At 37.0% G+C, this 72089-nt stretch overlaps 5 protein-coding genes across 8 annotated transcripts in view; 3 read left to right on the top strand and 2 right to left on the bottom strand.

Moving 5' to 3' along the window:
• The window catches only part of LOC104612426 (hsp70-Hsp90 organizing protein 2-like), a 24199-nt gene extending 15512 nt beyond the window's left edge, over positions 1 to 8687 (bottom strand). The window contains exon 1 of the mRNA XM_010279837.2: positions 8602 to 8687. Coding sequence (XP_010278139.2) covers positions 8602 to 8652 — 51 coding nt within the window. The 5' untranslated portion in view covers positions 8653 to 8687. The remainder of the gene's footprint in view (positions 1 to 8601) is intronic.
• Positions 8688 to 11739: 3052 nt separating this feature from the next.
• Positions 11740 to 12861, bottom strand: LOC148804099 (uncharacterized). The gene is made up of 4 exons (XM_088899466.1): positions 12779 to 12861; positions 12583 to 12645; positions 12316 to 12486; positions 11740 to 11918 (listed from the first exon to the last, which is right to left on the bottom strand). Exons 1-4 carry the CDS (start codon positions 12792 to 12794, stop codon positions 11740 to 11742), a joined length of 429 nt encoding a protein of 142 aa, XP_088755592.1. The 5' UTR covers positions 12795 to 12861.
• Positions 12862 to 34469: 21608 nt separating this feature from the next.
• Positions 34470 to 49845, top strand: CFM3A (CRM family member 3A). 3 transcript variants are annotated; one of them, XR_016080550.1, is made up of 12 exons: positions 34470 to 35660; positions 37419 to 37914; positions 38022 to 38152; positions 39803 to 40153; positions 40908 to 41064; positions 41167 to 41459; positions 41912 to 41971; positions 42064 to 42153; positions 42249 to 42507; positions 47025 to 47176; positions 47272 to 47410; positions 49528 to 49845. XR_016080550.1 is itself a non-coding variant. In XM_010279829.3 (9 exons), exons 1-9 carry the CDS (start codon positions 34737 to 34739, stop codon positions 42489 to 42491), a joined length of 2745 nt encoding a protein of 914 aa, XP_010278131.1. In that variant the 5' UTR covers positions 34470 to 34736; the 3' UTR covers positions 42492 to 42679. The 3 variants fall into 3 exon arrangements, 1 of the variants encoding a protein (XP_010278131.1); XR_016080551.1 differs by lacking the exon at positions 47025 to 47176; XM_010279829.3 differs by lacking the exons at positions 47025 to 47176; positions 47272 to 47410; positions 49528 to 49845 and having other exon boundaries at positions 42249 to 42679.
• Positions 49846 to 63429: 13584 nt separating this feature from the next.
• On the top strand, positions 63430 to 64809 carry LOC104612462 (transcription factor bHLH92-like). Its single transcript, XM_010279879.2, has 2 exons — positions 63430 to 63862; positions 63981 to 64809. Exons 1-2 carry the CDS (start codon positions 63545 to 63547, stop codon positions 64746 to 64748), a joined length of 1086 nt encoding a protein of 361 aa, XP_010278181.2. The 5' UTR covers positions 63430 to 63544; the 3' UTR covers positions 64749 to 64809.
• Positions 64810 to 69619: 4810 nt separating this feature from the next.
• LOC104612422 (signal recognition particle 9 kDa protein-like) overlaps positions 69620 to 72089 on the top strand; it is a 9914-nt gene continuing 7444 nt past the window's right edge. The window contains exons 1-2 of one of the 2 annotated variants that reach the window (XM_088895078.1): positions 69620 to 69891; positions 69998 to 70066. In XM_088895078.1, the coding sequence (XP_088751204.1) occupies positions 69784 to 69891; positions 69998 to 70066 (177 nt within the window). In that variant the 5' untranslated portion in view covers positions 69620 to 69783. The remainder of the gene's footprint in view (positions 69892 to 69997; positions 70067 to 72089) is intronic. The other variant, XM_010279827.3, reaches the window with a different exon arrangement.

The following is a 72089-nucleotide window of genomic DNA, read 5'->3' as shown; positions in this document are numbered from 1 at the left end:
CATAATAATTAAGTATCAACGCTTTTGAGGTTAAACGTAAGGATTGGCTTCTTTTGTCATTTTTAACATTATAATAGTCTACTTTCCACACCTTGAAAACAATCAACTCTTGCAGTTGTAACACAGAAATCACTATTTCCCTTGTTTACTATGGCATGACAGAATAGATAGTACTTCAATATAAAAAGTGTTGAGGTTTTAGACAAATTGTGTAGTCTATAGTGGTAGTTTTTTATTATTTATTGTTTAGATAGGAAGTGGGGACCACAACACTCTTGTTGGGTCCTTTTTTAGCAGTTATTTTTATTGTTTTATGCTGTTTTATGTGTTAGCCGCCCTATAAGGGCATATTGGTCTTTGTACTCTTTAATATTTTAGACTATAAATAATAGTGAAGAGGGTGGCCAGCATTTGGTCCTTTCTTCTCTTCTTCAAGAAATATTCTTTTCTTTTGCAGTTTTTTATTACAACACCTTTCTACTTAGTATCAGAGCTTGGCTAGGGTTTTTTTATGTTTTTTCCATGCAGTCCTAGATCAGCAGATTGCATGAGGAGATAAAGGGCTGATCGATCTACTTCAGATTGCCCAATTCTTGGATTTTTTTGTGTGATCTAGTCATCAGGAGGGTGATCTATGTTTTGGCATCAAAATCAGGAAGAACTAGAGTGCAGGGAGGAGTCCTAGTCAAGTTGGACACTTCAATTTTGATCTGATCCTAGGTGCTCAGGTATTGTTGGACTTCTCTAGGTATTCCATAGAGGAGGGTTAGGTTTCTGGAATTTTCTGGACCTTCTGGAGTGGCCGATTCACTTCTCTCTGGTAGGAGACAGTGGGAGAGAGATTTCTCTCCAGATAGGGTTTTCTTCTTCGGATGTGTGAGATCAATTTGATCTTGGAGGCTCTCTACCTAATTATTTGTTGCTTTTGAATTGTTTGAAGTAAATAGAGAGTTGAGTACCGAGCAGAAGTCCACCAATAACATGGGAGGTAGTAGTGATATTTTTGGGTTTGGAATTATTACTACAGTGAAGTTTGGTGGTACAATTTATCTAGAATGGGCACAATCAGCCAAGATGGCCATTGGTGCTTGTGGAAAACTGGGGTACATCACTAGGGAGGAGAAGAAACCTGATACAGATCCCTCCCGATGGGTACAGGAGAATTACATGGTGATGACCTAGATGTGTAACTCTATGTTACCTCACATTGGTAAAATTTTTTTGTGGGCTAATACAGTAAAGGTGATTTGGGATGGAGTGACTGAAACCTATTCCCAGAAACAAAATGTAGTTAGAGCCTGTTAGTTAAGGAATCAGGTGATTAGTTCAAAACAGGGAGATAGACCTCTTGCCTCCTATTTCTCCATGCTGAAAACTCTTTGGCAGGAGATCGACCACTTAGAAACTGTGCTTTGGGAGATTATGAAGGATGCAACAACCTATCAGGGGTTGGTAGAAAATAATAGAATTTTTGAGTTCTTGATTGGGTTGAACCCTAAATTCGACATTGCTAGGCAACATCTCCTTTCTAGAGAAGGTGTGACTCTTTCTCAAGCTTATGCCTTTTTCTATGGGGAGGAGAGCAGGAGGAATGTCATGTTGAGACAGCCTAGGATTGAGCAGTCATCTATGGTTAGTACAGTTAAATCTAAGCCAAATGGAGATAGGGGGAGTAGTGAGGCTAGGAAGGAGGACAAGGCCTTGGTGTGTGACTATCGCAAGAAGACTAAACATACTAGAGACACTTGTTGGAAGCTTTACCCTCATCTCGTACCAACTCAAATCAAGAACAAGAAGGGAAATGCAAATGTGACAATTACAGGAGACCCTTCAAGGCCCCTCTCCCATGCTGATCTAGAGTCCATAGGTAGTTCATATGCAGTTGCAAATCATGTATCCACCTCAGGTAAGGAGGTACCTCCCTGGATTATAGACTCAGGAGAATCTAAGCACATGACCAATATATCTACCCTCTTTAGTTCTTACCAGTTGTGCTCTGGTAGAGATAGAGTCTTTACTACAGATGGTTCCCATATTCCCATTGCTAGGAAAGGGACAGTTAGAGTGACTAATGACATTACTTTATCTTGTCTTACATGTCCCTAAACTCCACACTAATCGTCTTTCAGTAAGCTCCTTGATAAAAAAATTGAACTGCTCAGTGACCTTTCTTCCTGGTAATTGTGTTTTGCAGGATCTAGAATCAAAGAGGACGAGTGGGAGTGATCGAGAGGTGAATGGAGTCTACCTTCCGGATGAGATTACGAGACATCAAAGCCATCATGTTAGTAACAGCAGTAGTAGTGGATCAGAGTCAGTGAGTCAAATTATTCTCTGGCACAATTGTTTGGGCCATCTTTCTTTCATTTCATTGAGGTTTTGTTTCCAAAATTGTTTAAGTCTCCCTCTCTTCACTCTTCTCATCTCTTCCTCTCTCCTCTCTCCCTCTCGCTTTTATCTTTTCTTCTCTATTATTCTAAAACTAATGGGTATATAGATCTGAACTTATCACGGTATCAGAGCAAGGTTAGATCAGTTCAGATGTGTATAGTCTCATGCGCACCCTAGTTGAGTATTTTGCAGATTTCTCTTAGGTTTCTTGGAGTTTGACGAAAAAGGCTGAAAAGGAGTGGTCGTTTTTTACTTCTGGAGGTTTTGGAGGTTTTAATGCCTCCGATTGATTGTGGTGTGGTGGTTTCAGATGGCTGGACTGAAGAGGGTTGCTACAATAGTTTCGTGGTCTATGTTTAGATGTGTGGTACAGATAGGTGGTCTATAAAATACTTTTTTATTCTTTATTTTTTTGAATTTTCTTTTCCTTCTTTTGAATTTTTTGAATTTGTTGATTTTCTATAATTTAACATGAACTCTATATTTTTCTTATGAAAATTATGAATAATTATTAAGGAAATATGGTTATGGTACCAAGGGAACTACCCTAGGATCTATATTTACTACATAAAAAAATCCATCGTCTAGGCGAGGCGCCCCCCTATCGCCTAGCCTTGCCTTGGCGCCTTGAAAACTATGGTGATGGTTTCTTGTGTGGTGCCGAAAGTGGAGAATATTGGTGATTACCATTGCTGAAACCTGTGATAGTGAATGTTTCAGCAATGGTCAGCCGTAAGAGTGAAATAGTGGTGATCGTTCAGCTATAGGAGTGCAGTGTGGTGATTGTTGGTGAGTTAGGGTAACATATTAGTGTGAGAAAGAAAAGAAAAAAAAAATTGGCAGCTATGGGAGACAGTAATGAACACAAGTCTATTATGATTCCCCTTGATTACTTGAATGTGCAAATGACCTCCATCAAACTGAATGGAGAGAATTACGTGCCTTGGGCCAAATCTATTGAAGTGTTTCTCAGAGCTAAGAAGAAAGTAAAGCATGTGAGAGAAGACAAACCCTAGTTGACTCTCAGGAGTACAGTGATTGGGAACAGGAAGATGCACAAATTATGACTTGCTTATGGAACAACATGGAACCAAAGAGATTTGGGATCATACAATGAAGCTTTACCCAAGGCAGGACAATACCCCTAGAGTATACCAGCTCTATCAAGAGTATTTTAACCTGCAACAGGATAAGTCTTGAGGAGTACTATGCTAGTCTGAGGAATCTAAGGAATGAGCTAAATGTGTATCACCCCCTTACATCTAATGTCAAAATTCAGCAAAACAGAGAGAGCAGCTTGATGTAACCAGATTTTTGGTAGGATTGAAGTCTAAATATGAACCAGTGAGAACACAGATACTAGGTGGGTCTGCCCTCCCTTCCCTTGAAGAGGTGTTTTCTCGTCTCCATAGGACTTCCATTGGACATCCGGAGAACCCCATCATATCAAATAGGTCTGCTTTTGCAATGACAAGAGGGGGAGGTCGTGGTGGTAGAGGAGGACACATGTACAGTCGTGGTGGTGGGCATGTTGGAGGTCGAGATGCAAGGGGAGCTCGTGGTAAAGGACATAGTAATGGTCCGAGAAGGTGTACACATTGTGGTATGGATGGACATACTATTAATTTTTGCTATGATCTACATGGCCCACCTTCAACCTGGGCAAATCATGTACTGGCTAGTGGTGGTATGGGACAAGAGAGTCAACAGGCCGGTCAGACACCATCTACAGATGCCTCCGGACAAGAGATGATGAGTACTTCACGTAATGAATATGAGCGGTTGATCCAGGCTACTTCACAGCCGAGTACAGCTACACTTACCCACTCAGGTATGGCTTGTCTAGCATCCAAATCCTCCCATTGGATCATTGATTCTGGAGCTTCATATCATATGCTTGGGACTCTAGGTGTGTTCTCTTCTCTCTCTTCATCCTTTACAACCCACACTGTTACCCTTGCTAATGGTTCCACTTCATCTTTGTCTTCAGTTCTGTATGTTCCCAAGTTCCCTTTTAATCTTATCTATGTTAGTAAATTGACCAAGTCTCTTAATTGCTCTATCACCTTTTACCCTTCATCTTGTGTGTTTCAGGATTTCAAGACAGTGATGAAGATTAGTGGAGGGCATGAAGCTGGTGGACTGCATTATCTTGATGGTGGTGGTGGTTCGTCAACAGCTCTTCAGTCGTCTCTTTCTCCTCTCCAGTAGCACTACAGACTCGTCATCCATCTCTTAAAGCTCTTAAGCAACTTGTTCCAGCATTGAGTCGTCTTTCTACTTTGAATTTTGAGTTGTGTCGGTATGCGAAACATCATCAGGTTTCCTTTAGTCCTAGTCTCCTAGAGTCGATTGTCGTATGCGAAACATCATCAGCTACAAGTACTTTGTTATTTTTGTCGATGATTATTCAGGATGGCATAGCTTTATCTTATGAAAGAAAGAACTAAGAAGTGAATTGTTTTCTATTTTTCAAAAGTTTTATGCTGAAATTTGCACTCAATTTGGTATCCATATTAAGATCCTACATTCCGATAATGGCCGAGAATATTTTTATACGCCCTTTCAGCAATATTTAGAACATGGTATATTCATCAAACCTCTTGCTCTTACACCCCTCAACAAAATGGGGTACTGAACAGAAGAACCACCACCTCTTGGAAACTGCTTGGTCCCTGTTGCACCATATGAATGTACCCAAACGTTTTTGGAGTGATGTTGTGCTTACATCTTGCTCGGTCCCTGCTCGAGTTTTTGGGTGTGTGTGTGTGTGTGTGTTTTGTTCATAACCTTGGCCATGGGCTAGACAAATTAGATGCATGATCTACTAAGTGTGTCTTCCTTGGCTATTCTAGGACCCAGAAAGGGTACAAGTGTTATAATCCCAGTTCTCAACGTTGCTTTGTGTGTCCCGATGTTACCTTCTTTCAGTCAATTCCATTCTTTTCTGGGTCGGATGTCCCTTCTCCTTCTCTTCTGCTTCCAATCCCTATTGTGGACCCCATTCCACTTGTTCCAGTTGCAACTAAGTCTTTGCCTCCAATGCCACTCCCCCTACACGACCACCTATCCAATAAGTGTATACGCATTGACATGCACCATCTCCTCCAGCTTCTTCACCGCCGACGGATCCGGCAGTGGTTTCCGCATCACCACCACTGACCTTCCCATTGCCCTGTAGAAAGGTAAACGTAGTTGTACCCTTCATCCTATCTCTAATTCCCATCAACAATTTGTTTCATTATTATCTTTTGTTTCTATTCCCAAGGATGTCAAGGGTGGCATCAAGAGATGAAAGAACTCTCCACTCTGGCTCATAATCATATGTGGGATCTCACCACTCTTCTCCCTGGTAAGCATGTTGTCGGATGTAAGTGGGTATACACTATCAAGTATTTGCCTAATGGTAGTGTTGAGCGATTGAAAGGTCAGTTGGTTGCCAAGAGTTATTCACAGTTATATGGCATTAACTATATAGAGACCTTCTCTCTTATTGCCAAGATTAGTTATGTTTGTGTTTTGATCTCTCTAGCTGCTATGTATGATTGGCCCTTGTTTCAGTTTGATATTAAGAATGCTTTTTTGCATGGTGATCTTCTTGAGAAGGTGTATATGGAGCAACCACCCGGGTTTATTGCTCAGGGGGAGGATGGTAAAGCGTGTAAGCTCAAGAAAGCTATTCATGAACTTAAACAACCCCCTCGTGCGTAGTTTGGAAGATTCAGTGAAGTAGTGATGAAATTTGGCATGAAACAGTGTTTAGTCAATCATTCAGTATTCAGCTATGATTCTGGTGTTGGGAAGATTTTGTTGGTGGTATATGTAGATGATATTGTTATTACTGGCAAGACAAGTTCGAGATTGATAGGTTGAAGACTTTTTTGCATGATCACTTCCTGACAAAGGATCTTGGTAAACTGAGATATTTCTTAGGGATAGAGGTAGTGAGGTCCAAGTATGGCATTAACTTGTGTCAGAGGAGATATCCTTGACCTACTAGAGGAGACAGGGTTGTTGGGTGCCAACCTAGCTTAAACACCCATGGAATTGAATGTTAAGTTTAGTAGTGGTACAGGTAAGGAGTTTGAAGATCCAAGAAGGTACAAAAGGTTGGTGGGCAAGCTAAACTACCTAACCATTACTTGGCCAGATATTTCATTTGTGGTTAGTGTGGTGAGTTAGTTTATGCAAAATCCTCGGGTTCCACATTGGGATGCAGTTCCAAGGATTGTAAGGTATTTGAAGGGAGCTCCTGGTCGTGGCTTGCTATACAAGAGTGGAGGAAAAGTTGAAATAGAATGATACACCATGCTGATTGGGTTGGTTTTGTATCTAACAGAAAATCCACTACAGGTTATTGTACCTTTTTTTGGGGGTAACTTGGTGATATGGAAGAGTAAGAAACAGACAGTGGTGGCAAGAAGCAATGCATAAGCTGAATACAAAGCCATGACACATCGATGAAGTTTTATTGTGACAACCAAGCTACAGTCCACATCCCCTCTAATCTAGTTTTTCATGAGAGAACAAAACACATAGAAGTTGATTGTCACTTTGTGAGAGAACAAAACACATAGAAGGTCCTTAGTGGAGTAATAAGTACAGCCTATGTTAACACAAGAAGACAATGGGCAAATCTGTTCACCAAAGGGTTGAGTCGAGTGAGAGTGGACTACATATGTAACAAGCTAGGATTATATGATATATATACTCACTAGCTTGAGGAGGAGTGTTAGTGTTGATTATATAGGGGCAGATTAGTCTTTTTGTTTATGTTTAGTATGAGGTGTAATGTTGAGTTAAGTGATGTGTCCCATACTTAAGTAGGGGCACAAGAGTCAATTTGTTTTTGATATAGAAAGTTATAAATATAACCTAGCCGGCTAGAGAGAGTAGATTTTTCTCTCTAGTTCGAACCAGCCTTTCTTTCTTCCCTCCCTCTCTTCACTCTTCTCCTCTCTTCCTCTCTCTCCTCTCTTTTATCTTTTCTTCTCTATTATCTTTTATCTTTTATTCTCTATTATTCATTCATTGCCAAAAAAGTCACAAGGGATCAAGAGAGGTTGTAATGAAATTTGTGAATCCAAAGTTCCAAACAAGGGATCCCAAAGAGTAGAACCATTGGTTTAGTGGTAACATGGAACAAGACCAAAATATTGAAGATCATCGCCAATACGTTTATGGTTCAAGAGAAAAGACAGCTCCTTCAAATCCTCATATAACAACATACTTGCAAGAACTCTTTAACCCCTAATTTATTCCAGGCAATAAGGCCCACCTCAAAATTTTATTTGATAAAAACATATCAACCACCAAAGAGTAAGACTAAATACATCAATTTCACAAAATAGCCCAAACCTTATATTGTGCACACCACACACATAGGCCAACCATGTAACCTAAGAAGATTTAGACTACATGAGACCAATAGTTTATAATCATGAGAAAACTTATAATGATTAAAAAATCATGTGTAAACTAATGGATAAAAGAATATATTCTATAAACTACATATGTGGTTTTCCTCTTCCCTACAATTAAGGCATTTCTACATCCTCTCCTGCACATCTGTCACATTGAAAATAACAAGGCCCGAGCACATGTTTGTTTTCTCCTGTACTTTCCACAAATACACTATAGCATTCTCTCATTAAATCTCTATTGCATTCAAACGACAAGTGTTTTGCCCCTGACGTACAACCAATCGGCCAGAACTTACATACAAATTAATGTAGGGATTGAATGACAAAAGGACGAGTATAGGAGGGTTAAGATGGATTTAGGGGTGATTTAGGACTAAAAACAGAGATTTGATGTTTGAAATTGCCTCAGAGCTCAACTGCAACAATTGCGTATTTGCCATAAGCCAATGAAACTTCACAATAAGAAAAATAGGTATACAATAGGAATTACATACATATTTTCTTTTAATAAGTAGATACTATAAAACATTAGAAAATAAAAATATTTGAATAAGTTGAATCTTGAACCACCATAGGTTTAACACTAATGCAATAAAAGAAATATACAGGATTCAAAAAGAAAGATTTACCATAAGATATGAGCAACATGAGTGTCAATAGTACTTAGCTTCAATGCTCCAACACATATAGAAAATATAAGTACGACCTCGACAAACTTCTACCAATGAGATTTGTTTTTGAAATACTATCAGAAAATAAGGATTTTAATGTTGTGCAACTTTCTTACCTTAAGTAGCAGCTTTGTGCACTCAAATGACTGGGCAAGAATAGCTAACATTAGTGGTGTAAAAATATGATGAAGAACTACATTTGGCTGCGATTAAACAGCAAAGCATTAGATCTCAACAAATTGAACCCTAAAAAGTAAAAAGGAAAGCCTTTCATCAAGAAAAGTCTACTTAATAAACAAATCAATTAATTTGGTCAGCTTATTCCTAAGCAAAATCTTCTAAATTATCATTATTATTTCCAAATTTTATTTTACTTTTATTTTTATTTTATTTCATACTCCATGAAAAAAATCATGGATACTGATATCTATAAAAATGCATAAACTATTGAATTAGTGCATATTTTCCAAATTTTAACATTGCATGTGCTAAAATCATTAATTCAAAGAATGATTGGGATGACACTAATTTATATTATAGATACAAAACGGGGTGGGTCCACATTAGAAATTCAACTGTTTAGCCCGTTGTGGGTCAAAAATTCAATCACTTGGGCCCATGATATCATAAATCGTATAATAAAAATGTAAAAATAGATAAACATTCCAACACATCCAAATCCAATACATCGGCCTTCAGTCGATTTAAATTTATATGTTTAAAATAAAGAAAATTAAAAAAGTTTTTAAAAACTTACTTATTTTTAGCTTATGCATATATTATAAATTTAAATAAGCATAATATATTGAATTTATTAATTATAAAAGTTAACGGCATGCATACAAAAACTATGTAAAAAAATTGGCCAATGTCTATGGCATTATGTATTAATCATGTTACACAAAGATAAGTGTGCCAATTGAGCACTTATTATAAATGATAGAAATGGCCAAGACCACAAAACATACAAACAAAGGAATTTGATGCCTAATATATGGCTCTTGAGTGGGTCAAAGAATTCGATTGTTCAATCAAATAGGTCACTAGAACAATGGCTGTGTTCATTTTTAAGTTTTAGGGGTAGTACACACATGCTCATCTCTGCCATCAATTCACAGGGGAAATGACATGATTATTCATTTATTATGTATAAGCCTGATTAATTTTTAATTTTGATACTAAGGCTATAAATTATAAATTAGGGGGCAGGGGCTCCTCTTGAAATAAGCTAGTATTCTCCATCTGAACATAAAAAATCTTTGGAACATCATGAGGTTCTTTCTTTATCAATTTCACTTAAAAAGGCATGTGTATCAAACAGGTCCCAAGTAGCTATTTATTATATAAATAAAAGATACATCATTGAAAAATATAATCTAAAACTCTAAGTATAGCAGCCAAGTGCTCCAATAGAATTTTTTAAGTTTGCAAGTCTAGCACCTTACACCCATTTTAGATTCCAACATTCATATGGCACATAACATAGCTTAAAGATTGATCGTGAGAAGATGTGATCAAGTAGAATACAGCCTTCTATATGAGTGAAAATGAAGCTTAAGGAGCAACACTTGCATCTATTTCAATAATTTCCAGCTCTCCTTCGTCATATCTAAATATATACTAGATCACCAAAAAAGGATTTTCAATAGGTAGCAAGGTCTTCTTTCCTTGCAGTTCTTATTTTCAAAGATCTCCAAACATTTCTGAGAGTTTTGAGGGTTTGTTGGTTTTTAAGGTGGGTGGTCAATAATGTTATTTCATTTCTTATATATAACTAAATAATAACTAAATCCTAAAGATGACAAAACATAGTCCATACAACTCTATCTATACTACTATAAAAAGTGTGAATATCCTCTAAAATTTCTGGAATTTTTATTGACTAAAATACCCCCTTTTTGAAATACAATCCCTTTGTTGTGAGGGTAGAAGATGTAATTTGAATATTATTATTCAATGCATTCAATTCCTTCTCATTAAATCTCACATATAAGGTATTAACTCTCATTCACCCTCATTGAATCATATATTTAAAACATTAATTTATTCTCATCACTAAATTCCACTAATTAATCCATACATAATAAATTAATAATTCCAATATCATAAAAACTTACACTTTTAAAATCTACAGGGAAAAAAGTGTTTTCATCTAGGTGGTGGTAAGAAATTAAACCATTTTGAGTCAAATGGGCCAATTCATGTTGCCACAATTAAACAGAAAAAAAAAATTGAAAAATAGATAAAATGCAAAAAGAAATATAGAAATTAAAGAAAAAATTGGAAACATTTTTAACATCATATATTTGACATATTAAACAATAATAAGGGTGTGCAACTTTCTTTTTTACTAAACTATCCCTATATTTGAATTTAGTCCCTCTTTAATTGCAAGGGGTCAATTGGGTGAATCCATGATGTCATAGTTAAGTAATAAAATATTTAAAATAGAAACAAATTCACAAAATAAAAAAATGCAAAAAAATGGGCCATTTCTTTGATATTTTATATTAATCATATTAAATAGTCATAAGGAAGAATTATTTTTATTGATAATGGAAATTAAATGCAAATTTTAAAACCAACCAAAAAATGAAACTGATTTTCTATTTGGTTAGGGTCAACAATTCAACTTTTAGGTCAAATGTGTCAATATTTGATGTCATAATTAAATAATAAAATTTAAGAATAAAGATAAAATGAAAAAATACATAAATTTTGCAATAAGAACGTTTGGGCACATCTCTAATATTGTATATTCATCATATTAAACAAAAACAAGTGTGATAAATAAGAATTATTTTTATACATATGGAAATATAAAAATTGACAAAGATGTATTTTCAATTTACTCCCTTTTTAACTATAAGGGCAAAAAATGTAATTTAAACTATTATTTTTCACCTCATTCAAATCCCTCACATTAAGTCATATATTTGATGTGCTAACGCCCATTCTCTTTTATTAACTATTATATTTAAGTTTTTTTTACTAATAAATCTTATTAATTAGATATATGTCCAGTACTTTTAAGAATATAAAACCATAATCCAAGTGAAGACTAAACAATTCAACCATCCGAATCAAATTGGTCAACCCAAAAAGGCCTAATTTGATAATAAAATTTTTAAATAGAAATAAATATAGAAAATTACAAAAATGTAGAAAAAATTAGAAACATTTATGATACTTTTCCCAGAATTATCAATTTTAGTTTTATGGATGCATATATGTGAGCATTTAAAACATTTCAACTACAGTAGATTTGCCTTCAGGTGCAAAGTGGCTGCCAACATTGCTTTGCAGCATGCAGCATAATGCAAAGGAGTGAACCCTGAATCATTCACCGTAGCAGGGTCTGCTCCATTTTTAAGAAGATAGTTTGCGGTTGCAATATGCCCTCCTAAAATTGCGTGAAAAAATGGGGTGGCACCTGCAAGAAAAAAATGAGAAAAACATAATGTAAACATAAATGTTAAGGAAATGGTATCATCAATATGGTACTTTTTTCTTACAGCGAAATAGTAGATTACAAAAAAAATCCAGATGAGAACTAATAAATTCCATTGCTCTGAAATACAACACGTGGACAGAGTTAAAAATAGTAATACAGATACACAATAAGATTCTTATAATCTGGAAGTATGACTCAGATTATACTTGGGAAATTTTCCAACCTCCTCTTCCTACAAGCATATCAAAATGGCACTATAACGGAATCCTGTGTCGTGCATGAATGCAAACAGTCACAGCCACGCTACTGTTGATCAATTTCTTCAAGATTCAAGGACAAAAAAGAAAATCTAAAATAAGTAACTCAAGAACTATACCTCTTCCGTCTTTCACATCCACATCAAGTTTCAGTTCCTTTAACAAACACTTGCATACTTGAGTCCTTCCTCCTGCAGCGGCGTGGTGAAGCGCGCCTTGTCCATTTGAATCCTTAATATCAGCAACCGTTTTTGCTAATCCTTCACCCCAATCTAACTTCACAGCCACCTCTGTTTGAATTCAAAATAAGAAGAAGAAGAAGAAGACGATGACTCAGTTAAATAAATGGCAGTAGATACTCGGAAACCCTAAAACATTTAGCTTACTCTTAAAGAGATGGAGCTCTCCACAGTAAGCGGCAAAAAGTAGCCGATCAACACCGCATTGCTCTGCAGAGTGCAGATGACAAAAACATGTAAGGAGAAAACGAGTTTTAAACTTAGAAAGGATAACGAGAAAGACGATCAGAGCCGGAGTGATGAAGCTTGAGCTGAGACTGAGAGATCCATATAATGCTCGGACCTGAATGAGACGCCATGGTGGTTCTTGGCTTCTTGCCTTCTTGGAAACGAGAGGAGAAGCTCTGGTCGTCGGAAACCAGAAAGAAAAAAATGGTACGATGGCAGTTCTCTGACAAGTCTCTTCTTTTAAATCCCGAAAAGCGCTCGGAAGAAATGAGGCGACGTACGTTGAACAGGGAGCTGCCACGTATCTATCTCGGTGTTTCCATCTTCATTTATTTCTTTTTAGTATTTTCATTGGGCTCCGGGGATTTGTAGAGATGAAACTCGAACAACTGTGGATTGGTATATAAATGTCGACAGATGTTTGATTGAAATCTTTTATAATCATGAATAATAATGTGTCAAAATAAATGGATATAACAGCTCGATGCACGAACACGACGAAAAGCGAGAAGGATCAGCTCTCGTATTCGTATAGACAATAGAGAGACGTTTGATCGGTTTTCTATTAAGTTTAGATGGATCGGGCGGTTAAACCGGTTAAACGACACCATGACTCCAGGGTAGACAGTTGTAAGTTGACCACAGGTCTTCGAAACTGGTGAGTGGTGACTCGATCACCGATTCACCGTGGATCTGTGGAATCGTGCGGGTCCCAGAACGCGTCCCACAGGCCACACTCGCACGTGCACATCTCAGCGTGCATCGTTTGTCATGGGAGATGTTCCAATACACGACTTGGGATGGGCTGTGGGGCGCTGATGCGAATTCCTCGTACACACACAGTCGTGGGGGGCGGGAATCTGATCCCGAGTGCGTCGGAATTTTCCAAAAAACTATTAAGCAAATCGGAATTTCGGATTTGCCCATAAAATCGTGCTGAAAAAGCTGCGTATTATACCGTGGAAGAGAAAAGAGAGAGAGAGGCTACGGCATTTGGCAAAGTAAATGCAGTGCGAGACTGCGAGTGTTTTAAATGAAATGATACACCCACCACATCCGCTTGCACTTAAGTGGACTGAAAGCCATGATAACTTACGCCTATACGCTCTACTGTTTAGCTTGGTAGGAAGCCAGGAAATAGGTATAGGGCTTTCAACGGGTTCCCAAACTTCCGATACCCGATGTATGGGAGTTATTTTGTTTTTTCTGATTTGGTAGAAGATGTATCGGATTCGGAGTCGGATGCGGCAATAAATTAATTATGCTAGCTTTTACTTTGACTAAATTTAATTTAATTCACTTAGTTATGTTAGTTGGATAAGTTTACTTAACATAATAAACTAAATTAACCTTAATATAGATTAATTTAATTAATTTGTTATTTATAAAATTAACATTGAATAATATCAAATTGTAAATAATTTTAACCTAATTAACCTGAATAAATTTTGCAAAAAGGAAAGTTTCGCTGGGGTCTTGGAGATTCCGACTTCCGAGGGTGAAACGTGAAAAACGTGGATTTCTGTGCCTTAAAAGAGACGTTTGATTGAAATTTTTTACCATTGATGTCAACGTGTATATATATAGATATATATAAACGTGGATTTGTGTGTGTTGAGACTTTTGATTGAAAATTTTGACCATTGAAGTCAAATATATTAAAGTAATAAAATCAAGTTAAAGTCTTTCCTAGTCAGACATGTGGCTTTTTCAGATACCTCTCTTTTAAGAAGAGAGACCACTAATTCAAAACCATTGCATTCACAGATGTGTGGCATTGTAAATTTTCAGACGTGAGGAGTGGACACTCTCTATCGGTTCCTAAAAAATAGGAGAATGAGATAGATTTCAATGTTTCATCTCAAACACGTCTCCAACTCTGAGAAACCTCTCTGCTCATTCAACGTATTTGTCAAAACCTTTCTGCTCATTCATCTTGGTTGGCGTTGTAACTGAAGTTGAAGACTCCCAGCGCACTCACAGTTACCTCCACGCTCTTCAGATTACTTCAACAAAGCAACCGTATCCTCATATCACTTCCAACCTCCAAGAAACCGGATGAATGGTAGTTATTACTGCTTTTTTCTTTTCCTCTGAATTCTTTGATCATTTTTTGGCATGTTAATGAATGGAAAACGGCCATCTTGGTTCTTGGATGCACAGATCCTAAGCGCTTAGCCTGATTTCTTCAAACTTCGTTTTCAGAGAACCGCTTTCAATCCGGTTAGTTTGTTATTTAAACTTCATATGTTTTTGTTAAACATTTGTTTCCTCTATGAATCTCTGTTTTCGTTAAACATTTGTTATTTAAACTTCATTTTTTGTTGAAATGGGTGATAAAGCACCCATTTTTATCTGCCAAAGCCTGCTGTTTTGGTCGCTCTATCAGCGACTGAAACTTTTTCATATATATTTAGATTAGTTTTGTTTGATTATTTAGTTTTCTGTTTAAACATTGGTACCTATGTTAATCTTTTAAACCTGGTTTGTTCTTGAAAAGGGTGGTAAAGCACCCATTTTTTGGCTGTCGTAGCCTCCTTTTTTCCTGGCTCTAACGACCGAACGAATTGAAGTTCGGGTGAAGAAGAAGAAGAATGATATGGGTTGTCGGGTCGGGTCTATGTTCGACCAACTTTATGCCTGATGCACATTATGAGGGTTCTCGGGTTGTCGGGTCCGGTTCAAGGGCGGTTCACATTATTATTACAAACTTCAATACTTCATTAATTTATTAATGAATATTAATAAACTGTTATTTATATTTTAAAATACAGATAATTAATAACTATTTAAATTCGGACTATTAATAATGATACTTAGTGATAATAATGATACTCATTAATTCGGACTATTCAAATTCCCAAGAGATAATTAATAACGATTTTTTACTTACCAATAATAATTAATTCCCAACAGCGATAATTAATTACTGGTAATAATTAATTAACAAAACTACTTACTGCTAATTAATTAGAGATAATAATTATGCTTATTAATTCGGACTTATAATTCAAAATGATATTAAATAAATGTAATTATTAATTTGGCTATAATCATTTAATATTCATATTAATTCATAAATATATAAGTAAAGTTAATTATTAATATTATTATTATCAGTAATAATAATGAATAATAGTGTTATTACCCATTAAAATTAATCATTAATTTAATTGTATTTATAGTAATTTATTAAATTACATATAATTATCATAAATATTAACTGTATTTATCAAAATACTGTACATTAATTACTGTAATTACTGATTTGAATTAATCTACAGTAACGATTATTTCATATTTACATTTTATACTTATTTTCAGTCATAATAATATTAATTATTATACTGAATAATTAAATATTATAATATTATAATACTGAATATTTGTTACAATAAGTCTAAATTTATAATATTACTGATAATATTATTATTTTCAATAATAAAATATTACTACTTAATTTAATAGTTACTTAATTTAAAATATTATGTTAGTAATTATTTTTAGTATTTAGGAAAAACAAATACTACAATAAGTCTGACTTTTCAAAATTTCACATTTTTTCAAATTAATGTAATTGCTGTAAAAGGTAATTATTATGTGAGTAATTATTGTATATTTTTCAGGGAAAATTGTAATAAATGAAAAATGATAACAAGTTAGTTTGAAACCTGAAATTTCAAAATAATTATTGAAAATTACTGAAATATGTTAATGGTTATTGAAATTACTTATTTTATTTATTGCCATGAATAATTATTATTTTCAAATAATAACATTTTCAGAAATTAATGTTCTTAATTAATTACTGTTAATTTGAATTAATCAATAGTAATTTTATTAACCAAAATTTCATTATTTATAAACATTTAAACTAAGTAATGATTATTGCATATTTACATTTTATACTTATTTTCATTAATAATAATAATATTAATTATTATACTGGATAATTAAATATCTAATATATCTAATATATAATTATATTATAATTATAATTATCGCTAGTTACAATTAAATAATAATAATAACAATAATAATAATAATAATAATAATAAGAGTATCATTATTATTATTATGATTGTAATATTATTATCATTACTGATTTTATAATTAATAATATATCATTAATATATTACTGATAATTAATTATTGAAAATAATGAAACTTATTAGTTTGAACATATAATTAATTAAAGATAATTAATAAACAAATTAATAATGATAATTAAAAACTTTCAATTATTCAATACTATTAAACTAAATTAATTGCAAAAATTAAGTTACTTAGTAGTAGTTAGACCTGTTCATGGGTCAGGCCGGGCCAGGCTCGGGTCAGGCTTTTACTCTGTATTAACAGATTTTTCTAAGGCCCGAGCCCGAGCCCGGCCTGACCATCGAGCCTACAACTTGGGCCCTAGCCCGGCCCTCATAAAAAGCCCAAAGCCCGAGCCTGGGCCCGAGCCCGAAATTTAGCCTATACTCTTACTACTATTACTACTGAAGCGGCTAAATAGAGAGAGAGAGAGAGAGATTGAAATTATAAAGAAAATAATAAAAAATATATATTAAATTATAAATATATATTTTAATAAATATTATATTATTTATATATTTTATATAATATATAAAATACATATTATATATTTTTTAAAATATTTAATACTAAGTCGGGCCGGGGCGGGCTTTTTTAACAAATCCCGAGCCCGGCCCGAAACATAGTCGGGCTTACTGTGTTAGGCCCAAGGTCAGGCCCGCGGGCCTAATTACATGAACAAACCCGGTCGGGCCATTGGGCTACCCGGCCCATGAATAGGTCTAGTAGTAGTAGTAATAATAATAATAATAATAATAATAATAATAATAATATCACTTTTATTATTACTATTACTATTATGGTTGTAATCATATAATTATTTTTCTGAATTTATAATTATTAAAATATTGTTAATATATTAATTATTTGATTATTATTAAAAAAATTGTAAGTAGCAAAATTTAGTTACCTAACATTATATAAGGACACGTGTTTGTAATTTTTATTTATAGTGTTTGAAAAATGTTCTAATAATTAACATTAATTACCAATAACAGTAATTAACAATAATATTTATTGACAAAATTTATCAAAATTATATTGGTTAACATTATTTATTATGGTATTCATATAATTTAATTATGAATTTAATACTATTAAATATATATTTCTACATACATACATATGTATATGCACGTATGTATGTATAACATTAACTTCCTCGTACTTTGTACGGGGTCATTCACTAGTAAATAAATAAGGAGACAAACAATGATGATGATGTTTCATATATTTGGCTTACAAAAAAAAATGTTTCATACACTTACGGATCGGGCGGTTGAACTAGCTAATCTATCAACGACACAGATGGATCGCTTCTGTCCAAATTCCATGCAGTTTCCCAATTTTATTGGACAGTAATTAGTAGCCAAACCAATATTGTGTAACAAGGATTCAAGTATAGGTATTGACCTATTCGCTATTGTAGTGGACAATTTAGATATGGATATGTTTGGGAAATGTATGGATATGGATGAGATATATTACTATTGATAGGAATTGTATATTTTAATAGTATATCCACGGCAAAAATGTCCGGCATAGACCCTGTGCTCATAACTCACAAGCTCAATACTGATCCTGTAGTCAGACCCATTAGACAGAAGAAACGCAACCTATCCCCAGAATGCTGGAGGGCGGTCGATGAGGAGGTCGAGAAGCTCCTCGAAGCAGACTTCATCAGGGAAGTTCATTACCCGAGCTGGGTAGCCAACCCAGTTATGGTAAAAAAGGCAAACGGCAAGTGGTGCATGTGCGTCGACTACATCGACCTGAACCGAGCTTGCCCGAAAGATTGCTTCCCCCTCCCCAGGATTGACCGCCTAGTGGACACGAGTTGCTAAGCTTCCTAGACGTCTACTCAGGCTACAACCAAATCAGGATGGACCCGACTGACGAGAAAAAAATCACCTTCATAACCGAGTTCGCCCTGTACTGCTACAAGGTCATGCCCTTCGGACTGAAAAATGCTGGGGCAACCTTCCAAAGACTCGTGAATAAGCTGTTTCAGCCCTTAATTGGCACGAAGATAGAATGTTATGTAGACGACATGGTCATCAAGACACATTTTTCGCATGAATTAATACAAAACTTGCATTCTGTCTTCCAAATTCTCCGTCAATTTAACATGAAACTAAACCCAAACAAGTGTGTCTTCAGTGTCACCTCGGGTAAGTTCCTAGGGTACATCGTCAACCGGCGCGGTATTGAGGCCAACCTGGACAAAATAAAGGCCATATTAGATATGAGATCACCACGAAAAGTAAAAGAGGTTCAGAGGCTAAACGGCAGGATAGCCGCTCTGAGTCGTTTCATGTCTAAATCAGCAGACCGCTGCCTACCCTTCTTCAGGGCAATAAAAGGCAAAGGGTTCGAGTGGGACTCGAACTACCAGCTCGCATTTGACGAGCTCAAAGATACCTTGCCAGCATCCCAGTGTTGACCCGGCCCGAAGAGGGCGACGTTTTAGAACTGTACCTCTCGGCAAGCGATGAACTGGTCAGTTCGGTACTGATAAAGGAAGCAAATCGGGTCCGACGACCCATCTACTATGCTAGTAAGATATTGCAAGGAGCAGAAACAAGATATCCAGAGATAGAAAAGCTAGCTTATGTATTGGTCATCGCAGCCCGCATGTTCCGCCCGTATTTCCAAGCTCATACCATCGTCATCCTCACTGACAAACCCTTAAGGCAAGTATTACTTAGACCCGAGGTCTCTGGATGGTTGGCAAAGTGGGCCATCGAACTCAATGAATACGACCTCCAGTACAAGCCCCGAACTGCCATCAAAGCCCAAGCCTTGGTAGACTTTGTTGCAGAATGCACGTTCCGCTCCAAGACCCCTAGCCCGGTCAAGCATGAGGCTCCCAGTTCGGGTGAGCTCGATGCTTCCAGGCAAGTCGAGTCCGAGCACCATGTGGTCGTACCCAGATCGGTATCTCTCCTGGTTAGGCCAAGTGCGAACTAGGATGAGGAGCCCTGGATCCTTCACGTAGATGGCTCCTCGAATCAGCAGGGCAGCGGAACCGGTGTAGTTCTTCGCGGCCTGAGTGGCATAAAACTGGAGTACGCACTACGCTTTGAGTTTGCGTCATCCAACAATGAGGCGGAATACAAAGCATTGATAGCTAGGCTAGCCCTAGCACAAGAAGTAAGAGTGAAGCACATAGTCGTCTGTAGTAATTCCCAGCTCGTGGTCAACCATGTCACCGGCGAATATGAAGCTCGCGAGTCAACCATGATCGCCTACTTAGCAAAGGTAAAGGAGGCTCTCCTCAACTTCCAGTCACATTTCATTAGGCAGATCCTAAGGTCAGAGAACACTGAGGCCGATGCTCTGTCCCGGTTAGCTAGCACCAGTGACAAAACCATGAGAACCGTGTATATAGAAGACTTACCTCGGCCTAGTATTCTCAGGGGGCAAAGGAGGTCGCTCCCGTCCTTGAGGCAGAGCCGAGCTGGATTGACCCACTCGCGAGCTTCCTGCTACACGGAACCCTCCCTGCAGATCGCAACGCAGCCAGAAGGGTGCAGCGCCAGGCAGCCAAGTATGTCATAATAGACGGACGGCTGTACCGACAATCCTACACGCTCCCCTATCTGCGTTGCTTGCGACCTACCGAGGCCGAGCTCATACTACGTGACACCCATGAGGGTCTGTGCGGCAGACACTTAGGGGGCAGGGCTCTCGCCTAGAAGGCACTTCGACAAGGGTACTACTGGCCAACAATGAAGGCAGAGGCCACCGAGCTCGTTAGAAAATGCGACAAGTGCCAAAGGCACGCCAATATCCACCATCAGCCTGCCGCCGACCTCAAGTACCTCACTAGTCCGTGGCCCTTTGCACAATATGGGGCATCGACCTACTAGGACCATTCCCGCCAGCAACAGGTGGGAGGAAGTTCCTAGTAGTGGCGGTGGATTACTTCACAAAGTGGGTAGAAGCCAAGCCTCTCGCAACAATCACAGCTTGAAACATCCAGAACTTCTTTTGGAAGAGCATAGTATGTCGCTTCGGGTTACCTCGGGTACTGATCTCCGACAATGGCAAATAGTTCGAAGACATCAAATTTCAGGAATGGTGCCAAGATATGGGGATTCGGTAGAACTTCACATCGGTCGCACACCCGCAAGCAAACGGTCAAGCAGAAGTTATGAACAGAGCTATCCTCCACGGGCTGAAAGTGCGACTAGACCGAGCTAAAGGGTTGTGGGCGGACGAGTTACCAAGTGTTCTATGGGCTCACCGAACTACATAAAAAACCGCCACGGGAGAGACCCCCTTTAACCTCACCTACGGCACCGAAGCAATAATACCGGCGGAGATCGAAGTACCCACACTTCGATGAGCAGACAAACGGAGACGAGCTACGTATCAACCTCGATCTACTTGACGAGGTAAGAGAACTCGCGTACATCCGGACCGCAGCTTACCAGCAAAGAGTAGCTCGGTACTACAATGCCAGAGTAAAAAAGCGGAACTTCCACGTCGGCGACCTGGTTCTCCGTAAGATTATGGCACCCGAGCCCAGCGTTGGCAAACTTGGACCGAACTGGGAAGGGCCCTACCGAGTAAAGAGAGCGCTCGGGGGAGCATACGAGCTCGAAACCTTAGAGGGCAAACAAGTACCCCGAGCGTGGAACGTCGTTAACTTGAGACGATACTACCTATAGATCACCAAGCGAAGTAGACTAAGAGTCGCTACCAGAGCCTAAGGGCTAGAATGCCGAGCTAACAAGGACCTCGGCATGGGCAAGCAAAGGCAAAAATGCTAACACCAAGCTGACAGGAAAAGTGCTAATAGTGAGCTGATAAGGACCTCGGCATCTCATCATCAGAGGCCAAGTGTTAACACCAAAATAGGCCGCACGAGCACAGTAACCCGGGCAGAAAAAAAATGGATCGGGCATATAGTCAGTTCGGAAATATGGTCAGTTTGGAAAAAATAGAGAATGACAGAACAACACTTAACCAAAAGGAGAACATTTCATTGCAAAAAACTTTGTTTACATTCCAAAAAAAAAAACAAAAACAAAACAACAAAAGCGAGTTCACAGGCCTGGAGGTACATCTTCTTCACCATCGGAAGGAACTTCAACGATACCCGAGGGTCCTGCCTCGTCCTCAGAATCCGGTTCACCGTCAGCCGCGTTGGCCATCTCTTGAGTAATGCGCGAAGTGGTTATGGTGCTGATATCGAGCTCGGGGTACGTGTTCCTGATCATCCACCGGCTTAGTTTAAAACCCCTCCGGTACGAGTTCACCATCAGGTCGTCAAAGTGCGGCGAGGCAATATAGTCATCGACGACCTTCTTCTTGGCATCCTCGATGCCTTGAGAAAAGATCTCAGTCCTCTCCCTAATGTCCTCTTGAAGGTATTCGACCTGACGCTGCAAGTCCAGCCTCAGGTCCGCCATGTGCTTCACCACCACTCCCATGGCCTCGGTGTCTCTCTGAGACCTCGCCAGCCTAGCCTGTGCAGCGTGAGAAGCCACTTCGGTAGCGCGGGAAGCCTCTTCGGCAGCTCGCGCCCGCCTTGAACTCCTTTCCGCTTGGCCCATTAAAGCATGGATAGAAGAGTTCACCTGCCAAAAAGGAAAAAACGACAATATTGAAAGAGTAGCAACGAGAAGGGAAATGACAAGGAGCCCGACAAGAAATCACTAACTTACCACCATGGCATAAGAGGCAGCACGCCCAGCTACGTGGTTCAAAGGAAGCTCGGCCCACGCCGCCACCTCCTCAGGGTAACAGGCCTCCTTACTTTTTTAAAGAGCGTGGTTCGGCAACAGCACGCTCTTGAACTCGCCTCGGCCTCCCGAGCCTGAAGGCCCAGCCCGGGTATAAGCAGCCTCGGCGTAAGGAGCCCCCGTATAAGCAGCCTCGGCATAAGGGGCCCCTGCCGCTTCTTGTACTGGAGGGGCCACCTCGGGCTCCTTGGGCGGAGAGCTCGGTACCTCAGGCTCCGCATCTCGGCGCGGTTCGGCTCGAACCCGTTTGGCAACTCGCTTCCTCCTCTTCATGGCGTGAAAAAGGTTCCCACCGCGAGTCTTTTTTGTGTCCATCGCACCTGCAGAAAGAGCTCGGCATCAGAAAAAACAAAAGAGTGGAAAGCAAAAAACAAAGGCAAGCCTCTGAGCGAGGAACCTACCCGAACTCAGGCGGGCCTGGATGAGCTTGGCCTCCATCAGATAATGGTGGCATTTTAGCCCGAGCTGGGCCCAGTCCCGGAGGCCTTTTGCCGTCTCCCTATCTAGCGTAACACCGGGGTCAGGGGTAGCCAACCCCACCCGGTTTGGAACGGCCACCCCGATACACTTCGTACCGCGAAGTAGTCCCGTTTCCACGTCGGGACCTTGTTGGGAAGATCGTGTAAAATCTTGAACCCTGGGCGAGGAGACAGGTAGTACACCCGGGAAGGGGACCCGCTTGCTTCTTAAGCATAAGGATATATGAGAAGATCTCTAGGTTTAAGGGCAGAACATGTTCGCAAAAAAGGGAGATAGTCTCAACTAAGTTGCGGATAGAGTTCGGGTGAAGCTGACCGACGGTGACGCCGAAGTGGTTCATAACCTCGACAATGAGGGGATGGAAAGGTAGGCGCAGCCCAGCGACGAGCTACTCCCGGAAAATCACGATCTCGTCCGGACCGTGTTCCCAAGGGAAGTCGCCCGAGGGTATAGAGTAAGTATATTCCCCGGGCAAGTTGAATTGGGTGATAAGGGAGTATAGCCCCTCGGGCGTCATGGTTGAAGACCCGAACTTGTCTAACGTCCGACCTCGATGGGAGGAGGACGCCAAACTACCTGAGGTGACTCGGCCTACGGGTTCGAACTCTTCCTCGAGCTCTACTTTGGGCTCCGCCTCGAGCTCACTAAGGCTGTCGGGGCCCGCAGCTCGGTTCGTGGAACCTGCATCTGACCCCCTCGAGAAGTTGCCTGAGCTGTCCGAGCTAGACATAGGGAGGAAAGGAAAAAAAGAGAAAATACTGACTCACCCGGAAAAAGCTAACGGACTACGTAAGGTTGACGCAAGCTAAAATCTGGACGCGAGCTCAAGAAGCAAATGCAGGAGAATGGCGATAGAAAGCGACTGGGGGTCCCCCACTATTTATACCCATAGTGACCGAAAACCGACGGCTCTGATCGAGGCAAATCCAACGGCTCGCGACCAAGCTGACCGCACGCCACCTAAGACCGGGACATGACTGGCTGCACGTCTTTGGAAACTGAAGCGGCGCCGGCGCACGTCTCCCAGCATTGAAGGCAACAATGGCGCATTGGCGCGTTTTTTGAATTTAAAATAACGCCCACCGCCACGTCTCCCAACATTGAAGGCAGCAGTGGCGGGTTTTTAAATTTGAAATAACGCCCGCTGTCGCGCCTCCCAGCATTTAAAGGCGGATTGGCGCGTTTTCTGACTTTTTGGCGCTCGAGGAATCCGGAAATCTCCTGACGTACGCACACTTCATGCCATCAGTCAAACAGTTTGAAGTACGGGTCAAATCCACCTGTCACCTCGCGAACTCCCCGCACTAGAGCAAAGACCCTTAGCACGAGGAGTGGGGGGCAATTGATGGAGGTAGATTTGACCCGACCTCTTGGCCACCTGACACGTGAGGGTGACCTGGCAGGAACGACAGCTCGGCACGGTAGTGCTCAAGGCGCGAGCTCCAAGAAGAGGAGCCCCGAGCTCCCCCAAGAGGAACCCGTGACCCGAGCTCCCCAAAAGAAGCCCGAACTCTCCCTTTGACCCCAAACCTTGCGAAGAGCGCAAAGGGCAACAACCCGAACTGGCCCACCCCAAGGCAGTTCGGGCCACACTTCTATTCGAACTCAAGACTCCACCTCGCACACCACTCTGGCACTTCGTCTCCAGGCCACCGTACTGAACGATCGTACTTGACACTAGAGGAGTCCGTTTCCTGAGGTGGCGCACCTGACTGAGTTAGGATCTGACGCTTGACAGCCGCACTTCAACCGCCACCTCCAGTTACAGAGACGGCTCCGACAAAGAGAGCAGTGGCGGTTGCCTACCCCAACAGAGGTGACGACACCCGAACTGGCAGAAGTGCAGAGCTGACGACACCCGAACTGGCAGAAGTGCAGAGGTAATGATACCCGACCTGACAGGAGCTTGGGAGTGAGTGCACAAAGTGGTTATAAAAGGCCCTCTTCCCCCCGAGAAGAGAGGTACGTGATAACTTTGCGCCATTTGGTTTTTTATCTTGCCTTTGAGGAAATACTAACTTGAGCTTCGGAGCACTCTCACCGGGTTCCTCCCCGGAGACTACTCGCCTTCTTCCCCGTTTCAGGCACCTTTTGCTCCAGTCAGAGGCAAGGTCGTTGACAGCTAGGACCGACCAGATTGCGCTACATCAAATGTAATAATTACTTTTAATAAAAGATAAATTCTTTCACTTATTATCACAAAATAGAAGGTGGCTAAATGGTTAAGATCTTGTGTTTCTTGACGCTAGGTGACCTTGATATTTTATCATTGGTGGCGCATCCTCCTAAATTAAGTGCACTAAATGTGGCATTTGTTTTTATTTTAGATAACAAAATCAACCATGTTGTTATAAATTCACCATAACTTTTCAAAACGTCCAAGGAAACCCATGTTTTGTTTTTCAAAATTCACAATCCCTTAGAGCACCATTAGTGTTCATTAACAAAAGTTGTCCATGTCAGCATAAGTGCAATTTTCATGACCAAACTGCTCCTAAATGGCTAGTCTGTCGTATTAAACATATTCTTATGACTAAAGTGCCCTTAAATGCCTAATTGCCTTGTATATAAGATTCTTATTTGTCAAGAGACGTTTTGCTCTCATTGTGCTACTTGAAAGTATTTAAAATAAGCTGAAAATGGGTTTTGAGTCGAATAATAATATGGACATTTTTGAAGTATTGAAAATTTGGTCAAATACAACAAAGGGCAAAATGGTAATCTATTAACACTTGTGAGCCTATTTTACATCAGGTTACCGACATGGGGTTCTCTAGACGTTTTGAAAAGCTATGGTGAATTTAAGAGAAGTGTTGAAAAGTCATGGTGAATTTTGGACAAACCCATAACCTCCTTAAAATATATACTAAAAATGCAAGAGAATGACATCCTATCAAAACTAACTAAGCAAGAACCCACTACTAAGTATGGGCTAGTATTCTAATCTCTCTCTCTATATACATATATATATATATATATACACGTTAATCATTTTTGTTTAACACCCATTTTTTATTATTTAATTTAAGATGTTAAATTAAGTTTTATTTTTATAGAGATGAAAAGCGGTTATTTATTTGTTTTTTATTTAACTACCCTTACTTTTGAAAGAATGGTTTGACACGTGGCTAAGCATGAAAATTCCTAATTGAAAGTGGAGTTAATTACAATGTTTAGTAAGATTTTCATGTCTTTCCCTACCTTTTATTTCAAAACAAACACAACCTTATTGAAATGCATCTAAAAAGGATTACGAATATTTACAAATAAAACTTGATTTAATCTGAAAGTCTAATTTAACTTTAGGATAGTTTACTAAGATACCCCCTTATATTTTCTCCATCCCCAATAGGGACCCGACTTCCCCGACCTGATGGGGTCTAGGATGGTGATGGAGATTAATAGGAATCCCCGGTCAGGGTCAGAGATGGGGGTTGAGACCCCCAACCCCGATTATATATATTAAATGTTATTTATATTAAATAAATATTATTATATATATCAAAACATATTTAAAACATTTTTATAATTTAAAATTTTTATTTATTTTAAGTAAATTTATTTTTAAAAAAATAATGTTATTGAAAGAATAGGAATGGGGGTTAATTTTAGAGTCGGGGTTGGGAATGGGGAATATGATCCCCACCCCGAACCCACCCCATTGCCATTCCTAGTCTCATATAATATTGAAAGGGCATGTCCACATTTTTTAAGGGTTCGACTATGATACCAAAATGATATAAATCAAAAGGCATCATAAGAGAGGTCATCAATCATGTAGTATTCATCAAAATACATGGGTGCTTTAATTGATCAAAGATGTTATAATATAATGTTTTTCTCGTATCATATATTTTCCCTTTTTTATATCCCAGAATGGCCTTAGTAACTCCCATCTCCTCGCATTACTTGAAACTTGGTCTAAGTGAAAACAAAAACCATGATCCATCTTTCAAACCAGAATGAAGAATAAGGGGAAGACAAGGCACAAATCGTGTTTTATCATTAGAGTACGAGGCCACTAATGACCACCAGGTCAAGGTAATTTATCCTACCTCGACCTAATAAGTAAATTTGTAGAACCAACTCCAAACAAGACCTTATAGGGTTTGTAATGGGGAATATTGGGTTTGGCTCAAGACAGCCCGATTACAATTGTCAACTATACTTTTAACGTGTAATTTGACAATAAGCATAATTATTTGTTAAAGTAACATAGTTACACATCATGATATGATACTATTACTATTTAAAAAAGTTATGATAATATTACAAACATACCATGAGAAAAAACATGGAATAGACTTTTGTAGCACGCAAACATATATAACTATAACCAAAATCGGTCTTCATGTAATCGAGGCATGCAATGCAAACCGAAACCCTATGTCAAGGCTTAGTTCAATTCCCACGTCTGTCCAACCCATAGACAACCTTATCATTAAGCTTGAGTTAAGACCCGAATAACTCAAGCTTTAATAATAATATAGTCTTGGATAGGGGTGATCAGTTTTAACCCGACCCAGCTTAGCCCAAAACTTTTTGGCTCGGACCTAGGCCTTTTGTTTAGCCCAGGCCCATATCAAGCCCACAAATTTCCAGAGAAAGACCTGAGCCCAATAATTCAGACCAGACCTAACTTAAACTTATTAATTTATATGCAATTCTTATATAAGTTACACCTTATGTGTATGTCTCGTGTTACATTTTATATGTATACTACCTATATAAATTTTAATAAATATTATATGACGTGTGTTATTCTAGCGATTAAGTATTTTTATATATAAAAGTATAGATCTAGAATTCAGATTGAAGCCCGGCCCATGATCACCTCTATTCCTGATTCCGCATTAATCCAATATACATGAATCGGGGAATGGGGACCAGGTGAGTGAACATCTTGGTTCAACGAAGATGACGTAAGTCCTATGTATATGGAATGCATGCGTGTTAATATATAAAAATGTTCATTGGTTACATAGTTAGGTTGTACATAGGGCTGTCAATGGACTAGACATTGGTTCTATCCGATCCAATGAATACTTTGAGCCAATCTAGACTGGTCAAATTCAATGTATGGACTTTCTAAATTGTTCAAACTAACACCCTTACTCTTATCTTATGTTAATGGACCGAATATTTGTTCAATCTGACTTAATTCAACATAAATCCATTACAAATAGACCACCAATTCAATCCAGTAAATAATTTGGACTGATCCAATTCAATATGTCTTATTAATCGATCCGAAATGTTTTTTATTCGGATGGGTCCAACCCAAATGTGGTCCATTGACACCCCTAGTTGCACACAAATACATAGGGGATACTACTGGACCAGATCATGCCTTGATCTAAATTCGAATCCAATCCTATTTTATCAGTTTTGAATACCCCGCTATTGGATATTTGGATAAGATTGAATCGAATAACAGGATCCAATTAAAAATTAGATCGAATTCATGTCACTCCCTTATCTTATTCGATATATTAGTTATTTATTTATTTATAAATATGTTTATATTGCATTATTGTATTTTTTATAAAAATACATGTATATATAATTATATATATGATGAAAATAGTTGACAGTGCTTGTATCTTTTTTATTTTTCTTTATATAGAATTTTATGCTTTTTTTAATAATTTGTTAAACCTCACAAAAATTAAATCAGATAAAATCATATTTGAATATTTGGCATCCTTAACAAATTCTGATTCAAATTGGCCTTTGTGAGATGTCTTCCGATCATATCGGATTCAAGATTTATATTATCAAATTGGATTCAGGTATAGGCTGATTCAAGTCTGATCCGATCCGTTTGTGTCCCTAGTTAATATATCCATCCTCCAAGGCTCCAAAAGAGGAATTTGGGTATGCTCATTGCATAAACCTCACAAAGCTTCCCAACCGCACAATGGGAACATGTCCCTTGCTTTATGTTGTTATTCATAAGGAGATGTGTCACGCCCCCAACCAAGGCTAAGCACGAGATAATGCCACATGTTTATTAGCATGTAAGGCTTTACTTGCTCACAATCAAAACCCAAAATTTTAACAATAAACTTTAAATAAAAGCAAATCGTAAACTAAATGTAAAGTCACATGACTTTTAATAACTTTAGTTCCATCAAATGTCTAAGGGCTTAGTGAAAACTCCTGTCTACAAAAAAAAAAATCATAATAAATGTAAAATCCAATTAATAAATCTACTACAGGTTCTAATGTAAATAAATTTGTACTGGTTCTCTCTCTCTTAAGAAATCTCATACAGTAGCTATTCTTCTTCATCACCTGAAAAGGAAGAGAGCTGGGAATAATGAGTACAACTAGGGGTGGATTCGAGCTGAGCCAATCCGAATGGCTAGCTATTCAAGCTCGGCTCGCCAAGGTAGTACAAGGCTCAAGCTCGACTTGAGAAAAATGGTTTATACAAATAAAAAATTTATATAAAAATATTTTTTATTTGATATTTAAAAATTAAGAATTATAATAATTAGCTATTATTATATATACAAATAATGATATTATATATATAATATTTTTAATATATATTATTTTCTTTAATTTTATATTATTATTATTATTATATGTATGTAGCTATTCAAGCTGACTCGTGAGTAGCTCGTGAAGAGATCAGTTCGTGGCTACCCCTAAGTACAATCCTCATTAAATAACATTCCATCTCCCCAATTGGACCAATCATGCAAAATGTCCATGACCAGGAGTTGATGTACCTCTTTAAGTTCTTTGCTTGCTTAAAAGGAACACTTAAGATATGCTGATTACCTAGTAGTAGGATGTATTGTAGGATTTCCAAGAGGAATGCACCTTCAAGCTAAGCATGTAGATACAGACTGTCACACATATAATTGTGGTCTATATTTACATGCTCAAGGGCGAATTCTTATTGAGATCCTAGCAATGGATCCCACTAATAGGTAACCATCACATCCCAACACTACAAGGAAATAATCACTACTTTTGTTACTTTTGATTCTTAGCCTTATATATGTAACAAAATGTTAAATTGCCTTAGATTTTTGAGAGCTCTTGGGTTCCTTATTTGAGTATTTCTCAATATTTTCAATACTTAGCGTTCAACTTTGTTGGTGTTTATTCATTGTTTATGTTGCGAGTGATGTCCTTGCATGCTATAACCTCCCAAAGTCTTGACATGAGGCTTCTGTGTCACTTATTAGATGAAAATTTATTGGAAAACAGGTTATTTGGAAAGAAATGCTCTAGGACTCACCCAAAATATTTGTTTTCCTCTCATTTTCCATGAGCCATACTAAAAAAAAAGGCAATATCAATATTTTGAAATGAGCGGAAATTCTGATTCTTGTATCCATCCCCTCACTATGCCATTTCACCAATTGGAATATTTTGAACTTGAGGTGATTTAATACTATTTATTAAGGGGAGAATTTACAATACCCAAAGAGCATTATTAAGGCCTTGTTTGGTTTGAAGGAATAGGTGTCTGGAATCGGAATAGGCTATTATGATTCCAACTGTTTGATTGGGTGGAATTGGAATCCCATTTCCATTCCTGCTGGAATGGCATTTCTCCATTTGAGAGAATGGCCATTTTCTACCCCTCTCTTGGGAATGAAGTCTCATTCTTGCTTATTTCAATTCTCATTCTCATTCATGTCTGAACCAAACAGATTATGGGAATAGACCGTTTTGGTTCCGATTCCAACTATGAACCAAACAGATCCTAAATGGAACGAAAAATAGGTAAATTATGAAAAAGGAAGTATGCTCTAACTAGTATGTTACATTATCATTTAATTTGGTATTTTACATAGACATACATAATAAGGTCTTGAGTAATCAGAGTGAGAAAGCATCTTGCCGTTTTACATACTTGATGGTTGTAACCTATAGAATTTGCCAACAAAGTCTTCCTTTTGGGCGCCCCAGGATATTTGAGTTTCACTTTACAATGTGCCCAAGAAAGAAAATTTTTCCTTTTTTATATAAGAGCCATGTCCACAAAGCGCCCATTTAACATCAAAGTTGTAAGCTAGTATGTATTTTAATGGATAAATCATGTGATGCCATGCAGACTGGCATAAAACCTTCAAACTTGCTTAATATTGGAGTCTGCTTTAAGAAGTATCAACGAGCAGGCTCTTCTGATCTCCATGTTCTGCTAGACCTTTGCATTATAACTTGATTGGAAAACCAAGGAATAGGGCAAGTTGGCAGCTAAAATTCGTTACATAAAATGAAAAATGAAGTTGAGCAAGAAAAGTTGGACTAAGCTTTGCTGTTTAGGCTTCGTTTGGATCCAGTGTAAAACTGATGATGTTTAACACTGAATCGTATAATAGGTGACCGTTATATTTTGAAAACCATGATAAAAAAGTGTAAAGTTTTACATTGATAAAATCAATGTAGTATTTACATCGATAATTGATGTAAAATTTTATGCTTTATGAGGTTTTACATCGATTTACGTTGTAAAATTCTACACCGTCCAAACACCAACAAATCTAAACCGGAGTGGAGTTTTACATCGATCTTCATTTACACCCCTTCCAAACGCCAACAAACCGAACCAGTTTAAACTTTTACATTGTTCTTAATTTACACCGATTCTAAACGCAGCCTTAGGCTCAGTTTGGAAAGCGTACAAATGCAGGTAAATAGAGTGCAAAACCTTGCACTTTGTATGTATTTGTACTGTAGATATTTGTTTTTGTACTCTTTCCAAGCATTTGTACACCTTCCAAACTGAGCCTTAAGAAAAACTAGCAAATATTATATAAGATGTATAACCTGTCACTATAACTCAAATGTAATTGATAAATGAACACCTTCCTGTGAGAAACAAAAGAACATTTCTATTTGGTTTGGTGGTATGTAACAGACCTCTCATCTTTCTTTCTAATGGCATGTAAACTCAATTTATCCTGAAGCCAGAGTGATTAAAATTGGCAATCTGAATGGGAAACAAGGGCAGTCATTAACTGAGCTGCATGCATCCTTGACTAGCCAGCTGGTCATCCACTGCGACATTGTTCTCATGCTATACAAGCACAAGGGAGACAGGCAGAGCTAGGGGTGTCAATTGGACCGGATTTGGTCCAATCCGATCCAGTCCAATGTGAGTTTATTATAAATGAATCAGGTCCAATCCAATCCAATGAATGTTTTGGGCCAATTTGGACTGGTCCAATTCAATGTATGGACCATCCAATCTGTTCAAATTCATTTTGATTTAGATTGATTTCAACCCAAACCCGGTCCATCGATACATATTATTATCTTATATCAATGGACCAGATATTGACTTAATCCAACCCAATCCAATATAAATTTGTTATGAATGAATCAGGTCCAATCCAATCCAATAAATATTTTGGACTTAATTGGTCCAATCCAATATGTCTTGTTGGTCTGTCCAATCCGTCCAAATTGATTTTGGACTGGATGGGGTCCAATCCAAAACTCGTCCATTGACACCCTTAGGCAGAGCTCTAGTAGAACCATGAAGTCATGAAAAACCTAATATGTAAACATTCTATCCCAGTCCCAGATGAAGACCATGGCCACCATTACAGATATGCTTTAGATTCAGCAATGTATAAGCCATAAAAATGGGAATGGGCTAGGGTTCTAGGATTTATAGCATCATGGCCCTAGATCCTCTCCTGGATTTCTCTCTTCTGTGCCATCTTTGTTTAATTTGTATTTGCCAGCATTATTTAATTTGTCTTGGAGCTACTAGGTAATTATGTGCATTAATGTAAGGCAACTGGTCAATCATTGCTCAGTGAAATATCCTTTTTAATACAACCAGTAAGGAAATCAAGAACTGTAGCCCAAGTCTGAGAATTAGAAACTGAAAGAGCAAATTAGCTAGGTCTTGGCTTTGATTTTTAGGAAGAGCTGGGTCTCTAGAGAAGCAAAGCATGGTTTTGTGAGCTGAGACAATTAACTTAGATCTAGACCATGCATGGTATTTGAAATTTAATCGTTTCTACTATTTGGGTACTCATGAACTGGGTCTAGAATTGGGCCAACTTTTGTGGATCCGGATTACATGCATTCCAATTATCCACATGACCATCTCTCGACGTTGTGGGCCTTTCGTTCAATTTGTTCCCACTGTGTTCCTATAGAAAAGAGTCCTACCGTGGAGATTAACTGGGACTTATTGTGCATTGTTGCAGATCAGAGGTTCCTTTTCAACTGCGTGATGGAAGGAAGAAGTAGAACAAGATGTGCTACAGAGAGCACGAGACTGACGAGAGGTAGCCCTTCACCGGAGATCGACATTGCTCATGTATGGCAGTGGGGCCCATCTTACATGACGCGTGGCAATTATAACGGCCCCACACCAAGCTACAAGCAGTGCAGTTTAGCTGTAGGCTGTAGCCTGTAGCCCCGGGCAGAACTCAGAAGACATGCAGTCTATCCAAAAACTGGAGTTAAGATCTGTGCCACACAACGTCCCACAGCACATCCCTGCCGTGTATCGGGGACATCTCCATATTATCAGAAATGATGATGTTTCTAATACACAGCGGGGATGTGCTATGAGATGTTGTGGGGCACCCTACAACTGGGCCAACAGTTAGACCAGTTGAATTGCTTGTTTATGCGAGGTTGGATCACCTACCAATAGAACATCCAACCCTCTACCAACGTCATCTCATACATAGTGGGTCTCAGTCTCAAGGTAATGTGAGATGATGTTGGTAGAGGGTTGGAATGTGTTTTATTGGCAGAAGATCCCAATTCTGTTTATCTAGGGAATGGTGAATTGGGATATATTCCTCACACAGGGAGCCTCACACTGGGAATGGGATTTGTTCCTTACACTTGGGCACCTCACATGCACACTGACCGTGCATTGGAAACATCTCCCGTGAATAATAACTTATAACTATAGGAGATGTTCTCAATGCATGGTAGGATGTGCATGTGAGGCACCCTTTGTGAGGAGCAGATCTGGTCTCCTCACACCGACATCGCACGCACATCCTACCATGCATTGGGAACATCTCCCATACTTGTAAATTATTATTCACGGGAGATGTTTCCAATGCACGGTGGATGTGACTGTGAGGAGCCCATGTGAGGAACAGATCCCATTCTGCTCTTATACAGTTTTACACCGACCTAACAGACACACCCCGAGACTGGATCTGCTCCTCACACCTGGTGCCTCACGCACATCCTACCATGCATTGGGAACATATCCCGTACTTAATTGTTATTATTTACGGAAGATGTTCCCAATGCACGGTGGATGTGCCTGTGAGGCGCCTATTTGCGAGGAGCAGATCCTGTCTTCACATGCACATCCATCGTGTATTAGGAACATCTCCCATGATCGTGAATACTAATAAGTATGGGAGATGTTCCCAATGGCGTGTGAGGCGCCAGTGGTGAGGAGCAGATCCGGTCTCCTCCCATAAGTGACTTGTGAGTACTGAGGAACAGATCCGGACTCAGGAATAGGGAGGAGGGTATGCGCGTCGCTATACGCTCGCCTGTGCACCTCTCGAGTCCTGAGTCCTGAAACGCGAAAAGATAAACAAGATGTCTTTCGGTTTAGAGTAGTTAAACACTTAAACCCCAGAGCCACGAAAACAAAACCTTTGATAAAACCTGCAACTTCAATACTAAACAGGAGTTCCTCTTGAATTCTCCACAGTATTTCAATTCAATGCCCCAGTTTTCATTCTTTTCCTTAATTTAGTTTTCATTTGGATTAGGATGGCTCTGTTACCTAGTTGTCAATTCTATCCGACAAGCTTCTTAGATTCATTTCAGAGCTCTCTCTCAAGGTTCCAAGGTTCTCGCCTGTTAATTCTCAGGTATGCATCGTCAATTCGGTTCAAAAGGCACAATTTTTCTGTAAGCCATAACAACATAATCTCGGATTCGCTTCCAGAGAAAAACCAACAAAAAAATTCTAGTTTTGCTCTGAAAAAAAACAACGATAGGCGGTATTTTGCCGAAGAAACACCCATTTCTCAATCCATTTCCAATGGCGATTTCTCAAGTAATAGCTGGATAAGTAAATGGAACGAAACCCACCAACAAAATCTTCCCAATAGGCCGCAGACTGTTTTGGATTATCGAAATGGTGGGGATGTTTCGAGCAGTGAAGACGATGAGAACAATACTAGTAGTAGTAGCGGTAGTAGTAGTACAATGGATAAGATTGTGGAGAAGTTGAAAAGGTTTGGGTATGTTGACGACATGAATGAGAGGAGGGAGAGAGTGCCCGAAAAAGGTTCTGTGGAAGATATTTTTTATGTTGAAGAAGGGATGCTGCCGAATACGAGAGGTGGGTTTTCAGCAGAATCTCCGTTAGGCATAGAAAATGGTTTGGGGGGCAGTGGGGAAGTTCGGTTTCCTTGGGAAAAGCGTTCAATGAAGGAAGAAGAGGAAAGGAATTCATTTAGGTCGAGGAGTAGGACTTCGTTGGCTGAATTGACTCTTCCAGAGTCAGAGCTGCGGAGGCTCAGAAATTTGGCCGTTCGGACAAAGCAGAAGACTAAGATTAAAGGAGCCGGCGTCACTCAAGCGGTTGTGGATGCTATTCATGAAAAGTGGAAGACGTCAGAGATAGTGAGACTCAAATGCGAGGGTGCTTCTGCGCTTAATATGAAGAGAATGCATGAGATATTGGAGGTAACTTCTTGATCAGACTAAATCACCTTATATTCCTTGTTTCCACGTTATACCTTATTGCTTTGAATTTTTCCTGTATTACATACTCAATAGGAATTTGTGTGGATTCTGACTTACTTTTTATGTTGAGTGTTGTTGATAACTAGGTTCAAAGTATCGTTATGTGTATTGCCAGAGGTGTATCAGCACTAAAAACCATGAGATTTTATACTTTTTTTAGTTTTTTTTTTTCAAAATTTGTTTTTTGGGTAGTTTTTTTATACATTTTTTTATTAAAAAAAGAGGGTTCCCAAAACAGGAACCCAAAAGATATGGTACATATTCCCGATACAGGGCGTATCATATCAAAATTTTGATGCCATCCGATAAGGGTTCTTTCTGTATCCTTTTCAAGTGACTATGCTTATACTTATGATTTGGTTCCTTATGGTCGCCTTTGCAATTGGAGAGTAGCCTTAAGTTGGATCCTCCTTTTTGAATACTAACAAGAATGTTGATTAATTCCTGATAATCCTGCCCTGGGTTGGTCATCATTTTATTGTTATTATTATTTTTGTGTGTGCTAGGGAGGGGATTGAGAGGGGTTTGTTTATTGTTTTTGCCCTTACATACAGATAACTACATAAGTTGGTTTAGGTGTTCTATCTGCCTCTTTTAATAATGATTTTCTAAAAGTATTACATGATACAACAAGGAGTAACAAAGAGTGAAAGCATAAGAATATGTTTATCAACAAAAGAAAGCATTCAGATCATCATCATCATAATCTAAGTATTGTCCCAACTGTATGGAATTGGTTACATGAATCCTCTTTTGCCATTCCATTCTGTTCAGTGCCATATCCATTGTTAAATCATGGGTGCTTAAAAGATAAGATAATGTATGTTGCAATCCTTTTTTATTGTTTTACTACCATTTGTTGTATTTCTTTTGACTTTACATTTCTTGTTGATGTTTTTCTATCTATGGCCCAATCTATATGTTGGGCCATAGATGACAATGAAGAAAGTATTTGGCTCTTAATACATTTTTTATACAATTTATCAGACTATACAATATTTTAAATTAACTGTAATAGAAAGATGTCTAGTAAAAATAGAAACATATCTTTAATTTAGTCTGTTGTTTTCACAAGTTTTGAGGGAATCTCTCCTTTTTTGTTTTTGATTTAAATAAAAAGATCTGTCTTATCGTCCTCCCTATTTCTATAATTACGATAAATCTTCAGTTAAATTTTTAAGTTACAGACAACATTCTGTTTTCTATAGACACACATATCACTTTCAGATAAAATATTTCATTTTAATTGGTTACTTTTTAGGAATTTTAGAAAGGATTTCTCCTCAGTTTTTCCCTTTTAATGGAAGGACCTCGTTAGAACTTTGATCAAGATGCTCCTGAGTCCTGATAGAGATTCTGCATTCTTGGATACTGTGAATGTAACAATTCGATTGACACAATTAATAACTAACAAAGTTCTACTGGCATCTTTATTCTAGGAATGGTTCTATTTCAAGTGGAATCAAGTGGAAGTATTTTAGTTTAAGTGTTTTCTTTCTGGTGGATATTTACAACCATATTTATGGCATTATATATTATTCAAGTGAGTAACCTGTGAGAATAAATTAATTTCATCAAGTAGAGTAAGGGATTATTTTATTCTAACCTTTTATTGTGTTTTTAATAGTTTGTGAGTTATAAATGTTTTCATTTTTCTTAAAAATTATTTCCTGATATAATTTCTTCTATGCTGTACAGAGGAAAACTGGTGGATTGGTAATTTGGAGGTCTGGCACTTCCATTTCTTTATATAGAGGTGTGAGTTATGAGGTTGCTTCAGTGAAAGATGCCAGGAAGCGAATTCAAAATATCAATGAGAATTCACATAATTCATTTGAAATAATTACTGCTAAGATTAACAGGGATCCCAAAGAAAACAGTTCTTATGGTGCTGTGCAGGAACCTCAGACAAGTATGGTTGCAACGGTTGAAGAGAAAAAGGATGTTGAATCTTTGCCAGAAATAAAGTATGAACATGAAATGGATGAGCTTTTAGATAGTCTTGGCCCTAGGTATACAGATTGGCCAGGAAATGGTCCATTGCCTGTAGATGCTGATTTGCTCCCCGGTGTTGTTCTTAACTACAAACCCCCCTTTAGAATACTTCCTTATGGAGTAAGATCCACTCTTGGGATCAAGGAAACAACAGCCCTACGGAGGCTTGCTAGAATTATACCTCCACATTTTGCTCTTGGTATGTTACTTCCTGTTGGAAGGGAAAATAACTAAATATGCCAATATTTTGTTAATATTGTAGTTATTTTGTCTATGAATGCTGATTCTAAACTTTTCCCTCTCTAGGGAGGAGCAGGCAGCATCAAGGGTTAGCAATGGCTATGATCAAGCTGTGGGAAAGAAGTTCTATTGCAAAGATTGCACTGAAGCGTGGTGTGCAACTTACTACCAGTGAACGAATGGCTGAAGATATCAAAGTAATCTATACCATAATAGAAATCATTGTTGAGAATCTACTTTCTTTAATATGTATTTTCTGTTATTTTTTTTAATCTCATTGTTGCAGCTATGATTTAATTTTTATGACAAAGTTCATGGTGGCATGTCTTGTCATCCATATTAGTACTGAGTGTCCACATTCATTCAAAATTAGTTTGTATTTGCTAGTGCAAAATGCAGAAATTATACTTACCATTTCTTAGTTGGCTACATGCTAAAACTCAACAATGATGAGAATATTGGCAGCTTTCATTTGCATTCTTTTGTTCTGTCTCACTGAAAAGTGAAAAACCCCGAATCTGCTTTCTGTTTCCAGAATAATATGGATTGAGTTGTCTGGTTGCATCTTCATTATCCATCTAATGATGGTTGGTGGCAGCAATTTTATATTGTTGTGCCACCACAAGGATTTCCAATAAGTTCTTCATATTATTCAATGATCCTTGATCCAATCAGAATTGTTCTCCTGTGAATGCTATAAGTTTACTGCCCAGAAAAAATGAATTTGCAAAGTGGAGGCATTAAAATCTTGGATGCTGATTGTGCATTTTGAGTTTCTTCAAAGTGCACAAGATAAAGTTGGTGCCATGTTCAAATGTTTGAGGTTAAAAAGATTTAACTGGATAGATATTTCTTCCAATTGCTTATTAATGATTAGCAATATGGGGCAGGGTAAGGATCACCTTTTTTGTAGGATGAGGTTACTGTAAAACCATGGTGATGCTATTCAGGTGGTTTTCATTGTGTTTTGGTCATTATCCTTCTAATTCTAAGTTATAGTATCATAAGCATGGTGCCTCTTTGTAGTACATGAATTTTATAAATAATGTGTTCTTACCAATAATAATGATAAAAAAAAGTATTGTCAGTGATGATACTTTAAAGAACCTGTAAATTTGGAGGTGGCTGAAATGTATTTAATCAATAATGTTTTCAATGGTCTATTCTAGTTCCTATCCTAAGTCCTAACAAAGATTTCCTATGTAGTCTTGGTAACCCTAAACCTTTGATAGTAATTCTTGGTCTAATCAATCTCTTAGGTGGGGCCTCTCAGTGATGGTGGTTCCTATTATCTGTATACAAGGCACATATCTAGAAATGACCCCAGCTGCTATCTGACTGACATAGTTCCAGAGTATCCTTCCACATCTGTTTAGAAGTTAAAAACGTGAAGTTGTGTATTGGATAAACAATTATCAAAGAAAATAGTGTATGGATGACATATGAACTTCTGAGGTTTGGCCTAGGCATTCCCTTAGCCAGAACTCTTTTAATTGTGGTCCTGATTTTCATACATCGAAAGGCATGTCCAGATACAATACCTAACCTGATGTGCAAGTCCTGTACCCTCAAAGCAGTTTATATATAAAATGCTAAAAGCAAGTCTTTTAAATAGCCTCTGATACTAATTCAGGATGAGGACATAAATTATCTGCTTTCTAAAGTATCTTGACAGGGTTGTATATATGTCTGCTAATTTGATTTGAAACAAACCCATGCCAAATTGCCAGCTTGGCTTCCAAATGTTCATCTTTAACATTATCAAAGATTTGGTTCATGCGAAGGTGTACATGCTTGGAAGATTCTGTATTGGATGTTTGATTCAATCTTTTGGTGATTGACTGCAGAAATTGACGGGGGCCACAATTCTTTCTAGAAATAAAGACTTCATTGTATTCTACAGAGGAAAGAATTTCTTGTCACCAGATGTGACTGAGGCACTGTTAGAGAGAGAGAGGTTGGCAAAGGCATTGCAAGATGAAGAGGAACAAGCACGGCTGAGAGCCTCATCCATGGTTATCTCAGTTTCTGAAACCATAGTAGAGTCCGGTACTGCAGGTACTCTTGAAGAAACTCTAGAAGCAGATGCTCGGTGGGGGAAGAAGCTAGATGATGAAGATAGGAAGAAGATGATGCGAGCTGCAGAAGTAGCAAGGCATGGAACCCTTGTTAGAAAGCTTGAGCAGAAACTTGCTCTTGTAAGTCATTTAAATTACGTAGTGACACTAAGAGGCTTTCTTATTTTCTCATAAGGTTTAGAGATATGAAGTATATTCTTGTTTCTGTAAGAATGGTTGAACCACCCTTTTTTTTCTTGGGATGATTGAAAAATGTTTTATTTATTTATTTCTTAAAAAAACGTTTTAAGTAGTATTGAAATTCCATGTACTGATGTACTATTAAACAATTCTTCTGTGGCAAGTTCATAATTATGGTACTTCAATTGTCTGTAGGAGACAGGCAAGAGATCTACCACTTTAAAGATAGACCCAACCTGATTGCCATTATTACGAAACTACATTGGAGAATATTTAGCAAATACTCTATAGCAAAAGTCTGAGTTGAATGATTATGATTATCCAATTGGGTTATTTTTTGACAAAAGAGACCTAGGTGCCACCAGCATGCACTCACACAATGCTTATGGCTGATACCTATAGACTGTTGATGGTCTATGATACTAGGATACTAGGACTTTGAGTCCCGAGCAATCCATTATGATATTAAAATGCAATGTCATACAATGTTTTAAGCTTAAGAGTTTATGATAATTACTGTGCATGTTAAAGATATTACATAGTTGAAGCCTTGAGGTGAAGGGTGTTACTCAGTTTTTATATCTTGATTCTTTTTTTTTTTATTTATATTTGAGCTATTGCTTTAAATAGGGTGTTGTTTCTCTTGCATATCTATGTCTATCCTTCTTGACTTTCTGGAGTTCTGGTGTAACAGGCTGAACGGAAGTTAATGAAGGCAGAACGAGCTTTATCTAAGGTTGAGGAGTTTTTAAAGCCCACGGAAAGGCCAGCAGACCCAGAAAGCATTACTGATGAGGAAAGGTTTATGTTTCGCAAACTGGGTCTTAGGATGAAAGCTTTCCTACTCCTTGGTAACAATCTACCCATTTAATCAAAATATGAGCATTTCTGTCCATTTATCTTGCTTTGCTTGGATTTTATGGAATCATGAGTGGTGTTATTTCATGTTTCAGGAAGACGTGGAGTATTTGATGGCACAGTGGAGAACATGCACCTCCATTGGAAGTACAGAGAACTTGTTAAGATCTTAGTAAAGGCTAAAACTTTTGATCAAGTCAGGAATATTGCATTAGCCCTGGAGGCTGAGAGTGGTGGTATCTTGGTTTCTGTAGACAGAGTTTCCAAAGGGTTTGCCATAATTGTATTCCGAGGGAAGGACTATAAACGACCTCCAACATTGAGGCCAAAGAATCTTTTGACAAAGAGGAAAGCTCTAGCGCGTTCTATTGAGCTTCAGAGGCATGAGGTACTTTTAGTAAGATATGATGAAAGTTTAAGTGTGATATGTGGTGTACACGTGGCATATCCACTCATGGAACCAATTTAATCAATTAGCAGGCTTCCTCTAAGATGGCCATGGAATTGGTCTACTTGAGAATTTTAGCATTCTGATCTGCAGATAAAGCTTAAATGAACAAATCTGAACCGAATTTAACTCATAATCCAGTCAGTTTGGGTGGTAGGCCAGGTGTACTGTATTTGCTGTAGATTAATTGAGAAAGATGGCCCAAGGTCAATAGACTTTCTTTTAACTTAAAAAGCATTTATTTTTCACAAACTAGGTTTGGGGTTTTGCTGTAGATTAATTGAGGAAAATGGCCCAAGGTCCATTGAAATGGAGTTTTATAAATTGCTGATGAGTTCTCTGCATGGAGTTCAATGGTCTAAACTGATTCATTTCTTCATTTGGATGAACAGGCACTCTACAAACATATTTCAACTCTGAACAAAAGGGTGGAGATGCTAAGATCAGAACTTGTATGCGCTTCAGTGGTTTTCACTTTGTTTGAATACTGCCTATTTTTTCTGTTTTCCTCCTAACCTGAACCTTTTTGATTTCTTCTGTGCAGGATCAAATGGAAATTGTGAAGGACCAAGGAGACGAGGAGTTGTATGCCAAGTTGGATGCAGCATATCCTACTGAAGATGAAGATTCTGAGGTTGATATTCATATGATATGTGTTTATCTGCATCTTCTATTTTACTTTTGTGAAGCGTAGGTGTTGATCTTCTTTTACCTTGTTATTCTTCATAGGATGAAGGTGATGAGGCATATCTTGAGACTTATGATAGTGATAACAATGATGCCGATCCTAAAGATGCAATCCAGAACTTCCATGCAGAAATAGAAACAAATTTTCCTTATGATGAACAAAATTGGGCAGGTGAAACAGATTCAGAAGCTCTCCAAGCATATTCACTTTTAGAGACCAATAAATCATGTACCAGAACCAATGAAGCAAGGATGGAAGATTCCAATTTTCATGATTTGGACTAATTCACTCTTATAAATGGTAGGGGAAAGTTTTGTAGATTATCTTCAGGAGCAAAACCAATGTTTATGGGTGTACAGTGATAAGATCCTGAGGTGTTTATGTCTTTATAGAATTCGCTTGGCCACCCCATCCTGAGGTGTTCATGTTCTGTTAATTCAGGACTACTAATTCAATCAACACTTAATGTTCCCATCCTTATCTCCATTAACAGTGCCTAGAGGAAGAGCTCACCTAATGATATCAATGAACAAACTTATGCAGTCACATAATTTCGCTATCAAGATTCGAGACATTTCACATACCATGAAAGAATGTAGGTCTTAATATCTTTTGCAATGAACCTAACTACATCAATGCAACCCAATACTGCAACAGAGAACCATATAGTAATGAACATAGGGTCTGCACTAAAAGGTGAAGTTTTATGTTCTTAGGCATATTCACAGCTTTCAGAAATGCTATTGTAGGGAACAGAAAGCCCAGACGAGTGAAACCAATGACTCCACAAGTAGAAACAAAATTCCGAAAGAATGTCATGGCAGCAACAGCATCAGTAGTTGTTATAATAACCATGTAAGCTGCTGTGAGAACAAGGCATATCAGATAAATTTGTATCTATTGGATTTTGTCAGTTTATTGGATTGCATTCTTTCCTCATAATAGGCAAAAGTTGGCCTGCAGTATATCTGAACATGGATTATGAATTAAATGAGAAATTCAGTTCAATGGGATTGTTAACTTTCAGTTTCAAATACATAATATGTGAGAGTCATACAATCCTGAAAGACTAGATTGAGCTTCATTTACTGGAAGGGGGTATACATTCATAAATGTGGTGAATATCTAGACTGATTCCACAGGGAGATTGGTTTGAGAAATGGTCTAAAGTCATGGGGAAAAATCATATGAAACTAATGTCAAGGTCAACTGAGATAGATCCTATAGATATGCTTGTTGTGAATGTAGTTGAAGTAATTAGCCAGTGAGCTTTAAAGTTTCTTTAAAAGTAAAATGAACATTTATTATGAATTCTTCCATCTCTAGTGTTGTGTATCTGTTGCTAATGTTTTCTATTGGTTTTAGGAAGTGATTATATTTGTCTATTTCTTGAAAAAGAAAAGAAACAGTGTCTAGAAAGTAATAGGGTTGTCTTCTGGAATTATAAAACATTAGGTACAGGAAAGAATTAAAGTTAGGATCTATGATTAACATTTTGTTGTATATATAATTATGGTTGATACTAGTAAATATGTACGTTGCACGTGGCAATTTTAGATAATAATAATTGTAATAACAATAACAATATATGTCTAGATATTTTTAAATTTCTTCTATAATCTTTTATATTTTTCTCTAATTTTAAAATTGTATTATTTAACTATGATATCATGTGCTGTCCCATTTGACATAGCACAAAAAATGAATATATTTTTATGTAAGTTTTAAAATTTTTACTCCATTTTCATTATCAAAAAAATCCTTTTTTTATATAATGTGATGAATGTATAATGTCAAGGATGCCTCTTAATTTTTCTATGAACTTATTCTGTTTATTATATCTTTTAGTATTTCTATTTATTTTTATTTTTTTATTATTTAATTATGACATTATGGGTTAACCTAGACTATTGAATTCCTGAACCATTCCTTGAATGGAAAACAGTTTCCTTTTCAAGATAATTTTATTTTTGGTATTCCATTGCCACCATCAATAAAAATAATTCTTATTTATCACACTTATTATCTTTAATATGATGGCTATATAATATTAGATTTTGCCAAATTTTCTACTATTTTTTTGTATTTCTATATTTTTAAATTTTATTATTCAATTAAAACATCATGGGTTGATCTATTTGACTTGGACATTTGACCCATTTGGTTTTAAATTTTGTATTTCATTATATCATTAATAAAAGTAATTCTTATTTTATAACACTTATCTTTTTAATATGAATTAATATATAGTGTTAGAGATGTGTCTAAAATTTTCTATTTTATTTATTTTCTGTATTTTTTCTATTTTTAGAAAAAATATTATTTTAGTATGAGATCATGGGTTGATCCATTGATCTGAATGGTTGAACCATTGACCCACCACTTAGGGAGGAAAATGGTCTGATTTATGGATCAGTTTTAAATATTACATTCCATTTCTATTATTGATAAAAATACTTCTTATATATTATACCTATTTTTGTTTAATATGACAAATACATAATACTAAAGATGCACCTAAAATTTTCTAATTTTTTATTTATGTATTTTTATCTATTTTTAAATTTTAGTATTTAATTATGGTATCGCAGGTTCACTTGTTTGACCCAAACGGTATAGCTACTAATCTGCCACTTAGAAAAACTGGTTTTGTTTTTAGTTGATTTTAATATTTAGGTTTTATATTATTAATATCAGTGTTCATTGATATAATTAGTGGAATTTAATGATGATAGACAAAAAGACCTTAAATATAGGATTCAATAAGAGAGAATGAGAGTTAATGCCTTAAATATGGGACTTAATGAGGGAATGAAATGCATTAAAAAGTAATATCCAAATTATAATTTCTACCCTCACAATAGAGAGAGACCAAATTCAAAATGAGGGGTATTTTAGTCAAGAAAAATTCCAGAAACCATGGAGAGCCATTCACACTTTTTATAGTAGTGTAGATATTTTCTATGTATTTTAATGAAGGGGTACATACAGTTCTTTTTTTTTTCTTATCCTTTTTATGCCAAGTAGAATATTGGCATCATAGAGGGAATTACTAATGTAAAATGTATCTCTATTCAATATCCTAGTATTTCTTAGCATGTCTAAGATAGAAATGTTTCAGTTTTATTAATGCTATTCTAGATCACATTTCTTTGTTCAAGCCTCTTATTTTTTTCATTGTGAACCAATACAAAACATCCTGATATTTGAACCAATGCAAAGAATTGCTCACTCAGGAATTGTAAGAGAAGCCAGGATGTAGGGTTGAACATCTGACACAAATGCCCAGTAACAACTGAAGGCTGCTGAGTATTGAATAGATAGGCATATGCTGCTGAAACACCTTTATACATTTTCCTCTTTGCATGCTCCCTCACAGTATTCTGTTAAGAAAAAGATCATTGAGTTAAATATTGCAGTTATGTCAGTTTGAATTATGGATAACTTTTATTATGTAAATAATTTCATATTAGTGTCCTTGCCTGTATTTCTGGAAGCATTGCATTTCCAAATGAAAAAGCAATTACTCCAGGTGCATTGAATGCTTTGAAAGTTTTAGATGAGTAGATTTCTTCTAATCCATGGGTAATTGTCTTTCTATCAATTTTCTTCCATATAAAGTATAAAGGTAATGAAATGATTGTTTGAAGTAGACTTGAAATGAGTTCTATTTGCCCCTTACGTTGAAACCAACTCAGAAATTTCTTAAACCATAAGAAAAATAAACAAATTAAAGATTCACAGCCTTACTATTATAGATAATTATACCAATTGTTGTTCTGGCAAAGCTTACTGTGCTGAAAGTGCACAGTGCATTTACCCACAACAGTGAGTGAGTCTCTAGGAGCTGTGACAGGAGTAGTTCAAATGCTCCTAAGAAAATAATGAATTTCTTCAAGGTTAAGTTTCCATCCTTATGACAATACTTGTAAATTGCCAGCAGAACAGAGAAATGAGTCCTCCAAGAAAAAATATGGAAAAAGAAATTAAGAAACTAAATGCCTTGGTTTGGTTATTGGTATGAGATGCTGCAGAACGATCTCCCAAGATTAGCTAGTATTGGTATTAGTTAAATACTAGTTACAGATTGATAACCATCTCCATGTTATCCTGAGATTTGTGGGTCATGCGCATCAGAACCGGGCAAAAGGGTGAATTTGCTGAAGGAGCACTGATAGAAAAGAAGAGAATATAGAAAAATAAACATATCAGCAAATAATTTCTCAACATGGATTTAGATTTAAATTATAAACTAACCACCATTATCCAATGAAGAAATAACTGAAATAGTTTGAATCATCTCCATGAAAAGTAACAAACTCCTATAGCTCATTTAACATTTTGGGTGAGATGAGCATATTTGGGCATTTTGATGAAAAGAAAATAAAGAAGAAATAGCAGCTTTGCATTCGTAAGGCTTGAATTCTTTATCCTATAATGCAGTCTTTAACTAAGAATAAAAGATGCTTCAGTACTGAACATAAACGTAATCAATTACCAAGGTTGCTTACTTCCCAAGTTGACTAGCTTAGATAGAGTTTCTGCTTAGAGGATGTTTAAGGCTGTGTTTGGAAGGAGTGCAAATGCTGAACCATTGCAAAATTGTGCTCCAGTTCAGGTTTGCATCTGTTTGGTAATAGCATGAAATTGCACCAATAATAGATGCCAATATGTAAACTTATCAATGTTTGTATAAAAAATAAGAGCAAATTTTGCTTCAAAAAAATTGAAGCAAACTTTGCTCTCATTCTTGATCCAGTAAACAAGCATTTCATTTGATTCCATTCTTGACTGTGCTTTGCATAACCCCCTTGGAGAGAGGAGAATGGCTCCTTCTGATCTGCGAACTCCACCATTGGTGACTTCTGAAAACTGAGAATCCAGCAACGTTTTTGTTGGATTTTGTGACATTGACTGAGAGCTGAGCCGTTGGTTGCTTCTTTCTTCCTTGGCAGAACTCCATAGAACTGTAATCTCTATTCTTGTTCACAACTTGTACTACCACTGATCTTGCAATACAACCTTCCTTTGGTGACTGATTTTGCTTTTATTTTTTGTTTTCAGGTCATCAATAGCCTCCCTTTGACCTTGTTCTCTGAAGCCATAGCAATAGATCTCTTCTTCTTGGAGCATTTGAAGCAAAAACATTAATCAGTTGCAGATCCAATTCCCATCTTATCCCTCCTTTTTCAGATCTGAGAAGGTAACATTGTGCATCTCTTTTCTCATTTGAACGTGGTGATTTGGCTTCGATCCTCCGTGCTTGCAATCCTTTGTTCTCTAGTTAACTTGATAAGAACGAAAGCTACAAACTGACCATGTTCTCTATTTTCATTTGGACTTGGTGATTAGGCTTCAATTCTGCTGATGTGGTTAACCATATATGTTTTTACTGGCTTAGAACAGGTGGATTTAGCTTAATGTGATTCCTGTTAAGAGTTTAGTGAGGGATTTATGGAAGAGTTTAACCCATTTTGTATCCTGTGAGTGCTACCTTACCAGGAACAGTTGGATTTAGCTTAATGCGGTTCCTATTGAGAGTTTAGTGGGGGGGGGGGGGGGGGTTATTTGAGTGTTTAACCCATTTTGGATCCTGCTAGGCTGCTAGTGTTACCTTACCAGGAATGACATGGTTTCTCCTTCAACTCGTTCAAAATAGTCAGTGGTTCAATAAGTTCAATCCTTCAAAACTGACCACTGAGAGTCTGAGAAGGTTCTACTTTTTCACTCTTTTACCTAGCAAGATTATAAGTTTAGTTGTGGTCTTAGATTTTTGGCAAGACAGGAATTAGTAGACATGTTTTTATCCACGTATAAACAATTTACAGTTTTACAGTGAACTGGTTGGCTTGAAAATCTTCCATTCACAAGGCCAGGATTGGTTACTAAAAGGCAGCTTGCTTTTGTGATGATAGGTCCATTACAATGGAAATTTGAACTTAATGTGCTAGTGAACTAAAACCCTTGCACACACACACACACACATGATTAATTAAGGCCAAGTTATAGGCGAAGGTGAAAGGAGTTTGTTTTTTTATTTCTAATGTCCAAAGTGAGGTAGGATTCACCTTTGGGGCTTCATATTATTGGGTTTTGGTTATGATCTCAAAAGTGTCCTAATGGTTAGGTTGGCATGGTTTTAAATTCTGATTCAAAGGGTTGGTTCAGGCATATAATTTCTGGGTTTACTTAGGCTTGATTAACTTCATGTTCAATTCTATTATTCATTTCCAAATGTAATCAAGTATGACTAATCTTTTGCTAACTGTGGTCATCTATCAAAAAAGCAAACTGTGGTGATATTCGTCCAGTTAGATTTTCTTAGGCATTAATGACCTCAAGCAAAATCTGTTTTATTAGAAAACTTCAGAGTAAAATGCCATCTATTCACTTCAATAAAGCTAGCTTTACTCTGTAATGCCATCTACTCACCAGTTGTAACATCCAAGGACTTCCTTCAGAATCTGGTATACAGATCTGAAAGGGAATCAAAAGAGCTATTATTGTTTTATACTCTTAATGACCAACAACAGTTACAAATACAAGGTCAAAAACAGTCTTGAATAGATCGGTAGGTATTCTGCAACATTTTGTTATCAGCACCAAAAGGATTATTAGTGGCACGGGAATTGTTAATGATGCTCTCTTTGATTTCAAATACGATCAGAAGCAAGGAATACATACCCTGAATACCACCAAGGAATCATATCTAGAAAATCAGGATTCAATTGTTTTTTTTCTTCAACTTCTCATATTTCTTAACTGTTTTTTCTCACATTCAAAATGCTATAATCATTCAATTTATTTTCTCTCTTTATTCATTTTTTGTATGAAAAAGAGAACAAAATAGTCGTTTCTTAGGTAGGATCCCGTTGCGAATTGGAAAATGGGACGCCCATTCTGGTCTCTATAGATCCCCGCTTAAGCCAGATGGGCCTGGATTGCCCTACTGTAGCCATCAAAATGTAGTTCTACCAAATCTGTATCCAGTGGCCTCAACTATGAGAGAGCAAGAGATCTAGTTGCTGAGGATTGTGTCAACCAATTTCCATCCCCTAATTATATTCTCTATAGAGAATTGATCAAATAATCTCATCATTTTGATCCAGGGAGCTATTTTTGTTGTTATACACTTAATGATAACACCTCTAGACCAAGCTTTGCCATTACATAAGTCTATTGTTAAAAAAAAAGTATATTATTTCTCTCTTCCCATTTTGTCTTGTACATTTAATATTCCTTATGAATGCATCTGAGTATCTAAACACAAAATTTGTAGTGGACCAATAATATTTTAGTTTGTTCTTAACCTCAAAACAGGTCAACTGTGAATTAATCAAGGTTATTTTGGTTTCTTATGAAGATGGATGCACATAAATTAGTGTTGTTTCTTCTGTGGGACCTTCACCAAATCCATCCTTTGCTCATATGAGCTTCTATTATGTTTAACAATGTTTCAATGAGATTGTCGACGTGAAGTTGACTGGCAAATGAGCCCGTTTGGATGGAATGTAGTTGCTTGGTTGTAATTCTAAATACGAAATTTGTAGTGGATCAATACCATTCTAGTTTGTTCTTGAGCTCAGACCAATACATGTCAGCTGTGAATAAATCAAGGTTATCTTGGTTTCTTCTGAAGATGGATGCATCATTTTTTTTGTTCATGGATGTTAACGTTATATGGATGGGATGGGTAACTGTTTACATGTGACCCATTTAATTGTAGCAACAAATTCTGTTGCTTTTGTCTGTCAATGGTCAGGTCTATCTAAAATAAGCAAACTGACTGAGCCGATTATGTGGTTCTGGTCTACCTATAGAGCTGTCAAATGGTTCAGGTCTAGCCATCTAGCTGATAGAGACGACCAAACTGAACTTATTATATCAGGTCTGTTAGGCTAGATCTGGTTAACTTGTTAGCTCCATGGTGATTGTTGGACCCAGCATTACACCACATGAGTTATATGGCCCATATGTAGTGCATTAGTACTTATTACGTGTCAAACAAATTTGCTTGGTTGACAACCAAACCATGCCTAAAAAACAAACTCATATACCTTACTGTTGGTCCATTTACCTTATAATGAACAACAGTCTATTCAATGTCCTAGATCATCATCCACTGTTTGGCCATTCCATTCTGTTTAATGCCATATCCATTATTAAATTATGAGTGCTTTAAGGTTGTGTTTGGTACCATTGCTGTTCTACCTAAAACGTTTTTGGATTGATCGAAACAAATTGGTCAGGGATATGTATTGTCACATCACAGGAGAGTTAGAATGATTAATACTGTCGTTGATGTTTGTACCTGAAATGTCAATTTGACATTTTCACAAACTGCCTCTAAATGTATGGTTTTTTAAGATATGCTTGTTTCAAATTTCAACTATAAGCAGCTTCAAATAACATTTGTATGCCAATTTATACAAATTAATTACTACTTTAACCCATTTTTCTGATCCTATCAAGTGCGCCAAAAATTAGAAAATTGGAGCCCACTATCAATTGGTCCAAAAAATTGTAGGTACAAAGATTGTAAAGTTGAAAATAAAAAGGAAAGGCAATCTTTTAGTTGGGGCCATGGGACGTGTAGGCATGCATCGACCGTCTTATTCAAACTTAAAAAAAAGTCCAAAATGACGTTCCTTTGAAGACCTAGATACATGCATAAACTTTTTTTGTTCAAACTTAAAAAAAGGAATTCAAAGTTTTCATGTCTCTCTTAATCAATATATCAATCCCCATTTGGATGGATAGCCATGGTTCCTTTCACTGTTTTCAAAACCGGTCACCTGATCCGGTTCCGTTTTCTTCCAAAACTGTTTGAATGGTTGACCATTTTTCAGTTTTTATTGTCAGAATGGGTTGGCCGTTTGGGTTGAATGAACGGACTGTTTGAACCGGTAACCGGACCCCTGACCGGTTCGTTTTTAAAAACCATGATTCCTTTTCATTAAAGCTATATATGTTTGGTTTGAAGGAAAAGGAGGGAAAGGAAGGAAAAGATAGGGAAACCTTTACAACCTTTCCCTACCTTTTCCTTCAAACTAAACACATTATAAGTGCTACAAGTTTTTTTTTTTTTTTTTAATTTAAAATATAAATTTCGTGTAAGAAAAGGATAAAATATTTTTAGTCAAAATAAAAACGCTTTTCTTCTCAACTAAAACAGAAAATTTTTACTTAAATCTGTTATTTGCATCACTTATTTGGAAGTTGGAATTGGAAAACCCAGAGCAGATCAAATACAATACAAATTAGGTGATGTGATGAATACAAAACTATTCGTTTTTCTGGTTATTTTTGTGTGTGGGAAGTGGGAACACTGTTCGGGTACATAAACACCTCAACTCCAACCATGGGAGATGAGATCATAAAGTGGGACTCAGGGTCATAAAATTTTAAATTCGCATGTATTAAAGTCTGATTGGGACTACTATTACCGTGAAGCAAAAATGTTAATCGATTATATTAAAGATGTCAGTGTTTACTTACCTTTTCATTGGTTTATATAAAAAACGTAAAAAAAAAAAGAAAGATTGGGAGATTGGGTTACTTTATTTATTTATTTTGCTTCAGAGTGTAATTTCTAACTGTAGCATTTGCCTTAAAATCTTGGAGAAGTATTTGGATCCGGCCATTGTCTTAGTGTGGTAAAAGAAACAAATGACTTCTTCTAGTTCTAAATAGTGAGTGATTGAACCAAAATCTAAAATATGCTGCGAGTAGCAGAACAACTCAACAAGAGTATATACATGATAGTTTTGTTTCACTTGTTTGTTGATATATATGCACGGTTTAAAGTATTGATACACTTTCATATGCAACTGATAAAATACGATACACTCATTCGATATATGAAGAAATTTTGAACCTTCGATATATCTTAAAAGGGAGGTTTATATAGGTTTTCCTACATTTCTCTTCCTTTCCCTACTTTTTCCTTCAAACCAAACACAGCCTGCGCACAAAGTGACAAAACAATGATGTGTCTGTGTCTGGATCCACATTAGCCAGCTTGGGATGATAATATAATGCTAATGACTTTATGATCTATAAACTGTTGAAAAAGACACACTACCAAAATACATTTGACATGGTTTTCACCGTCTGATTGTCTTGCCCTGAAAATCACTACAAAACCAAATGAGGTTTGCATCATTCATGTCAATGCATTCACCTTTTCACTCTTACCACAACACTTAAAAAATTAGATTTACATTTTATTTGTTTCCTTGAATGAAGTTTCGTGCGGGGTACCAAAGAAGCCAGGAGGTAATTGTCTCTTGAGAATACAGATTCACTTTTATGGACGCTGGCCTCGTGTAAGCCATTAGGTGTGACCGCGAGATGTGAGAGAGGAGTGTTATCACACTTGTACCATCAAAACCCAAAATAAACGGGTCCAGCTTTGCTAGCATGTACAGTAATCTGATCAATTTATCATGAATAAATACACCGGTGTTCTGTACGTATTACACAGAACAAGGTTTTAAAAACTTATCTGGAAATGGAACCTCTTTCATCGCCGGTTTCCAGGCCAGCACTTTGGTCATCTGGCCGGGTCGAACGGTTCGGATGATTTGACATTTAGATTGGAAATCTGATTTTCTAATATAATAGTGTTCCGTCTCTTTTTATGATTATGAGAAAAGAGAGAGAGCTGGAGGTAGGTGGCTGTTGGCTAAGAAAAGGAGAAGGAAAGAAAGAAAGAAAGAAGATGACGGCAATGGCAACCTCTTTCTCCAATCTGAGATCTAAGATATTGTTTTTCTTTTTCTCTGATCTCATATGAGATTTGAGATTTAACCTCTCTCTCTCTCTCTCTCTCACACACACACACACACAAATCTCAGTGATCTTAGATCTGAGATCGTGTCTCAGTTCTTCCCCCATTTCTCAATCTCTTTTTTATTCTTTATTAATAATCTTAAAAAGTAAAATATTTTTTTATTAAACCGTAAACCGTTGCCCAGGTCAAATGATTTAGCGGTTTGATCGTTTGAATCAACAGTTATAAGACTAATTCAACAAGTTTTCTTTTTTGAAAAAAGTGATCCAATCTAAAAATGGACCCGGATACATGACCAGTTACTGGGTCAAACGGTTCGATCGTCTTTTCTGATCTGGTTTTTAAAACAATGGTACAGAATACTAGTGAGTTAGTTCACTCATGATAAATTGTTCAGCCCATTGTGCATAATTTTGGCTCCTACCCATTTTGTTCCGAAGCAAACAGCCAAAATAAACTTAAGGCTACCTTATTCTTATAAAGTTGCTCGCCTTCTGATATAAAATAGCTTTAAAACTAACATGTTTTCTATTTTTTAGTTTTTTATTATTATTATTTTGTGTATTTTAAGGCGTATTCGCCAATATGTACAGTTTGTTTTTAAAACAAAAACAACTGCTGCATCGGAGAAAATAATATAATCTCTCACTCATGTGAAAGCTATTTTGTTTTGAAAAACAAACCATACACCTCTTTGGCAAAGACCCCCTTGTCAATTCAATAATGACTCAAATTACCTATAATCAAAGCCTAAAACCTATCAATTGAGAGTTGAAAATAAGGTTTTGTAGCCTAAGACCAGTAGACAACATATTTGTATCTCATCTCGTGATGGACATGACTGCAATACATTACTCTTAATTCTTGATATTTTTTACTGTTCTTTTCCACTTGTTTAGTTTTTTCTTCTTCTAATTTTCTTTTATAAGAGGTTTTTTTCTTTTTTTTTTTTCAGATATTTGATCTCACTGATTGCCAATAGTTTAGTTTTATCCCCACTCTTTGTTTTTTCTTCTTATTCTAATCTTCTTTTGGGGATTCTCTTCTTTTGATTTTGTGATAATGCACACGTGCATGGATAAAGATGGAGGTTGACATTATATGATCAAATTTAACTTTTACCACCTACACCAAAACCAAACAGGTATCTAATTTATAATAGTATATAACACATGTATCTAATTTATAATAGTATATATAGATATATGAAAAGAAAAATCTATGATGCCAGAAAGACATGATATCAAAAAGGCTTTGAACAATCAAAACCCCCATAAATTTTGATGAAAGCCAGCCCACTTGATTGGTTTCCACTTTTATGATGCTAGTTGATTGGTTATAAGTTTTTCTGGTATCATATCTTTTTGGCATCAAAGTAGAACCTGTTATATCCATCAGAGCTCTTATCATATTTGAATCTCTTAAAAATTTTATTGAATGAAATTTAAATAGACACTACTTAGTTATGAATTTAAAATGGTTGAATTGGACAGTTTTGTTTAATGCCCGAGTTTGATAACTTGGTAAGGAGTGAGATGATTGTGAATCGTACCATGTAAGTTGCATTCACTTTCGCTCCTTGTATGGAGGGAGCGCAGATCTGCCGAACCACAAAATATTGGCCATTTCTAAGTGTAGGGGGTGCTCATGGTTTGGTTAACTGAATCGTGGGCCTTTTTTCTAAACCGAATTGGTAATACTAGTTTTTGGAAAACCAGTAACTGAAATCGAACCGAAGCTGATCAGTTAACCAATTAATCAGTTCGGTTCGTCGTTTTTTTGGTTTTCATAATATTTATATAATAAATATAAAATAATATAGTATAAATTATAAATATATATTTATAACATATAATGCATATATATATATACATTTATAATATATAAATAATATAAAATATATAATATCCATATATATAATACAAATATATGTATACCGGTTGGTTTGATTAACCATCGGTTTTTTATATTGGTTAATTGAAACCAAACCGATACCTTTGGTTTTTCGAAAATACTGAACTGAAATCGAACCAATCAATTCTAACCAAAATTTTTGGTTTGGTCTCGTTAGTTCAGTTTGGTTTTTCAGTTTTTCATGATTGGGTCTGCATGCACATAACACCACAGCCACAATATGGAAACATCTAGAGTTTGATTATGATACGAGAAAGACATGATATTGAAAAAACTTGTAACCAATCAACCAATATCATAACGAATGGTGTGGTTATTTATCAAAATTCATTGGGGAGGGTGGTAACTCGTAACTAATCAACCAATACCATAAAGTGGTAACCAATCAGGTGGTTATTTATCAAAATTCAAGGGAGGGGTTTGATTGGTCAAAATACTTTCGATCGATATCATACCTTTTTTTTGATAAATGAATAAATAATTTTATTAAAAATAAGAAAGGAAGTGTACATTCACCTTAAGAGGAGGCACGAGATGTTACCTCCCCTTAGAGGTGAGAGCATAATCAAACTCTTAACAGAATACAATCATAAGGTAGCACAAAATAATTCAACCCTTGAGACCCCTTGTTTGGCCAAAGAATTAGCCATGGCATTTGCTGATCTGCTAATCCACTGAAAGCCGACTGACATATTCCTTGTGAGCCAATTAACTTTCTTAAGAAAATCCTTGTAACCCCATAAAACTGTTTTTGGACTCGACAACCAACCCACTACCACCTTAGAATCTCCCTAAAATCAGATTTCACTCTAGTATATATGAATTTTTCCTAAATAGTATAAGGGCTATTCCCAATATATGGTTGTAAATGTGTGTACACAATGTTTTGTAGTTAATAGATCATAACTTGCATGGAGGTGTACTTACTAGGGGTGAGCATTATTCAGTTAAAATCGAAAAATTCAGCTTTGATTTTTTTTTTTTTGGTTTTTGATTAATTTGGTTCGACTAGTTCATTTTTTTAATATTTTGGTTTTGGTTTCAATTTTCAAAATTAGAAATTCGATTAACTAATTTTCATTATATAATATAATATATTATTGAAATTTAGTTTTAACCTCTTTTTTTTGTTTTTTTTTTTCTAGCCCCAAACTTCACTCCAGGCGGAGGAGCAGCCACCTTAAAATTTTATTAAAAGTTTCAAAAAGATACAAGGGAGGACATAGCCCACCTTGCCCCAAGCCAAAATATAAGGAGCACTACCTAAACTCTCAAAAAAAAAAAACTATCCTGCAAAAATAAATTACATCTACTTGGGAATTGGTAAACTGGAGTTATCTTTGTGGATTAAAGATCTACCTTGTGTGGATATTTGATTGATTGAGTAAAAATAGGCATTTGAGGCACTATCTATTCCAAAATTTGCAAGATAATCTGCCACAGGATTAGCCTCTCTATAGACATGATTAAAAGAAATCCTAAGCCGGGTTGCCAACTGAAAAATTTCTTGAACTTGGTAATACACACACCAAGGAGCCATCAAACCTGAATTTAGGAGGTTCATTAAGACCATGTTATCACTCTCAACCAAAATATTGTTCAAATTGAGATTTGAGCATAACTGAAGACCATCTAGAAGAACTTTAACTTCCGCTTCCAAAGAGATACATACTCATAGAAACAAGAGAAGCTAGCAATGAAATTTCCTTCACAATCTCTAATGACCTCACCACCCCCACCCCCACCCCCACCCCAACACGGGTTGCCTCTACAAGCTCCACAAGTATTAATTTTGTGGTGGAGGTTTCCAAATTATCCATTTAATATGTCTCAAAGGGACATTTTTAACAAGAATTTGAAGGCAAGCGGCCCAAGAGGTGTGTTATGATTAGCAACACTAGGCCGCGGTGCCATATTATTTAGTTAACTAAGCCAACATTTAATTCGAATAATAACTTAGGTTTGCATAGATAGCCTTTCCCTTATGAACTCTTCGACACCTCTCAACCTATATTTCCCACAGAATAATAGAAGGAACTAGTCTTAAAATCTGATTTTGTTGACTATTTCTTTCACATAAACTCTACCAATTTTTAATCTGGTCCACATGTATTAGTAAAGTAACTCCAACACTTTGAAGCTAGAACCCCTATAGAGAGAAGATGTGATCAAAAGTAATTTCTTATATCTACATTTTGACGCCATAGACACCCCTTTTTCTTTTAACAACATTATCCACGATGAGGATGCCTAAGATAAATTTTCACATAAAAACTACTATTTTTGTAGGAAGATTTGTCTTCCAAATATGCTTGTTCCAATTGGCATTAGTGCCTAAAGTCCTTGTGAGCTCCCATGCTAAAGAAATAGTAAATTCACCATTTGAATTATTCATCCACACTAAAAAATCATTATTATTAGAGAGCCTTAAACCATAATTTACAGCAACATCTTGGCAAAATTCGGTTTTAACTGAATTAACCAAAATCGATTTCAATTATTTCGATTTTACGCTAATTCGATTTCGGTTTGTTTTTTATTTTGATTTATTCGGTTTGTGTTTTAATCGAATAAATCAAATGATTGCTCCTATAAAAAGAATGGTCGCTTCTATATGCATCATTGTTTTTTTTTTTGAATTTTTAAAATGTCTTTTTTTTTTTTTAAATAAAGATTATCATTAAACTGCCCAAGAAACATGGTTAGTTATAGTGTAGCTTTAGTTGCCCTTTGCATGATATATAGGCAAAAAGGTGGGGCATGCTGTTATCTGGTTTTGAACTTGTCACACATTGGATAATTATAAGGTTTGTTTTCAGTATTTCAATAGGAGCTGATTTACACTCCTTAGAGTTAGTAGAGGAGAGTATGGGGATTCGATACCATGCAACGCGCGCGCACGCGTGTGTGTGGCGCAATGAGGCGCTTTAGAGGCGCACTTTGCTCGCACTTCGCGATGGGCAGCTCTAGTTTTGGTGCGTTGATCACCGTTGATGAGATCAACGGTCACGATTCGATCGGGTGTGATCAAGAGGCACAATTCAAAGTTAACAGTCACCAACTGTTAACTACTTTTTAAACAATCACAATGTTTGAAATTGTGACTGTTCAAGGTGACTTCTCTAAACCAGCACCCACCTTTTCCTCATACCTCTTCATAAATTATTTAAGGAGCATGAATCAGACTCCAAAACACACAATTTCGAAATTCACTCTCTCTCTCTCTCTCTCTCTCTCTGTCCGGTCTGCTACAGTCTCACAGAAGGTTTCTCTGGAGACTCTTCAACTTTGCTGGTTGTAGATTCTCGCCCAAGGCTCTGTTGTATCATAGGAATGAATTTGCCTGTAACCCAACAGCAAACTCAGTAAACTGAGTGGGGGCAAATAACGTTCTAAAGACAGTGTCTTCAGACGCGCCTCAGAGCTTCTCCTCCAAAGTTACAGTGACCCCATCTTCACCAACAATTTTAGAACGTTATTTTGCAATGGAGGCGAAAGCAAGCATGACTTCGATCAAGATGATGAACCAAGATCTTGTTCGACTAGACCAGTTCGATGGAACAAATTTCAGCCGATGGCAAGACAAGATGATCTTCTTTCTGACCACACTGAAGCTATACTATCTGTTGGACCCGAATCTGCAATCACTTCCTGAACCCATTGACAAAGACTCAGAGAAACTAAAGAAGGAAAGAGCAAAACGGGAAGAGGACTCACTTCTGTGCCGAGGACACATACTGAATGCCTTATCAGACCGGCTCTACGACTTCTACAAGGAACTTACATCTCCAAAAGAAATTTGGAAGGCCCTGGAATTCAAATACAAGATGCAAGAAGCAGGTACGAATAAGTATCTTATTGTAGAATACTTTGACTTCACCATGAATGACCATAAACCTATACTGGAGCAAGTTCATGAACTATAGGTGATAGTCAATAAAATTTGATCCCTTAACATCACCCTTCCTGAATCTTTCCAAGTGGGAGCAATCATTGCCAAACTTCCACCCTCTTGGAAGGATTACAGGAAGAAGCTTCTGCACAAGGCTGAAGAACTTACTTTGGAGCAAATTCAGCAACACCTTCGTATTGAAGAAGAGTCTCGAATTAGAGACAGTAGGGATAAGACCCTGACCGGTATGCTGAACTCTAAGGTAAATTTTGAGGAAAACGGATCGAAGAAGACTAACCCTGCATTATAAGTAAAGAAGAAGGATGGGAACTTCAAGAAGAGCAACAATAAGAAAGGATCCTACTATGTTTGTGGAAAGAAGGGGCATTATGCCCGAGTCTGCCGACATTGGAAAGGCGGAACCAAGTCTGCAAACATGGTAGAAGACAATCTCGTGGCCATGATTACTGAAGTCAACATGGCAGAATCGTCTTCCGGATGGTGGTTTGATTCAAGCGCCATAGTCCATGTTTGCAAGGACAAGTCCTTGTTCAAGACATATGAAGAAGTGACTGATGGCTAGGAGGTACAAATGGGAAACCAAACATGTGCCAAAGTTGCTGGAAGAGGCAGCGTAGAGTTGAACTTCACCTCCGGAAAGACACTGACTCTCCTGAATGTTCTCCATGTTCCTGACATTAGAAAGAACTTGATCTCAATAAATCTTGTTTGTAAGAAGGGATTCAAAGTTGTCTTTGAATCCGACAAACTAATCCTATCCAAGAATGGAATGTTTGTTGGAAAGGGATATAGTTGTAATGGTATGTTCAAATTAAGTATTAATGAAGGAAAAGTTTTTACTTATATTGTTGATTCTTTCTCTTTATGGCATGATAGATTAGCACACTTGAATTTTAAATCCATAAAGAACATGAGCAAACTATGTATAATTGCTTACAGTAATGAATCAACTGAAAAATGTGAAATATGTGTAAAATCTAAAATGGCTAAGAAACCTTTTCCTAATGTCGAGAGAAATTCTCAACTTCTAGAACTAATCCATTCTGACATCTATGAACTCAATGGTATATTAACTAGAGGAGGCAAGAGATACTTCATAACATTTATAGATGACTTTTCTAGGTACACCTATGTCTACCTTATGAGAACTAAGGATGAAGCCTTTGACATGTTTAAACTATATAAGACTGAAGTTGAAAATCAACTAGAAAAGAAAATTAAAATCCTTAGAAGTGATAGGGGTGCTGAATACTTTAAAAATGAGTTTACTTCTTTCTGTGAAGAATTTGGAATAATACATCAGTGTTCTGCTCCTTATACCCTTCAACAGAATGGCCTGACTGAAAGGAAAAATAGAACACTTACAGAAATGATAAACTGCATTTTGTTAAAAGCTAATGCACCCTTAAACCCGTGGGGGGAAGCACTCCTAACAGCCATTTACATAACATAATTGTTTCTAGAGTTAATAACAAATACCCATATGAATTATGGACAGGAAGAAAGCCTAATTTAGCATATCTAAAAGTGCGGGGGTGCTTAGCATATTATAGAGTACCAGATCCTAAAAGAACCAAATTAGGACTTAGAGCTAAGAAAAGTATGTTTGTTGGATATGCAGAACATAGCAAGGCCTATAGGCTTCTAGACTTAGAGTCCAACATAATAATTGAAACTAGAGATGTTGAATTCTTTGAAAATAAACTGTGTTCTGAACCTACAGAAAATGAATCAACAGAAAATGACAGAGAAACTCAGATCTCAATACCTGTTGATAATAATGAGACTGAAAAAAGAAATGACAACTATAACACCTACAATAGAACTTAGAAGAAGTCAAAGACAAAGAACAGAGAAACACTTAGGTTCAGATTTTATCTCTACTCAGTCAATTGTATTTTTGGTTGAGGCTGATAGAGAGAAGATTTTAAATAAGATACCTATTGTCCTAAACATTGAAAATGATTCAAAAACCTATAGTGAGGCCATGACCTCTATAGATGTTGTCTTTTGGAAGGAAGCTATAAATGATAAAATGGATTCAATAATATCAAATAACACATGGGTACTAGTAGATCTGCCTCCATGATCAAAACCAATAAAATGTAAATGGGTGTTTAGAAGAAAATACAATACTGATGGAACTGTACAAACTTTTAAGGCTAGATTGGTAGCCAAAGGATTTAGTTAAAAGGAAGGGATTGATTATTTTGACACCTATGCACCAGTGGCTAGAACAACTTCTATTAGAACACTCATAGCATTAGCATCCATTTATCACTTATCTGTTCACCAAATGGATGTTAAAACCGCTTTCTTAAATGGTGATTTAAATGAAGAGGTTTATATGGAACAACCAGAAGGATTTGTTCTTCTTGGAAACAAGAAGAAAGTCTGTAAACTGGTTAAATCACTATATGGATTAAAACAAGCACCTAAACAGTGGCATGAGAAATTTGATTCTTGCATCCTAGCTTTTGGCTTTAAACATAATAGTGCTGATAGATGTATCTACTCAAAATTCACTGAAAATTATAGAGTAATTGTATGTCTTTATGTTTATGATATGCTTATTGTGGGTACAAATATGGTTGGCATAAATGAAACTAAAAACTATTTATCTTCTGTCTTCAAGATGAAAGATTTAGGAGAAGTAGATACCATCTTGGGAATAAAAGTTAAAAAACATGGTAGGGGCTATGCATTAAGCCAATCACATTATATTGAGAATGTACTTGAGAAATTTAAGCATTTAGGGTTTAAAGAATATAGCACACCATATGATTCTAGTATAAAGCTAGTAGAAAATACTGGTAGAGCAATTGCACAAATTGAGTATGCTAGTGCAGTAGAAAGCTTGATGTATTATATGCTTTGTACTAGACCTGATATTGCATTTGCAGTAAGTAAACTCAGTCGGTTTACAAGTAATCCCAGTGCAGAGCACTGGAAGGCAATTGGGAGAGTTCTTGGGTATCTCAAGAGAACCTTGGAACTTGGCTTGTTTTACTGTGATTATCCAGCTGTACTAAAAGAGTACACTGATGCAAGTTGGATTACCGGTAATGGAGATAACAAGTCCACATCTGAATGGATTTTCGTCCTTGGTGGGGGTGCAATCTCTTAGGCATCCAAAAGACAAACTTGTATATCTCACTCGACCATGGAATCCGAATTCATAGCCTTAGCGGCTGCTGGAAAAGAGGCTGAATGGATTAGGAATTTATTATTGAATATAAAACTTTGGCCTAGTCCTATGCCTCCAATTTCCATTTACTATGATAGTGAGGCAACTCTGTCAAGCGCCTACAGTGGTACCTACAATGGTAAGTCTATACATATAAGTCTGAGACATGAATTTGCTAGACAAGTGATTCAAGATGGAGTCATCACTATAACCTATGTGAGGTCAAGTAAAAACTTGGTTGATCCTCTTACCAAGGGCTTGGCCAGAGAATTGGTAAGAATGACAATCAAAGAGATGAGATTAAAACCCTTTACTTAGTCACCTGTAATGGTAACCCAACCTGAACTGAAAACCATCAGTATTGGGTCTAATGGGTAACAACAAATTACAGCAATGTGACTGTTAGCACTGACATTGAGAAATTTCCCATCACAACATAAACAGTGTTGTCCGTTATGATGAGAGGTTGAGATAAACTCTTAATGAAATTCTGAAATGTGTCAAATAATGGAGCACATAGTGGAACTTCACCTATGTGAACATAGAAGTGGTGCCGCTTCTCATGAGGGTTTGGGTTTACTCTCGGGATTGTTCATGAAACCAGGAAAGAAGCACATGGCCATAACAGTGCTGAGCAAAACTTGAAACTCTTGCAGAGACTGGACATTTTTGTGTGTATAGGTGTCTCCGGTCTATCTTGAGAGTAATTGGTTTAAAGTCTTACCACCAATAACTTTGACAAGGCTCTGAGATAACTATACTAACAAGATGTTTAAGTTGATAAACACTTTTTGTATGTATAACTATGTCATATTAGTTTGGATTGAGAGAGAACTATGTAATTGATCAGTCAATGTGGGGGATTGTTGGATTTTAATCTCATAAGAAATTAAATCCAATGGGTTTGATTGGTCAATTACATGAGAAATTGCACCTACACACTTGATTTAAAAATCTGTTTTTCTCTTACAAAAACCCGGTTTTGAACTTGTCTCACATACGCTGGGGTGATACAGATTCAAGGTCGCGTGACTAGTTTGGAAACTGGGTTTCAATTTGTTGTTTTGTCTTAGAATCACTTACCATGTTGAACGACGGACGGAGATGAGAGAGAGTGTTTGTTGCAGAAATTGGATTCTACGATAGCTTGTTATGGGATTGCGTCTTGCAGACAGAATCTGTCACATGACACGCCTTGAATTTTTAAAACGTTGGATTTTGGATGAAGTGTCCACAGTGAAAAGGCGGGAGTACCACCTTCGTGGAAGGAGGAAAAGTAAACTCGCGTAAGCCGTTCTAATGTTATGGTACAGTTGTTGTAAGTTCTAACTCGGCGACTCGTTGTTCCTGTTGGAAGTCTTCACCCTCGGAATGTTGGATTGGTCCAAAGTCAAAAACATGAAAACAGCCCCAAAGTCCTAACATCATCAAGACATCAAGCGCGAGGAGTTCCAGGACAGTTATAAGAGTCGTTGCAACGAAAATTTAAAATTCCCGAGAGAAAGGCCGAACGAAGACCCACGACAATATGGAAGATACCTTTTTCCTGTGGGAGATGCAACCTGATGAATTTGAAGTTCCTGTACTAAACCAAAGCGATTTCACTGAATACAGGAGACCCACCCAGGAATTCCACCCCAACAATCATTCCATCTCTCTGTCTAATCCTTCCAACATGAACAAGAGAATGATAGAGTTCTTGAGAGTGATCTCAACTGGACGGAGCGAGAACAGAGAATCTAAGAACGATCGTTGTTACCGCCACATGATCAATGAGCGTGCGAGGAGAGATAAGCAGAGGCAGAATTTTGAAGCTCTTCGTTCCATGTTGCCCACTAAAATCAAGGTATGCTTGATAATAATCGATCGCGAATTCAATCTTGGGAACATGGATTCTGTTGCATTCTGTAATGGGTTTCTTTTGAATATGAACTCTTGAACCTTTTGTATTCTCCTTTTTTCAGAATGAAAAAATTTCCATTGTTCAAGCGGCAACTTCGTATTTGCAAGATCTGGAGAAACTCAAGGTGGGGTTACAGAAGCGTAACAGTGAGCTTGAGGAGAGATTAACAGCGAAGGAATGTCAAAGTCTAGACACCACTAAAAAGATCAGATTACGGGTTTGTTGTCCATCTTCTGCAATCAATTCAATGCTTGGGGTACTTAGATGCTTGAAGAGCATGGACATGGAAACGAGAACGATCCAGTCACAGTTCTCTGCTCTTGAATTTTCAGCGATATTGGAGATTGAAACCCAGGTGGGTAAACCAAAGTTTAGCTTCAGACCCTGTCAAAAATTCTGCTTCTTGTTTAAATCTACTTTTCTAGTTTTCTTCTGCAGATTTAGGTATACCTTTCAGTCCAGTTATAGCTTCGAAAACATACAGTACATACTTCCTCCTGATAAAGTAATTGTTTTCCTTAGATTCATCCGCATTAATTATTTTCTTCAGAATCAGGAGTCAAAGCTGAACTGTTTGTTTACAAAATTTTGGGAGAAGTATGGATACACACGATGCAGAATTCTGAATTCCAGCCCTCTCCCCCCTATAAACCACATCCTACCCGTGAATTTGGCATCACTTCACGGTCAGGATGCATTCCCTCTCTACTTTGGGGCTATAAAATTTGGGTTTCTGTATTTCCGGGAATTTAGCCCAACTGGCATAAAAAAAAATAGTTTTGAATCAGAAAGAGATAGAGAGCTCTGTTTCCAAAAAAAAACGTGTTAAATGTAATCAACATGCGATATATTTCTTATTGCACTTGTAACTTTTCAGTTTCTGGAATGAAAAATAGGTTAACTTTCAGTCAGTCTTCTTCAACTTCTTTTTGTTTGGAGTCTTTTATCTTATTTTAGTGTTTTTTTCCAACTTGTCTTACTTGGATAGATGGAGGCAGAGACAGTGGAAAAGGCCATACAAAGCTCCCTAATGGAGGCTGAGAGGAACCTGGCGATTGGTTTCCTGGAAGGAGAGGAGGGGAATTACAGCTCTGAGCAGTGGTATTACACCTCATGATTAGAGGCAACTTGCAATTAACTAATAATTGTAGACTCACCAGAGAGCAAGCTACGAGGAAAGCCGGATGGGCTGGTGACGCTGACAAGTCTGACTTATTCATGGCTTTTGAGTAAAGCTCTGGAGTCTTTGTTCTTTCCGCTCCTTTTCTTCCTTATACCACGTGAAGATTGTGTCTGTTACGGAGATTGATAAGTTGGGAGTGTCAAAGTGTGTTGAATTGTAACAATCACGTTTTAAAGGTGTGATTTCTTCTTCTTCTTCTTCATATTTTTGTTTTTTAATATTAAAATAAGAATAAAGAAAGATCAAATTTCATTCACCAGTCTACCAATTACCAAATTGGTCCTGCCAATCAAGTTCTTGGGAGGGATGATGAATTTTCAGTCAATAGACCTGGTTAGAATTTGGACCGATGGTACTGTTGACCCAACTGTGCAATTCCAAAAGTTATCTTAGATTTGGATGTTAGAAATTTTACCTGATGTGGATTTAAAATCGAGTTGGATGTGAATCCCCATTTTTTAAATTTTTTGATCATTTTAACAGCATTAATTCATGTGCCCTACATACAACAGAAACATTGATGAAGGAATGGATGTATGAACTAATGTATCACATAGAAAAAGCCTATGGATGGATGGTAGGGGTGCAATTGGGATGGGCCCGATCTGAGTCTGAGTTGACCTAACCCAAAGTTTTACACGGTCTGAACTGATGTTTTGTATTTGGGTTTAACCCAAGCCTAAAAACCCCAGTTTTTCTTTTTTTTTTTTTTTGGATTGGGCCTGAGCCTTGCAATCAAACTTAATCTTAATAGTTAAGAACTTAAAGATAAGCCCAAGGTCAAGCCCAATCTATCTAATTCAGGCTTAGCCTGAACAAAAGTTTGACACAATCTGGATATCCTGTACACGAGAACTCTACCCATGTCTACCCCACAACACACTATCCCTCGTGAATTGGAAACATCTCCCCCTATATAATATTATGTAGGAGGATGAGATGTCCTCCATGTGTGGCTGTGATGTTATGTGGATAGACATGAGCAGAGTTTGTGCTTGTAACCAGGTTTACATTGATCACTCAGGCGGAAAACTTGTAACCAACCGACCAGTATCATAAAAGGATTTTTCAAAACAAAAAAGGTATAGGATTTTTTTTTTAAAAAAGGGGTATCATAAACCCGAGAGGGGGTGGTTAGTCAAAACTCTTCCTGTAACATGTAATATTTGAATGCATGCATACATTCCAATGTAAAGTAGAATTTGAAATTGTGAATTCCGTACTTTTCTCTATGATATGGGAAAGATAAGATATCTGAATAACTTCAGACCAGTCAATTATAATCATAAGCGTGGTTGTCAATCAGGTGTTATTTATTAAAATTCATGGGTGGGTTTTGATCGGTCAAAACTCTTTCCATACCATGTCTTTCCCACATCATAGATTTTACCAAAAAAAAAAGAAGATTTTGTCTTTTCTATCTAAAAAAACAGAGGAATATGCCTTTATTTGAAACAGTTCCCAAATTACTGTTTTACATCTTTGAACATGCATGTATCCTTTGGTTAGCAGGGTGTTTGGAAGCGTGGACGCTTTTTGGGACCGATTTTCAAGAAAAATCGTCCATGCTTCCAAGACTCGTTGTTCACAAAAACAAAAAAAAACACTTCTGTCACATAGGCAGTGAGCAACACTATGCTGTTTGGTAAGGTGATTTTCATCACTATTTTTCATGTATGTACTGACAGGTAAGCACCACATAGGATACGCATCAATCAACGCATTGGTGGGGTCCCGATGCGTTGACGGCTGAACCAAACAATGAGATACATGGATGTTTGTTGAAACACATATGTGATTCCGACGTGGCACCGTTTTTTAAAAAACGGCCACAGCTCCAAACATCCCCTAGGTTCCTACAAAAATCCGTTTGTTGTGAATGATGTATCAAAGCCACTCTCCCCATATCTAGTATTGTTGATATTAATAGTAGAGTTAGTATTCTTCTCGTTTTCAGTAAAAATTATTGCTCATTTTGATTTTCTTGAATGAATTTCATGATCCTCTTCCTCCTTGCCTTCTCCTTGTTACAAATTGTTGATTAATTTGTATGGCCATTGAGGAGCTTTTATGATTTTTTTATTCCAATAGATTTCTTTCTAATTGTTTGATCATTCACCTATAATCACATTAAGTACAAATTTTAAAAAGTTTTTGGGAGGGGTTTAAAATAGCAATTTATATTGTCTAATCACTCTAGTTTTTTCTTTTTTTTTTTTTTTTGTAAATCTAATCAATCTATACCTATTTAACACATGGTGGTTAGGCAATGTGATTAGTAGTTTTTTTTGGTAAATTGTTGAAACCTCCCCTCAGGTTTAGTAATTGCAATCACCTCTCCAGATTTGTTAAAATCATTTAACAAGAGACATAAAAATATCTAAAATACCCATGCGTTTACTATTAAGGCTGGTTTCTACAATATAAACAATACAAACTTATGAACAACAAGAACAAAAAAAAAAAAAAAAAAACGTTTAAGATTGTAATTTTACCTTTGAGTGATTGATATAAAGGACAAATTTGTTTAGAAAAGAGATTGAAAGGACTTGGGGTAGATATGAAGAGAAAATTTGGAAAGTAACATTTTGGTCAGAGTAACATGGATATTTTAGATATTTTTCGTACCTATTGTTAGAGGATTCTAACTGAATGGGTCTACTTGCAACTATGTCAAAAAATTCAGAGGAAGTGATTGCAATTACCAAACTTCAAGAGAAATTTCAACAATGGTCTAAAACTTCAGAGTTTAGAAGAGGTTTTAACAATTTACCCTTTTTATTTTTTAGTTACATTATGAAATAAAACGCATGGTGCAGCAAGTGATTACATCAGAGAACATATTATACGGCCAACCACTTATTTCGAACCTGGCAGTAGACTTAACCGAGAAGGATGGAAGGTGAGATAAAATACTCTTGCAACTATTGATGAGTAGGGGTGAGCATTATTCGGTTAAAACCAAATAACTGAATTGAAAATTTTGGTTTCGGTTTTTTCGGTTTTCGGTTAAATCAGTTCGGTTATTTCAATTTTGAAATTAGAATTTCGGTTAACTGAATTAACCAAACTTATTATTATTATTATTATTATTATTATTATTATATAATATATAATATATAATATATAATATATTATATATTATATATTTATATATTAATATATAATATACTGAAATTCGACTTCATAATATATATTTTATAATATATAATATATATATAATAAAGTATATATTATTAAAATTCGGTTTTAACTGAAAACCGAACCAAAAATTTTGGTTTTGGTTATTTCGGTTTTTCTAAATTTCGATTTTGGTTTTTATTTTTTTTAATACGATTTTTAAAATTTCAGTTTATTGGACTCGATTTTTAACCGAATAAACCGAATAGTCACCCCTATGATGAGCATTAGAATGCTCAAGAGAGGAGTAGATTGATCCTCCAATAAGAATTGGATTACAAATGCAACGTCACGCGTTCAGTTAAAACAGAAAAAGATGTTCAAAAGAGAGCAAACTTAGGACTCTCTAAAAGGGATGAAGCTTCAGTAACCACAGCCGATTGAGCCACAAGGGGGATTGCTGGAGCAAAGACAAGCAAGCCATTCTCACACCACTAGGATTTAGAGAGAGAAGTTGCACCATCAAAATTTATCTTTAGCACATCAGTAGTAGGTTTTTGCCCGTGCCTCGTAAGAGGAAATGCGGCATGGGGATGCAAAGGAGAGAGAGAGAGAGGAAGAGATTTATCAATATCATGCACCCGTATGGGAGTTCAAATCAGCCCCCCACAATGTTCCACAGTACTTTCTCACCGTGTAATGGGAACATCGCCCGATGATAATATCAGGAATAATAATGTCATCATCTAGAGATGTTCCCAATATATGGAGAGAATGTGCTGTGAGACGTTGTGGGGGGCTGATTCGGTCTCCCTGTATGATTGGTGTGCGATAAAGGAACAAACTGTATTTTCCTGCCCACAGTTTTTTACCCACACTCTATCTGCCTTGAATTGTAGTCATACATTGCCATCTTGTATTATGTGAGGATGCAATGTACTGTTACCTCTAGGCTGCAGTTTTGATTTTGAAAGATGATAGCGTTCAGTCCAAGCCATAGATGGGACAAGGTAATAAAGAATTTATTAATGACTAAATTGAAAGCTTGTGTATTATTCAATGTTCAAGTCACTCAACAAGGGTTCACAAAGAGCCGATGATGCAAATCAAACAAGCTTTGCCCTTGAACGAACAGAAGGGGAATAAGTTATCAATTGTCTCTCTCATCAGCAGCAGCTTCACAAACTAGGCAAAGAGGAGAGCATCCTAGTCTTTGGGTTGACTGAGAATGGGCTCCTTCATATATTGGATTGTAAGACCCATTTAAAATAGATCTGGTTTAAGGATAGCCCAAGCCCGTACCAAAACCAAACGGAAACGGCAGCAGGTGCAGGTTTATGTCTTTTTATGGGTCCCACAATGAATGTCGGAATGCTGACATGCAGCTCACATTCTGTAAGCCTGTAAATAAAAGTGTAAAAACACAAAACCTCCCAAGGCGAAAACCCTGTACATTTCATTTCAGACTTATGTGGTAGTTGGTATCACCTGTAAAATATCCCCCTCTTCAATCTTCATCGCTGTTTCTCTCTATATCTCTCTGCATTTATTATCTAGGTCAATGGTTTACATCACTTCGTGGGACGAATTCGTGGAGAGATCCATACAATTGTTTCGAGCGGATCCCCAATCTGTATCCTGTTTTTTTCCCGTTATTCTTGGGTTACTTGTAATGAAGAAGCTATTACTTATGTTTTTCTAGTTTTTTCCTGATCATTGATCTTTGCAAAGGTTTCCTTGATTTTTTTTTTTTGTATGTTAATTTTGGGATCTAGTCGCGGTATGTTATGAAATACAGGCATTGCGATGGGAAATTGGTTCTCAAAGTCACTGATAATCGAGAGGTATGCATTTATTCGTTTTTTCATTTGATATCTGTGCTCATTTGTGGTTAAATTTGTCTGCAAGTTACAAATTCCGCTCTAGAGCATAGTAATGAGTACTCTTTTCACTGTTTGTTTCTGTTCAATGAATGTTATTGCATTTGTTCAAATTATGCTGCGAACTTAATGGGATAATGCATGTTTGATCATGTGATTATTAATGTTATTCCTTTTGTCCGAACGAACGGAAACAACGAACTGACAGACAACAACGCAATTGGTATTCTCTTAAGGTGTAAAGGGTAAAGAACGGTGAGAAACAAAAAACGTTATAAGTAAATTAATAAACAAAAAAGACCAAGTAGTTTGAATCGTTATGTGCTATTGTCCTTGTGAATAGCCAACTTATCTTTGAGATATTTGACGGTGGGCTTCAAAAGAAACCTTGGGATATTGGCTTCGGAAGGGGTTTTAGAGACAATGAAAACAACAAGGTTATTGCCCTTTTGAATGCTCTCGAAGAGGATTTCTTCTTGCCATAAGGTAAAATCAAAGAATTTAGGCTCTGGACCCTTTAGGTCACTTATCTTTTGCTTCTTTCTTCTATTACTTAGATGTCTCAACTTTTTTTTTTGTTTTTTGTTTTTTCGGCCAAAGCCCTTTGGACTTGATCTTTCTCCTCCAAAAATTAATACTTCTGAGATACCTCAGCAAAGAAGGAAACCTTGGTGAATTTTACCTCATCTTAAATGCCTTTGCTGTAAAGATTTGGAATAATTTCTGTACTCTCTTTGGTTCATATAGGAAATTGCCCATTGAAGTAACAAAATTTTGTGGTGCTTGACTACTATAGAGTGCAGACTGAGTGGGGGAAGTTCTTATTTCCTTTTGTGGTGCATGCAGTGCTTAGATTTGTGTTTAAAGACGCCAAAAAGTTGAATGCTAAAAAGTTATGTTTGGAAGAGGTAGAGTAACTTTTTTTTTTTAAAGAAGAATCCAAGTGGCAGTCTTTTTGGTGGCTCCTTAAATGATTATTCAGCTTGTTTGTTGCCTAGGTAATTGCTTAGGTGCCTGCCCAGGTATAACTATGTTTTAACTTGTTCTTGTGATGAGAACCCTAGCTCATTTGATGTACGAAATACTTGTTCTTGACATAGGACATCTCAAAGTCTGACACATGTGCATTATACTTTTAGGCGTGAGCTTCAAGGTTGAGCTTCATGGCATTTGGTCTGCTGCATGAAAGCTATCCATTCCATGCACTTGATTATAGAATCCAATTGCAGACAAGTTGTTTCTCATAAAAGGATTTTACACAATGATAATATGGAATCCAACTTCTAGGAGGCTCTTAAATGGACTGAGAAATTGATGAATGTACAAGATAGCTACTATCTTGGAGGATGGGGTCATATCCTGAAGTGGTGGATCAAAGAGTTTGGTTGATGATCAGTATGGGAAATTTTCAGTGCAATCATTCTACAACAAACTTGTTAGAGGAATGGCTGAATCAATTTGAGGTTGGTCCAAATTTCGGGAAAATCGTGGTCAGTGGTGTTGTAGAAGATACTAACCCAAGACCAACATAAATACCAAATATCAGCATTTCTTGCAAATGTTTGGTGCTCAAAAACACAAAGAAAACAGTTGACCACCTTTTTCGTATGTGGAAGTAGGAAGTCAGATTTGGGGTTCTTTACTATATATTGACTGGTGTGTTCCCAACTGAGTCCCATTCCTTCTCCAGTGATGGCTAGCAATATCATTTGGAACTAGGAGCTATCTTATGGAAGATGATCACCCCTCCTGCAGTAAAATGGGGCTTGTGGAAGCAAAGAAATCAAGATTTTTTAAAAGGGTATCATGGTTACTGCACAGAATATGTAAGGATGTCAGCTTTTTTTTATCACTATGATGTGGACGCCGGCAGCAGCAATTTAGTGCAGCAGCAGCAGTGATCCGGTGTTCTCATCCTATCCAATGCGGCAGCAACAGTTCTTATCCATTCGACAGATTAGATTAGATTATCTTGTTATTCTTATCT

Source organism: Nelumbo nucifera, chromosome 1 (assembly GCF_055504915.1).
Source record: "Nelumbo nucifera cultivar China Antique chromosome 1, China Antique-T2T, whole genome shotgun sequence".
NCBI classification, from domain to species: Eukaryota; Viridiplantae; Streptophyta; class Magnoliopsida; order Proteales; family Nelumbonaceae; genus Nelumbo; species Nelumbo nucifera.
This window is presented reverse-complemented; position numbering and strand designations above follow the sequence as displayed.

Bases quoted from the DNA above. Each gene is read 5' to 3' on its own strand.
- LOC148804099 (XM_088899466.1), bottom strand. The intron at 12,487-12,582 runs GTAAGCTAAATG...GAATTCAAACAG, and splicing joins AGAGCTCCATCTCTTTAAGA to AGGTGGCTGTGAAGTTAGAT. The intron at 11,919-12,315 runs GTATAGTTCTTG...TTTTTCTTGCAG, and splicing joins GGATGTGAAAGACGGAAGAG to GTGCCACCCCATTTTTTCAC.
- CFM3A (XM_010279829.3), top strand. From the start codon at position 34,737: ATGGCTCTGTTACCTAGTTGTCAATTCTATCCGACAAGCTTCTTAGAT. The intron at 38,153-39,802 runs GTAATCTATACC...GATTGACTGCAG, and splicing joins GAATGGCTGAAGATATCAAA to AAATTGACGGGGGCCACAAT. The intron at 41,460-41,911 runs GTACTTTTAGTA...TTGGATGAACAG, and splicing joins TTGAGCTTCAGAGGCATGAG to GCACTCTACAAACATATTTC.
- LOC104612462 (XM_010279879.2), top strand. From the start codon at position 63,545: ATGGAAGATACCTTTTTCCTGTGGGAGATGCAACCTGATGAATTTGAA. The intron at 63,863-63,980 runs GTATGCTTGATA...TCCTTTTTTCAG, and splicing joins TGTTGCCCACTAAAATCAAG to AATGAAAAAATTTCCATTGT.